Consider the following 72089-nt stretch of genomic DNA (forward strand, 5'->3'; position numbering starts at 1 on the left):
TTTGTCTCTATTTGGAACAAGCTGCAATGAGATCATAAGAACAGAAATAGTAGCAGGAGGAGGCCATTTGGCCCCTCGAGCCTTCTCCGCCATTCAATAGGATCATGGCTGATCTGATCATGGCATCAACCCCACTTTCTTGCCTGCCCCCCATAACCCTTGACTTCCTTGTAGATAAAAATCCAAAGATGAACGACTGTCTGAGAGAAGAAATTCCACCTCATTTCCTTCTTAAATGGAAAATCCCTAATTCTGAAACTGTGTCCCCAAGTTCTAGATTCCACCACGAGGGGAAACATCCTCTCAGCATCTACCCTGTCAAGACCCTTCAGAATCTTATATGTCTCAATACGATCACCTCTCATGTTTCTAAACTCCAATCAGTATAGGTCCAACCTGCTCAATCCTCCTCACAAGACCACCCCTTCATCACAGGAATAAATCCAGTGAACCTTCTCTGAACTTTTTTTTTTATTTCCAACATCTACTTTATTCGTTAAAAAAACTATAAAAAGATACATTACAAAACAGTTCAAAAACAGCACCAAGTCAACAATACAAAGATTGCAAAGGAGATCAGTTTCCTTCAGTACAGGAATGAATTGCCTCACAACCCTTCCATTTCATTTTACCTGCCATGTACTTTTTGCAGCAAACAAATATTTTCTGGAATAAAAACAAGAAATACTGGAACCACTCAGCAGGTCTGGCAGCATCTGTGGAAAGAGAAGCAGAGTTAACGTTTCGGGTCACTGACCCTTCTTCGGAACTGACAAATATTAAAAATGTCACAGGTTATAAGCAAGTGAGGTGGGGGTGGGGCAAGAGATTACAAAGGAGAAGGTGCAGGTTGGACAAGGCCACATAGCTGACCAAAAGGTCAGCAATATAAAAGGTTGTAAAAAATGTAAAAAAGCAAAAAAGAAGAAAAAAGAAAAAACAACTAAAAATGAAAGTAAAATGGGGGGCTGTCATGCTCTGAAATTATTGGACTCAATGTTCAGTCCGGCAGGCTGCAGTGTGCCTAATCGATAGATGAGATGCTGTTCCTCGAGCTTGTGTTGATGTTCACTGGAACACTGCAGCAATCCCAGGACAGAGATGTGAGCATGAGAGCAGGGGGGAGTGTTGAAATGGCAAGAAACCGGAAGCTCAGGGTCCTGCTTGCGGACCGAGTGGAGGTGTTCCGCAAAACGGTCACCCAGTCTGCGCTTGGTCTCCCCAATATAGAGGAGACCACATTGTGAGCAGCGAATACAGTATACTACATCGAAAGAAGTACAAGTAAATCGCTGCTTCACCTGAAAGGAGTATTTGGGGCCTGGGATAGTGAGGAGAGAGGAGGTAAATGGGCAGGTATTACACCTCCTGCGATTGCAGGGGAAGGTGCCATGGGATGGGGACGAGGTGGTGGGGGTAATGGAGGAGTGGACCAGGTTGTCGCGGAGGGAACGATCCCTTCGGAATGCTGACAGGGGAAGGGAGGGGAAGATGCGTTTGGTAGTGGCATCACGCTGGAGGTGGCAAAAATGGCAGAGGATGATCCTTTGGATATGGAGGCTGATGGGGTGGAAAGTGAGGACAAGGGGAACCCTGTCACGGTTCTGGGAGGGAGGGGAAGGGTTGAGGGCAGAAGTACGGGAAATGGGCCGGACACGGTTGAGGGCCCTGTCAACAACAGTGGGGGGGATTCCTCGGTTGAGGAAAAAGGAGGTCATACCAGAAGCACCGTCATGGAAGGTAGCATCATCAGAGCAGATGCTTCGAAGACGGAGAAACCTGGAGAATGGAATGGAGTCCTTACAGGAGGTAGGGTGTGAAGAAGTGTAGTCGAGGTAGCTGTGGAAGTCGGTGGGCTTATAATGGATATTGGGAGACAACCTATCCCCAGAGATGGAGACAGAGAAGTCGAGGAAGGGAAGGGAAGTGTCAGAGATGGACCACGTATGGGTGAGAGAAGGGTGGAAATTGGAAGCAAAGTTGATAAAGTTTTCCAGTTCGGGGCGGGAGCAGGAAACGGCACCGATACAGTCATCAATGTACCGGAAAAAGAGTTGGGGGAGGGGGCCTGAGTAGGGCTGGAACAAAGAATGCTCGACATATCCCACAAAAAGACAGGCATAACTAGGACCCATGCGTGTACCCATAGCGACACCTTTTACTTGAAGGAAGTGCGTGGAGTTGAAGGAGAAGTTGTTCAATGTGAGAACAAGTTCAGCCAGGTGGAGGAGGGTGGTGGTGGATGGGGACTGGTTGGGCCTCTGTTCCAGGAAGAAGCGGAGAGCCCTCAAACCATCCTGGCGGGGGATGGAGGTGCAGCGCGATTGGACGTCCATAGTGAAGAGGAGGCGGTTGGGACCAGGAAACTGGAAATTGTCAAAATGACGTAGGGCGTCAGAAGAGTCACGGATGTAGTTGGGAAGAGACTGGACCAGCGGAGAAAAGATAGAGTCAAGATAGGAAGAAATAAGTTCAGTGGGGCAGGAGCAGGCTGACACAATGGGTCTGCCGGGACGTACCCGTTTGTGGATTGTGGGAAGGAGGTAGAAGCGGGCTGTCCGGGGTTGCGGGACTATGAGGTTGGAAGCTGTAGAGGGAAGCTCTCCAGAGGAGATGAGGTCAGTGACAGTCCTTTGGACGGTGGCTTGATGTTCGGTGATGGGGTCATGGTCCAGAGGGAGGTAGGAAGAAGTGTCTGTGAGTTGGCGCTGAGCCTCTGCAAGGTAGAGGTCGGTACGCCATACAACAACAGCACCACCCTTGTCTGCAGGTTTGATGACCATGTCGGGGTTGGACCTGAGAGAACGGAGTGCCTCAAGATCAGAGGGGGACAGGTTAGAGTGAGTGAGGGGGGCAAAGAAATTGAGATGACAAATGTCTAGCCGACAGTTTTCAATAAAGAGATCAAGAGCGGGTAAGTGGCCAGGGGGAGGGGTCCAAGTAGAGGGAGAATGCTGGAGGTGGGTGAATGGGTCTGCTGGTTGGGAGGAGGACTCCTGGTCAAAGAAGTGAGCCTGGAGGCGGAGAAAATTTTCTAGATACAGCCCGAGGGGATTTCCATGGATCCAGTCCCTCACTTCACCTTGGTGGGGGTACCTTACACAGTGGTCTTCCCCAGTGCACCTTTGCAGCGGCTGCCCCAAGATGTAGTGCGTCCCTCAGCACGTAGTCTTGGACCTTGGAATGTGCCAGTCTGCAACATTAGGTCGTGGACAACTCTTTGCGCTGGAAGACCAGCAAGTTTCGGGCAGACCAAAGGGCGTCTTTCACCGAATTGATAGTCCTTCAGCAGCAGTTGATGTTTATCTCGGTGTGCATCCCTGAGAACAGCCTGTAGAGCACAGACTCCTGTGTTACACAGCTGCTTGGGATGAACCGCGATAAAAACCACTGCATCTTTTTCGACACCTGCTTTGCAAAGACAGACAGGGCAGTCCTCTCTCCTCTGTCTTGTTAGTTTGCTGTTTTGAACCCTTTGCTGAGTCTATTAGGAAGGATGCAAGCATAAAGGGGGGGTTACAATCCGAGGCAGTGGAGTCACTCAGGTTAAAACTTCCCTGTACCTGGATGACGTCGCCGTCTTTTGCTCGGATCTGCTGTCCGTTCGCAGACTGATCAGCATCTGCGACCAGTTCGAACTCGCCTCGGGAGCCAAAGTTAACCACGGCAAGTGCGAGTCCATGTTCTTTGGGAACTGGGCTGACCGATCCTTTGTCCCCTTCACCATCAGGTCAGACTACCTGACGGTGCTGGGGATATGGTTCGGAAGGGCTGGGGCGTGCACCAAAACCTGGAAGTAGCGAGTAGCCAGGATACACCATAAGCTGAGCATGTGGGAGCAGCGATCTCTCTCCATTGTGGGTAAGAACCTGGTGATCAGGTGTGAGGCGCTCACGTTGCTGTACGTGGTGCAGGTCTGGCCCATACGCCACTCCTGCGCTGTGGCGATCACCCGAGCCATTTTCCGCTTCATATGGGGTTCCAAAATGGACCAGGTCTGGAGGGACACAATGTTCAAACCCCTGGATAAGGGCGGGAAAAATGTACCCAACGTCGCCCTCATCCTGATGACTACCTTCGTGTGCAGCTGCATCAAGCTGTGCGCAGATTCCCAGTACACAATCTCCAAGTGTCACTACGTGCTGAGGTTCTATCTGTCCCCAGCGTTGTGAAGGATGGGCCTGGTCACATTGCCGCGGAATGCTCCATCCAGTTGGACCGTGCCGTACCACATATCCTTCGTGGGAAAGTTTCTGTGGAAAAACATCTTTTACCACCAATCCTTTAGGTAGTGGTCTGCACGGAATGTCCTCAAGGCCCTGCAGGAAAAGGAGATGGTGGATCCAGTCGGATGGTTCCCCGAGCAAACTTCCAAAGTCATTTGGCGGAATGCCTCATCACCAGAACTTTCAAACAAGCACCAAGATGAAACTTGGCTGGTGGTGAGAAGAGCCCTCCCCATCAGATCCTTCCTGCACGCCCGAAGTCTCACCCCCTCCGCACAATGCCCTCGAGATGGCTGTGGTGGGGAAGAGACAGTTGCCCACCTCTTTCTCTGAATTGCCTCCAATGCAAGTATATCCCTCCTTAAATAAGGAGACCAAAACTGCACACAGTACTCCAGGTGTGGTTTCACCAACACCCTGTACATTTGTAGCAAGGCTTCTCTCCTTTTATACTCCATTCCCCTTTGTAATAAAGGGTAACATTCCATTTGCCTTCCTAATTATTTGCTCTACCTGCATGCTAACTTTTTGTGATTCATGTACGAAGACACCCAGATCCTTCTATACCGCAGCATTCTGTAGTCTCTCGCAATTTAAATAATATTTAATTTATCTGTTCTTACTACCAAAGTGAATAACCTCACATTTTCCCACATTATACTCCAGCTTCCAAATGTTTGCCTGGATCTGAGAGGCCCTGGCGGAATCTAAACTGAGCATCGATGAGCAGATTATTGCTAAATGCATGGTGATTGATAGCACTGTTGATGACATCTTCCATCACTTTGCTGATGATTGATAGTAGACTGATGGGGCGGTAATTGGTCAGATTGGATTTGTCCTGCTTTTTTTTTATGGACAGGGCACACCTGGGCAATTTTCCACATTGTCGAGTAGCTGTTTGTGTTGTAGCTCAAAAAAAAATTATCTTAACAAATTATTGGCTGTAAGCACGTTTGTCATCGGGTTGAATAATTTCTGTGTGAGGAATGTTCCAGCATCATAAACCAGGGGAACGTGCTGACTGAGCTGTGTCTTCATCTCTTCTGGGCAGTCGGACAGTTCACCCTTCATTCTGCTCTGATTTACTTTCCCAAAGCGGATCTACAGATTCTCACATCTGGAGACTGGGTTTTCTTGTTAGGTCCCTTTTGATTTTTCTTGCTCCTGAATGATAATATATGCCAACCTTGGATCAACCTTGCGTTGTGTCCCAGTCTTGGTTAAGAGCGACACATAACGGCACCAACACTCTGAAACAAACAACACAGTCACACTTTCCTTCAGTGAGATTAATGTTGAGGCGGTTTCCATGTCGAATGCAATTGTGAACAAATTTCTCACAAAGAAATTGTGGGTGATTTGAGTATTTGCACTGAATTTCTGTGCAAGGAGGGACAGTTTCAAACAGCCATTCTGAAATCACTTCCTTCACAAAGACAAAGACTGTGCTGTCTTAACGTGTCACTCAACTTCACAAACAAATTTGAACTCGAAATTCAGGAGAAGACAGAGTGGTGAATGATTGATAGTGTAATCTTTGGATGAGAAAAGATACTTAACATACAAAATCCAACATTTGAGCTGGCGTGTAAGATTGTTCTTTCCATGGAGATGTTCACTGGAACACTGGAACAGGCCCAAGACAGAAATGTTGACATGAGAGCAGGGGGGAGTGTTGAAACAGCAAGGAAACAAAAGCTCGGGGTCATGCTTTCGGACTGAGCAGAGGTGTTCGACATAATCTGCGTTTGGTCTCCCCAATTTGGAGGAGACTGCAATGTGAGCAGCGAATACAGTATAGTAAATTGAAAGAAGTACAAGTAAATCGCTGCTTCACCTGAAAGGAGTGTTTGGGCTTTAAATAATGAGCAGAGAGGAGGGAAAAGGGCAGGTATTATATCTCCTGCGATTGCATGAGAAGGTGCCTTGGGAAGGGGACGAGGTGTCAGGGATAATGGAGGAGTGGACCAAGGTGTCGTGGAGGGAACGATCCCTTCGGAATGCTGACAGGGTAGGGGAAGATGAGGTAGGTGGTGGCATCATGCTGGAGGTGGTGGAAATGGTGGAGGATGATCCTTTGGATGTGGAGGCAGGTGGGGTGGAAAGTGAGGACAAGGGGAACCCTGTCGCAGTTCTGGGAGGGAGGGGAAGGGGGGAAGGCAGAGGTTGAGGGTCCTGTCAACTACACTGGGATGGGGGCAAGGGGGGGGTGTTGAAATCTGGTGATGTTGTTGAATTTAATTTCAAACACTCCTTGAACTCTCTGCCAATGAAGACTGTAAAAGGGAAGAACAACCACACAACAAGGGTCTCAAATCCAAGACCCTGAGATTAAAAGTCTCATGCTCTACCAACTGAGCTAACAAGGCCTGATACAGTACTTCTACTCTGATACAGTAAATCCACTTACAGAAGCCCCAAAGTGTGAGAAATTCCTCTCACTCATCAATAATAAAATGGAAATCTTTTTACCGTCCAAATGCTGCCATCTATTTTGTCAGTATTTATTTCTCTCTCCTTTATATTTAGTTCATGCATTTCTTCAGAATTTTTTTTTCAATTATATCTGAGGGAAGAAATGAACAGATCTGGCAGCTCAAAACTGGGCATCCATGAGGCACTGTGGGTCATCAGCAGCAGCAGAATTGTATTTAAACACAATATGTTACCTCATAGCCTGACATATCCCTCACTCTACCATTACCATCAAGCCAAGGGAGCAATAGTGGTTCAATGAAGTGTGCAGGAGGGCATGTCAGGAGCAGCACCAAGCAGACCTAAAAATGAGGTGTCAACCTGGTGAAGCTACAACACAGGATTACTTGCATGTCATATAGCGGAAGCAGCATGCAACAGACAGAGCTAAGCAATCTCACAATCAACAGATCAGATCAAAGCTCTGCAGTCCTGCCACATCCAGTCCTGAATGGTGGTAGATAATTAAACAATTAACAGGAGTCACAGAGAGTCATAGAATCATGCAGCATAGAACCAGGCCCTTCGGCCCACCGCGTCCATGCCGACTATAATGCCTATCTATACTAATCCGACCTGCCTGCATTAATTCCATATCCCTCCATGCCTTGCTCATTCAAGTACCTGTGCAGATGCCTCTTAAATGTGACTACTGTTCCTGCCTCCACCAGGCAGCTCATTCCAGATACCCACTATTCTTTCTGTGAAAAATTTACCCCTTTGACCCCCTTTAAACCTCCTCCCTCTTAACTTAAATCTATGCCCTCTAGTTTTAGTCACCCCTACCATGGGAAACAGAGTCTGGCTATCTACACTATCTATGCCTCTCATAAAGTGTGACGTAGGAGTGAAGAACGAGTGGCCAAGAGGAGGGAAGTGGCACGGCCTAGAGCTAATGGCTGGAGTGGGGGTTGGGGGGCTGGGAGCGAGTGGCAGGAGAGCTGGGTGACGCGAGCGGGGAACAATCATCCAGGGGAGCAGCGAGGTGGAGAGCGAGCAGTTGAGGAGAAGAAGCGTCAAGGCCGAGGGGGGAGAGCTCCAACCTCAAAGTCTCCCATTCAGCCGTTTCCTTCAGCTGAGTGAGAGGCTGGATACCCGATGACGCTTTAGCGTGAATGTGCGAAGATGGACCATGGGCGGATATGCGATAATGTTGGTGCTGAGCCATGACATCATCCTGTGCATGTGCCACTTAATCCTGGCAAGATGTAGCTGTGCCTATGTGCAGCTTGGCGCTCTCCGATGATGTCAGCGGGCCGCTCCATTGACAGGAATCACATTGTGTCAGCAGTGCCCACATCCCAGGAAAGAATAAAAAAGAGATTTACCACAATGGTAGCAGGGTGAGGGATTTCAGTTATGTGGAGAGATTGGAGAAGCTGGGGTTGTTCTCCTTGCAGCAGAGAAAATTCAGAAAAGATTTGACACATTTGTTCAAAATCATGGAGGTTTTCAATAGTTTAAACAAGGAGAAACTGTTTCCAGTGGTAAAAGGGTCAGTAAGCAGAGGACACAGATATCAGGTGATTGGCAGAAGAACCAGAGGTGACATGAAGAACCATTTTTACACAGTAATGTGTTGTGATAAAGAAAGAAAAGACTTGCATTTATATAGCACCTTTCCTGACCACTGGACATATCAAAGCACTTTGGAGACAATGAAATACTTTTGAAGTGTAATCACTGTTGTAATGTCAGAAATGCAGCAGCTAATACCCACAAACAGCAATGTGATAATGACCAACTGATCTGATTGAGGGGCAAATATTGATCACAACACCGGGGAGAATTGCTCTTCACTTGTTTGAAATTGCAGCATGGGATCTTTTACATTCACCCAAACATGCAGACCAGGTCTTGGTTTAACATCACACCTGAAAGGCAGCACCTTCGACACCCTCAGTGCTGTACTGGAGTGTCAGCTGTGAACTCTGAACCCAGAAGCTTGTGATTTCGAGGTGAGTGTGACCAACTGAGCTACAGCTTTTACCTGAGTCTCAATCCTTCTACCAACAGTTTCTCTCTATCGGGTCTGTCACGACCCCTCATGATTGTGAACACCTCTATCAAATCTCCTCTCTAAGGAGAACAACCCCAGCTTCTCCAATCTATCCACATAACTGAAATCCTAACCACACGTTGCAGAAAGGAATTTTTCCTCATGTTCCTTCTGGTTTTGTGAGTCACTTTAAATCTGTAACATTTGGTTATTGACCTTTCAGCAGTTAGAAACAGTTCCTCAGTATTTACTCTACCTCAAACCTTCAAGGAAGCTCTGCAAAGTAACTGAAAATCAAGTTGTCAGAAGTGGGATTTAAACACATGCCTCCAGTGAAAGCTGCAACCTGAACAGAGAAGCTGAAACCGCTCAGTCACCTCAACTGTTCAGACCTTTTTGACCTCGTCATCACTTCTGTAATTTGAAAGGTTCACTCAGTTCAGGAACTTGTTCAATGTTACTGGAATGCTCAGTGATTGGGATATTAACTCCCCCGGGTTTTCCTGAGCTTGTTCTCGGTGCATGGGGATGTTTGTCCTGGGTCGTGGAATCTTGCATCCCTGTAATGGACATTAACCCACTGATTGAATCTGTATTCACTGCTTTCCGCTGGTGCTGGGTAATTGCAGAGCGTGGGGCTGGAATGTTGCTGCTTGTCCGGGCCTCACTCACTCTGGGAAAGAGTGAATAATTGATGCGTCTGTTTCTGTATCTGAAATGTGACTTCGATCTGCTGTTATTAACCGAGACAGCGCTGCTGAAGGATACGTTAATAATCTCTCACTAATCAACTGCAAACAGTCAGAATGTGTAACTTTGAGCAGCGCTTTCTGCACCGTCAGGGCTGGAAAGTTGAGGGAAGGAGAGACAGTGTCAGTATCTGAGTGTATACAGCACTGTACAGAGAAAGAGCCAATATACCGGGGCTGAGACATCTTTTCACATTTAATCACAATAATATCCACAGTCAGGAGCTGAAAAGGATGAAAAACCGAATAGCAAGAGCAAAATTAAGAAAACTAAGCAATTATAGATTAACTGATAAGCTTTCACTGTGTTACCTGGTAGTCTACTGTTTTATATTCAATGCTCTCTCCACTGTGGCCAGGGAATGATTTCTTCTCAAGGGCTGAATATTAACAAAACTTCTTGGAATTTAAAATCTTTCAAAATTAATTCCATGGAGCTAATGGGGAAAAGTCAAATAACTGCATCAATTATAGGAGAGCTGGTTGGTGATGACGTGGATGTGTCTGCAGTGTGCAGGACCAGACTGTTTCTATAGATTCACAATGAACGTTCCACCCTTTATTTGTAACAGTAAAACTGATAGTGGACAATGGCTATTCTGGTTGCAGCAACCTGAAGATTTAACTCATTAACACCCTGCTTTAGGGTAATCTAGAAAGAACAACACCCAGCTCTGTCAGTTAGTGTGCTTGTTTGTTAACCCACAATTTGTTGGTTCAAGCACTTAAAAGGATGAGGCTTTATTAACTTAAACTCTTCTACATCTGCTATATTACTCTTGCTGTTGATTCTTCAAAGATAAGGTTAATCAAGACTTTCTTTGTGAAATCCATGCTGACTGTGTTTTATTATATTTTCATTTTCATATGTATTTTCTACTTTTGGGGATTACAGGATATTGTCATTTTTTATTGATTTTATTTTAATTTATTGCATTTATTTCCCATCCCTAATTCCCTCGAGAAGGTGGTGGCGAGCTGCCTTCTTGAACCACTGCAGTCGATGTGGTGCTGTTAGGAAGGGAGTTCCAGGATTTTGACCCAGTCACAGTGAAGGAACGGTGATATAGTTCCAATTCCAGGATGGTGTGTGGCTCAGAGGGGAACTTGCAGGTGGTGGTGTTCCCATGACTACACTTGGAAAGTCCTTCATTGGCTGTAAAAGGCTTTACAAAGTCCTGTGGTCGTGAAATGCATGTGTTGCTTTTTCCATTGTTATCAATGTCATTTTGATCAAAAGATAGGTTTCATGAGCACAAAGTTTAAATCAATGTTGATTGAAATAATGTAAAAGCATCTATATTCTTGCACTATACTTAATAATCACCATCTTCCCATCCTTACAGAGTACAATGTTTTTGACCCTGAAATTGATTCCACAATCTCAGTCCCTCAGACAATTTCAGCCCAGTTCTGATGAAAGATCACAGATCTGAAATGTTAACTCTGTTTCTCTCTCCACAGATGCTGTCAGACCTGCTGAGTATTTCCATCATTTTCAAGAGTCTCGATTTAATGAATAGGAAACTTGTTTCAGATCAGATTGGGAGACAGTGTGAAACCACTCCATTGTACTCATGTCTGAGATTCTGAGGACAGTTGGCTGTTAGTGGAAGACATCATTAATTAAATGTACCTAGCAACAGCTCAGACCAATTATTATTTTACAAGGTGGTGTGATGGCCATCCAGGGGTTAAAAGTAGGGATCTTGTAAGGTTTCAGTGTGCAGGAACACTAGAAGATCTCAGGGGTAAAGGCTCAGATCATCGACCAAGTTCTCCACCTGATGAGGGATCTAGGCTGGACAAAGAGGACCGTGACACTCTGAGACCAAGCTCGACCAGTCCACACACCTGCTAGAGCTGTAAAGTTATATTCCCCAAGTTTGTTCAAGATAATTTTACTTCCAATTATTAAGTACTATTTTACTCTCAATAAAAGTTCTGGACTTATTAATCAAGTATCCTGTTGCTTTAATTGGTTGAAGTCATACCCAAAGAGATTGTCCACAATAGACTTTCCAGAACTGAAAGATAAGTCTGCAAGGATTGCTAATTTTACAGCCCTGTTTAAAAAGAGAGATAAACCCAGGAACTACAGACCAGTTAGTATAATGTCAGTGGTGGGGAAACTTTTAGAGACAATTATCCAGGAGAAAATTAACTGGCACTTGGTAGAACATGGGCTAATAAATGACAGCCAGTACAGATTGGTTAACAGAAGATTGTGCAAGAATTAATTAATGAATTAATTTCTTTGATGAAGTTTCACAGAGAGTTGACGAGGGTGGTGAGGTTGATGGTGTGTGTCTGCACTTCAAAATTGTGTTTGAAAAAGTACCATAAAATAGACTTGTGAACAACATTGGAGCAGATGGGATTAAAGAGGCAGTGGCAGCGGGGATACAAAATTGGCTGAGAGACGGAAAGCATAAAGTAGGGTGAATGCTTGTTTTTCAGAATGGAGGGACTAATACAGTAATGCCACTGTTGTTGCAGTGTGTGCAGTGTCTGACCCTGAGCTGTCCTAGGGAGGGGGCTGTTTGTGATGTTCCTGTGGGGTGTATTATCATCAGGGTATCTCTCTGAGCTGTCACAGGGATGGGGCAGTGTGTGATATCCTTGTGCATGTCATGCAGGCCCACTGGCGTGTGGTTCCATCCTGATGCCAAGAAACAGAGCCCCATCTATGGGCAAAAAGTCTCACTTCCCTGTGGGTGTCTTGAGAGAGAAGAAGGCTTAGGGAGTAAACCTGGACAGTAAATCCGGAGTGGAGTCCCGTAGGCGGTTACCTGTTACTTATCAGGTAGTTTTCCAGCAACTCCTACAGCAGAGCTGGTACCAAACAGTACTGTTTTTTTCCTTTCCTTTGGACAATACTAGCAATGCTGAGAGGGGGTCCTGATGCTCAGTGTCTCCATACTATTTGCCCAGGCCTGTGCCCTGGAGAGGACACTCCAGCTTCATGGTTAAACATTAGCAAAACATGGGAAGAAACAGTTACCGATTATAAGCTCTCACTCAATTGGTGTAGAGTATGAGCACCAGGGGTTACTTTTGACAGTGGGAGAGATCATCGCGTCTCAATGGATAACTACCACCTACTCCAAGCTGTGCAGCCCCCAGTCAGTTAGGTGCTGTCCTGCCACGACCTACCTGCTTCAATGGGTGCTTGCACCTTCAAGAGATATCTCTCAACTGGCGGATTGATAATCTATGCACCAGGCAAGACAAACTCAACAAAGAAGCCACCAGTGCTTCGCATCACAAGCTGGAATGTAAGGACCATGTGTCCTGGCCTTACCGACAACCTTCTGCAGCACACACAAGACAGCTGTGATTGACAAGGAACTCACAAGGCTCAATGTGGACATTGCTGTGCTGCAAGAAACTGGACCCATTCAAAGTGGATCCCTCAAAGAGAAACACTACACCTTCTTCTGGCAGGGGAAATCCCAAGAGGCAACTCGTGAGCATGGAGTGGGTTTCACAGTAAAAAACACGCCACGTGCAATGAGTGAACCCTCCACAGTTGGCTCAGAGAGACTTCTTCCCCTTCACTTGTTAACAAGCGCGGGCCCAGTTAATCTCATGTGCATCTATGTCCCGACACTCACCTCCACCCCAGATGTCAAGGATCAATTCTATGAGACACTTGACACTGCCATCAGTAGAATTCCCAGCACTGAGGGACTGTATCTTCTAGGGGATTTCAACGCAAGCTTGGGTACTGACTACAGCTTGGCCAATGAGCATAGGGCACCAGGGGATTAGCAAGATGAACAAAAATGGACAGAGGTTTTGGAGCTATGCTGTCACCATGGACTCTGTGTGACGAACAGCTACTTCCAGGTCAAGCTGTGCCACAAGGTGTCCTGGAGACATCCGAGATCATGCCACTGGCACCAGCTAGACCTTATCATCACCAGACATACCACCCTCAGCAGTGTCCTCATCACACGCAGCTATCACAGCGCTGACTGTGACACTGATCACTCCCTGGTGTGTAACAAGGTCAGGCTTCAGCCAAGGAAGCTTCATCCATCCATGAAGAAAGGTCGTCCTCTGATCAACACTCACCGAACCACTGATCCAGAAAGGACCCAGGAGTTCCTCAACATCCTAGATCAGGCTCTTTCAGAAAACACCCAAGGCCTCAGTGCAGTGTCAAAGTGGAATCATCTGCACGCCACCATCTATAACTCTGCACTCACTGTATGGGAAAAGAGATGGGAGGAATGCTGACTGGTTTGAGGCTTATTGGACTGAAATGGAGTCAGTTACTGCAACTAAGAAGAGAGCCCTCATGAACTACAAACAAGTCCCCAGCAAACAAACTCTAGATGCTCTCAGAGCTGCCAGAAACAAGTCTCTGCAGACTGCTCGGCACTGCACCAATCAATACTGGTTAAAACTCTGCAACAGCATACAATCTGCCACTGAATCTGGGGGATGCTAGAGGGACATATGAAGGAATTCAACACACCAAGGTTCCTTAGACAGCACCTTCCATACCCGCAACCTCTATCAACTAGAAGGACAAGGCAGCAAATTCATGGGAACACCACCACCTGCAAGTTCCCCTCCAAGCCACACACTATCGTGACTTGGAACTATATCGCCTTTCCTTCACTGTTGCTGGGTCAAAATCCTGGAACTCCCTTCCTAACAGCACTGTGGGTGTACCTACCTCACACAGACTGCAGCGGTTCAAGAAGGCAGCTCACCACCACCTTCTCATGGGAAACGAGGGATGGGCAATAAATGCTGGCTTAGCCAGTGATGACCACATCACATGAATGAATAAAAAAAAATTATGAAAGCAACCGGCCCAGCAGTAACTAAATCAGCACCTTTGAAGACAAAGACAGGGGCAATCATCACTGAACCTAACAAGCAGATGGAAAGGTGAGTGGAGCATTACCTTGAACTCTACATAACGGAGAACATTGTCATTGAAGTAGCTCTCAGTGCCATTCCAGACTTCCCTGTCATGGAGGGGTTGGACAGTGAGTCCACTATAATAGAGCTCAACAAGGCCATTGACCGTCTTGCCAGTGGTAAAGCCCCGGGAAATGATGGTATTCCACCTGGAATCATCAAAAGTGGAAAAGCAGCTCTGCTGCAGCATCTCCATGAACTTCTGTGTCTCTGTTGGAAGGGGAGATCTGCGTCTCTAAACATGCGTGATGCAAACATTGTCACCTTGTGCAGCAATAAAGGTGATCGCAGTGACTGCAGAAATTAGCGAGGCATCTCCTTGCTAAGTATTGTGGGGAAGGTCTTTGCTCACATTGCTCTGACCAGATTGCAGACCCTGACATCACACATCTATCCTGAGTCTCAGCGCAGCTTCAGAGCTGGTAGATCGACAGTCGACATGATTTTCTCACTTCGGCAGTTACAGGAGAAGTACTGTGAACAGTACAGACCACTCTACATTGTCTTTATAGACATCACCAAGGCCTTCGATCTTGTTAGCAGAGACAGACTCTTCAAACTGCTGTGGAAACTAGGCTGCCCTCCTGAACTCTTGGGCGTCATCTCTTCTTTCCACGAGAACATGCACAGTTCCGTCAGTTACAATGGAGCAACATCAGACACTTTCACGATCAGCAGTGGGGTAAAACAGGGCTGTGTCCTGGTGCAAACTCTCTTCGGAACGTAGGAGGAGGCAGTTTAACCTGTCGAGCCTGCTCTGTCATTCAATTACATCCTTGCTGATCATCTACCTCAACACCACTTTCCCGCGCTCTCCCCATATCCCTTGAAGTCATGAGTATCAAGATTTCTATCAATTTCTGTCCTGAGCATGCTCAATGATTGAACTTTCACAAACCCCTGAGGTAGAGAATTCCAAAGATTCACCACCCTCTGAGTGAAGAAATTCCACCCTATCTCAGTTTTAAATGGCCTTTTAAATGAAACTTTAAGGAATACAATCCCAGTTTCCTCATAAGACAATCCCACCATCCCAGGGATTAGTCTGGTGACCCTCTGTTGCACTCCCTCTGTGGCAAGTATATCCTTCCTTCGATAAGGAAATCAAAACTGTACACAATACTCCAGCACAATCTCACCAAGGCTGTATACGATTGCAGCAAGACATCTTTACTCCTGTACTCATGACCCCTTGTGTTAAGGCCAACATACCATTTGCCTTCCTAATTGATTGCTGCACCTGCATGCGAGCTTTTAGTGTCTCATGAACAAGGACACCCAGGTCCCTTTGGACATCAACACTTCCCAACCTCTCACCATTTAAGAAATACTCTGTCTTTCTGTTTATTCTACCAAAGTGGATAACTTCACACTTATTCACATTATATTCCATCTGTCATTTCATTCACTTATCCTGTCCAAGTCCCCTGGAAACCTCCTTGTAACCTCCTCACAGCTCACATCCTTTACAATTGGCATATTCTTCTCCATGCTGCTATTTTAAACTTTCAGTGACTCAGATGGGGGTGTCCACCTGCATCCCAGAGCTGATGACAAGCTGTTCATCTTGGCAAGACTGTGCACCAAGACCAAAATGAGTCAGTTCTTGGTCTGTGAGTTGCTGTTTGCTGATGACGCTGTGCTGACATCCCATAATGAAGTTCAGTCACAGCAGCTTGTATATCGGTTCTCCCTGGCCTGCAACGAGTTTGGACTGACGATCAGCATCAGGAAGATCAAAGTTATGGGCCAGGCCGTAGAGACTCCACTTTCCATCAACATCGACAACCTCACTTTGGAGGTTGTCAACAGCTTCACATACCTTGGATCAACAATCACCAGCAATCTGTCCCTTGATACTGAAATCAGCACCAGGATTGTCAATGCTGCAGCTGTCATGTCAAAGTTGAGAAGACGAGTGTGAACCGACAGCAAACTGATCGAAAATACAAAGCTCCGCGTGTAACAGGCTTGTGTTCTCAGCACCCTCCTTTATAGTAGAGAAGCATCAACAACTTATACAAGCCAAGAAAAGCAGCTGAACAGCTTCCACCTCCGCTGTCTCAGATGGATATTGGGCATCTCCTGGCAGGACAGAGTGCCGAATGCGGAAGTACACCAGCGTGCAGGGATCTGCAGCATGTTTGCCCTCTTGAGTCAGCAGTGACTCTGTTGACTGAGTCATGTGTGCTGATTGGATGACGGTCGCTTTGCCAAAGACACGCTCTTTGGTGAGCTTGCTATCAGCACGAGACCAACAGGTCACCTACGTCTGTGATACAAGGACATCTGCAAAGCGAGATCTCAAGCTGACTGGGATTGGAGTCGATGCATGGGACGTCCTTCCTGCTGACTGGAATTCCTGGAGAAAGGCATTCAGGAAGACCATGGGAAAAGCAGAGGACAAAAGAAATGACCAGATGGTGGGAAAGAGAGCTCAGAGGAAGGAAAAATTATCAGTCGACCTCGGGCCAATGATATTCATCTGTACCAGCTGCGGAAGGGATTGTCACTCACGAGTCATCCTCTACAGCCACAACAAACGATGTTTCATACAGAAGTGACGTACACCCCGGGTGTAGCCCATCGTCTTCCAAGACGGACGGTTGCCTATTACAATTACAACGACAGCTACAACTACAAGAGCGAGTCAGAGGCTGGGAACTCTGCCGTGACGAACTCAACTCTTGACTCGCCAAAGCCTGCCCACTATCTACAAGGCCTTCCTCTGATTTCAATTGTACACACATTTGTGATCTGGCTCTGTAGCTTAGTTGGTTAAAGCACCTATCCAGTAAATAGAAAATCTTGGGTTCAACTCCCAGCAGAGCCTTGTTTCACAGTAACAACATGCTTGAAAAGTTTCATTTTCAACTTTGACATTTGTGAACTTTAATTCAAAATACATGATGAATTTCAATCACATAAAAAAACAGCCTTTGTGAAGGAAATGATTTTGGAATGGCTGTTCCTCCTTGTACAGAATTTCAGTGCTGATACATCAAAGGTAACTTCTTTGACATAAATTTGTTCACAGTTCCATTCAACCTGGAAAACAGCTTGATATTAATCTCACTGAAGGAGAGTGTTTGTGTCATTATGTGTTGCTTTTAACCGAGACTGGGACATGACGCAAGTGGGAGGGTTTCTCTGAGGTTTGGAATATTTGTCAGTCAGGAACAAGAAAAATCAAAGGAACCAAATAAGAAAACCTATGTCTCATGTGGTTACCGAGAAACGGTGAGAAGATATTAAACTTTGTTGTATTTAATACAACTGTGTGAACTTTGATCTTTGCGGCCTTTTATAAACAGTATTTGAAGGGTCTCAGTAAAAATGTTCAGTGTTGATGAGAGTGGGGTCTGGCTGAGCAGCTGCTTAATGTGACAGGGTCAGGACTGGATGCAGGAAGTTCTCTGACAGTCTCTCTCTGATGGGTTGAGTTGATTTTCAACTGGCAACTGTTGCTGTTTTGATAATTCAAGTTCCCTCCACCAATTTTTTTGGACAGACAGTGCAGTATGAGGATGTAAAGGGTTAATGCTGAAGACAGTGGGATCAACCCCTCCCACAATCAGAGTGATGATGTAACAGTCACATGAGATGAGGTTTGGGAGGAGAGAGAGCAGCACCAAGGATGCAAGTTTAGGAGGCTTGATGAGTGTGTATATAGTATTGTGTAAATTAGAAAAGAGTTCTTAGTTCTTTCAGCAGGAAATGTGTCCAGAAAATATCGCGAAACTCACAATTTTATTATTCAGGAGTTGGAACACAGGGATATTAACTCCAAGTGACAGTAGTGGTTTCATTTAACAAAAGAAAAGTAGAGAATAATATTGCTCATTGATTGAAATCCCCCAGTGAGGAGACAGTTAAACAGGTGATATGTTGGGGCATCCTTCCATCCAAGGTTTCGGCAGCATTTAATCTCCCTTTTTGGTGAAATTCTCTGTTTTTTGCATCTTTTTTTAATCCAGCTTTGATGGACCAGTGAAAAAACTGAAAAAAGTGAACAGATCCATCCTTTCATTTCCTTCTTCCCATCAGTTTCTCTTTTCTGTCCCAATTTAATCTGCTGTTTTATCCATTCCAATCATAATTCAACATTCCAATCAAATCTATTTGTTATTCCACAGTGTCTCTCCATGTGTTTTATTCTGTTGTATTCTCTCACAGTCTGTTTGATGATCAATGTTACATCTCACTCTCTGTTCTGGTGAAGATCAGAAGCAGTGTTATCTGTTTGCAACACCCGACAAGTCGGCCTGAGGCTGTGTCTCATCGATAATGTGGAGTTAGGAACATAGGAACATAGGAGCAGGAGTCGGCCATTCAGCCCATCGAGCCTACCCCACCATTCAATATGATCATGGCTGATCATCCACTTCAATGCCCTTTTCCCCACACTTTCCTCATATTCCCTTATGTCATTTGTATTTAGAAATCTATCAATCTCTGCTTTAAACATACTCAATGACTGAGCTTCCACAGCCCTCTGGGTTACAGAATTCCAAAGATTCACAACCCTCTGAGTAACAACATTTCTCCTCATCTCTGTCCTAAGTGGCTTGCCCCTTATTTTGAAATTGCGTCCACTGGTTCTCGACTCCCCAACCAGGGGAAACATGTTAGCTGCATCTACCCTGACTGTCCTTTAAATATTTTGTAGGTTTCAATGAGATCACCTCTCATTCTTCAAAACTCTAGAGAATACAGCCCCAGTTTCCCCAATCTCTCTTCATAGGACAGTCCCACCATCCCAGGAACAAGTCTGATGAACCTTCTTTGCACTCCATCTATGGCAATAATATCCTTCCTGAGGTAAGGGGACCAAAGCTGCACACAGTACTCCAAGTGCAGTCTAACCAAGGTTCTATACAATTGAAGCAAGAATTCACTACCCCTGTACTCAAATCCTCTTGCAATAAAGGCTAACATACTATTCGCCTTCCTAATTGCTTGCTGCACCTGCATGTTAGCTGTCAGTGACTTATTGACATGGATACCAGGTCACCCTTATATTCTATACCTGAGTTATTGACCTGTACTGCTACTTCAGGGATCTGTGGACATTCACTCCAACGTCCCTCACTTCCTCTACACCGTTCAGTGTTCTCCCATTAATTGTGTATTCCTTTGCCTTTTTTGACGCCTTCTCTCGCTGTTCCCTGCTCTCCGAGTGAACTCTTGCTCCCTCTCTCTCCTGGGCTCTTTATGCTCCACTCTGCTCTCACTGTTTCCTGCTCTCTTAATGTATCAATATTTGTTTGCCTTGTGTTTAATTTAAAATATGGATTAACTGTATTTTACAGTTGTAGGTTTTATTTGGTAGTCCTGTGCAAGTTGTGGATTGGTATTTAATATTTAGCTCTGTGAAAACGATTGTGAATGAAAATATAACTTTCAATCTTATACATGGGCTGGTCTGCAAGCTCCAAGTCCTTCATTTTGTAGTAATGGAATTGATACTGTATCTTTCAGTCTTAATCTCTGTGGGATTTTTGAACTGGTATGTAATGCATAACTTGGTCTAACGTCTGATGTACATTATTGGGATTCATAGGATCATAGGAAATAGGGGCATTAGGTCATTGAGCCCATCAAGCCTGCTCCAACATTCAAACAGATCGTGACTGATCATCTACCTCTACGCCATTTTTCCCTGCTATCACCATATCCCTTGATCTTGTTAGTATTTAGAAATCTATCGATTTATGTCTTGAATATGTTCAATGATTGATCTTCCACAGCCCACTGGGATAAAGAATTCCACAGATTTCTCACACTCTGAGTGAAGAAATTCCTGCTCATCTCAGTCTCAAATGGCCTGCCCTTATTTTGAGACTGTGTCCCCTTGTTCTACACTCACTAGACAGAGGAAACATCCTATCCATATCTACCCTGTGACACCCTGTAAGAACTTTGTCTGTTTCAATGAGATCACCTCTCATTCTTCAAAACTCCAGAGAATTTCGGCCCAGTTTCTGCAGTCTCTCATCATCAGACAATCCCACCATCCAAGGGGATGAGACCGGTGAATCTCTGTTGCACTCCTTCTGTGACAAGTCTATCCTTCCTTAGATAAGGAAACCAAAATTGTACAGAATACTCCAGGTGCGGTCTCATCCAGACTTCATACATCTTTACTCATGTACTCAAATACGCTTTCAATGAAGCCAACATACCATTTGCCTTCCTGATTGCTTGCTGCACCTGCATACTAGCTTTTAGTCTCATGAACAAGGACACCCAGGTGCCTTTGGACATCGACACTTCCCAGCCTCTCACCATTTAAGAAATACTCTTTCTGTTCATTCTATCAAAGTGGAGAACTTCACACTTATTTACATTATATTCCATCTGCCATGTTCTTGCCCATTCATTTAACCTGTCCAAATCCCCTTGAAGCCTCCTTGCATTCATTCTGTACCTTTCAACCAGGTAAATTTTGTCTGTTCTATTTCAGATTTTATATTTAAAATGTAACCATGGTGACAGAGTTTATTTAGATCTGATAGTGAGTTTGTTTTTAGACTGTGATTGATGTATCAACCTGTCAGCTGTATTGAATTGGAGTGAAATGGAAACAACTTCTGTCTCTCCTGCTGTTGTTTGACTGTTGGATTGAAAATGTGTCTCTTGACTTTGGGATCAGTGTCTGACTACTTATTTTGTTTGCTCCAGTGGAACTGATGAGCTGGCAGTATCTCTGTGCTTTGGGAGTGATCCTGTGCCGACTGTGTGTTGGAACGAGATCACTTTCCTTGTGTCCAAGAATCACCACATCCATTCAGGTTCCTTCGTGTATTTTCCTGCAGGAATGAAAGAACTGGTGAGGTAGAAGATACAAAAGCGATCAATGTAATCATCCCAATAATAATCATTATGAACAATCACAAAATGAAAACCAGGAACACAAACAGTGTCAGTGTCTGACTCCACTGCAGTACTGCAGCATTCAGCTTCTGTTTACCAGGTGTTTGCAGTGGTTTTACAAACACTCCCCGACTCCCCCTCAACTTCCCGCCACTCAATGCTAATCTCTGAGCACATCTGCGGACACGCTCCCAAAGCAGTGGCTGCTGGAAGCAGATGCTGTTTGTTCCCTTCCCCCGGGCCCGGGAAGTCTCCATTAGCAGCTGATTTAAAGCATCTTCCCCTGATTGAGTGAATGGCCTCACAGACTGGGTTGGGAAAGACTGCGCATGTGCTCCACTCCTCATTGTGACGTCCCACTGGGGTGGGGCTGCATCGCGCGTGCGCAGATCTTTGCAGCAATTCAGCATTCAAACATCATTGGGAACTTTCCCCATTTCACCCTCATCAAAGTCCCAAAGAAAGTGAAAAGGGGCTTCGACTGGAGGGAGGGAGGGGCGGGGTAGGGGGAACCTAGAACCCAGAAAGCTGCCCACTTGCCCCATTTAGATGCTCAATTTGCGGTCATTCCCTGCAGGGGGTTTGTTATTATTGAGCCCCTCCTGGTAAAACAATCCGATAGAAAGAGGGGAGAAAGGAGGGAGCCGGTGTGTTTGCTGGGACCTTGCAGAATTCATTTCAGCAGCAAAAGTCCCGGGTTATATTAACCCGAGTGAAACACGCTCTCAGTGAGAGGGAAACCGAACGGCCCTTTTCATCTTTTCATTGGAAACAAAGTAGAGCCGGAAGTGCGGCGAGCAGAGCAGACACACAAGCTCAATGACAGGAGAGCTCGGCCGTCCCTGAGTTTCAGCTCCCGGCTCTTACATTTCTTCATCCACACTGTCTTTACTGTGGATGTTCAGGGGTTCCTTGTCGGATCTGAGGACTGTATCCATTAAACATTCTGAGTCAGGAGATCCACACACTCTCTGTTATCAAGATTTATGGGCAGGAATGTTTCAAAACTTTGTCTATTAAATCATTGTATTATTCACAGAACTAATGAGGCAATCGGTTCATTATTCAGGTCTTAAACTTGGTTTGGGAAGACCGAAAACTGAGAGGTTCAGCACCTTTCCACTTCTTCACTAACATAACTGATTTTTTTGATGAAGTAACAGAAAAGGTTGATGAAGGGAAAGCAATGGATGTTGTCTATATGGATTTTAAGAAAGCGTTTGACAAACTACCACATAAAAGGCTGGGTAACAAAACTGAGGCTCCTGGAATAGGAGGGTCAGTATCTGCTTCGATTAAAAAATGGATGAAATATCAAGAAAAGCGAGTTGTGATATTTGGTTGTTTTTCAGAATGGAAGATGGTGAACAGTGATGTCCACAAGGGTCAGTGTCAGGACCACTATATATAGAAATGACTTGAATATTGGAATCACAGAATCACAGAATTGTTCCTGCCCAGAAGGAGGCCATTTGGCCCATCGTGTCTGCACTGACTCTCCAAATGAGCAATTCACCTCATGTCACTTCCCCGTCTTCTCCCCATAATCCTGCACATTCTTCCTTTTCAGATAACAGTCTAATTCCCCGTTGAATTCTTCAATTGAACCTGCCTCCATCACATTTTCAGGCAGTTCATACTTTAACCACTCGCTGTGTGAAAAAGTTTTTCCTCATGTCGCTTTTGCTTCTTTTACCAATTACTTTAAATCTGTGCCCTCTCATTCTCGATCCTTTCACAAGTGGAAACAGTTTCTCCCTATCCACTCTGTCCACACCCCTCATCATTTTGCACACCACTATGAAATCTCCTCTTAGCCTTCTTTTCTCCAAGGAAAACAGTCCTAACTTCTCCAATCTATCTTCATAACTGAAGTCCCTCATCCCTGGAACCATTCCCGTGAATCTTTTCCATAATCTCTCCAATGCCTTCACATCTTTCCTGAAGTGTGGCACCCAGAACTGGATGCAGTACTTCAGCTGAGGCTAGTGTCTTATACAAGTTCAACATGACCTCCTTGTTCTTGTACTCTATGCCTCTATCACTAAAGCCGAGGATACTGTATGCTTTATTAACCACTCTCTCAACCAATGACATATAACCCCAGGTCCCACTGCTCCTGCACCCCCTTTAGAATTGTACCCTTTATTCTATATTGTCACTCCATGTTCTTCCTACCGAAATGAATCAATTCACATTTCTCAGCATTGAACTTCACCTGTCATCTGTCCTCCCATTCCGCCAACTTGTCTATGTCCTTTTGAAGTTCTACACTATCATCCTTACAGTTCACAATGCTTCCAATTTTCGTATCATCCATAAACTTTGAAATTCTGCCCTGTACACCAAGGTCTAGGTCATTAATATATATCAGGAAAGGCAAGGGTCCCAACACTGACTCCTGGGGAACTCCACTACAAACCTTCCTCTAGCCCGAAGAACATCCATTGATCACTACTCTTTGTTTCCTGTCACTCAGCCAATTCCATATCCTTGTTACTACTGTCCGTTTTATTCCATGAGTTATAACTTTGCTCACAAGTCTGTTGTGTTGCACTGTATCAAACTCCTTTTGAAAGTCAATAAAAGCAAAATACTGCAGATGCTAGAAATCTGAAATATAAACAAAAAGTGCTGGAAATACTCAGCAGGTCTGGCAGCATCTGTAGAGAGAGAAACAGAGTTAATGTTTCAGGTCAGTGACCATTCAGATGCTGCCAGACCTTTTGAAAGTCCATGTACACCACATCAACAGCATTGCCCTCATCATCTCTCTCTGTTACCTCATCAAAAAACTCCAGCAGGACAGTTAAACATGACTTTCCCTTAAGAAATCCATGCTGTCTTCCCTGAATTAACCCACGTTTGTCCATGGGACTATTAATTTTGTCCCGAATTATTCTTTCGAGAAGTTTTCCCACCACCGAAATTGAACTGACTGGGGAGTGAGACGAGGTGAGTTGCTTTAGCAGAGAGCCAGCATGGGTTCGTCAGGCCGAATGGCCTCCTTCTGTGCTTTAGCCATTCTATGATTGTATGATTCGAGCAACAACTGTTGGTGGAGAGGCAGTGATGCAGGAATGGGTTGACAGAAAGGGAAAAGTCTGGGCTGGTGTGTGTTTGCAGCATTTGCAGTTTGTGTTCGGGTTTGTGAATCAAGGTGATTTGGAAGCTGTGTTCCAAATTGAAGTGTTTATTGGAAGCAAGAAGTTGATGTAAATAAAGAGTAAAACGTGTTAAGATGAAGCGTGGTGTGATTGTGGATAGCAGTAAATATAGTGCTGGTGAATTATTTGTGTTAATAAACTTCCACTGCGCCCTCTGCTGCAGGCTGCTGTTTATATCCAGCTGTGTATTAGTGCTGTGTGTTAACTAGATAAATGTTTGTTTCAACGCTGTTTATAAAGCAATAGCATTGCACTCAAACAGTCCCAGACATAGCAACACACGTACAAAAGCAAAATACTGCGGATGCTGGAAATCTGAAATATAAACAGAAAATCCTTGAAATGCTCAGCAGGTTTGGCAGCATCTGTGGAGAAAGAAACAAAGTTAATGTGAGCTAAGGAAACAGATCTGAACTGTTAACTGTTTCTCTCTGCACAGATGCTGCCAGACCTGCTGAGCATTTCCAGCATTTTCTGTCTTTATTACAGCAACGCAGGTGTTGGGAGGCTCAGCCTGGCTGCACAATGTTACAAGGACGCTGAGTAACACCATTGACAACGGGACAGAGAGAAAAACACACAGAAAACCAAGAATAGACTGTGAGGAAGCTAAAGTGAGGGACAGAGAGAGAGACAACGAGACTGAGATGGAGACACAAGGCATTTGTATGATTGTATTCTCCCTGTTATCTAAAGGTATTTCCTGTTGTGTAAATATGTTTTCTGGTGTGTAAAGATGTACCCTGTTGTTGTGTAAAGGTTTTCCCTGTTGTTGTTTTATTTTCTGTCACTGACCGTCTCCTCACTGTGACCATTTGTCCTGGTTTTATTGTGGCCAACATCACCATCTGGTGGTGGAGAGGAGGCTCTGCAGGAAGGGGTTGACAAAGTGGGAGAGACTCGGCTGGTCCGTGTTTGCAGCTTGTGTTCGTGTGAGCAAAAGCAATTGTTGATGATTGATGTGTTCACTCGAAGGAAGAAGCTGAATGCAACAGAGTGCCTTTGGAAGCATCTTGTTATTATGGGGTAATACCTGATGTTTTGAAAGTGAACTGTTTGTGTTATTACCAAACATAAATAGCAGAGAATGGTTTCGATCCATCGACCTCTGGGTTATGGGCCCAGCACGCTTCCGCTGCGCCACTCTGCTAACTGCTATTTTGGATTTCAGCTGCCTGTTAGTTAAATATGTTCATTTCCCCAATGTTTTTATCAAAATAGGATTGTAGTCGGATTTCTCAAGAATCCCGGACTCAGCAACACACGTGCTGACGGAATCACCCTCACTGCACAATGACACAAGGACACTGAGTAACAGCACCGACAATGAGGCAGACAGAGAAAGACACACAGAAAACCAGGAAGAGATTATCAGGACCCAGAAATGAACAGACAAAGTCACTGAGCAAACCAGCAAGAGACAGCGAGAGACTGATGAACACCACTTGGAGGGAGCACTGAGGGTGGCAACGGCACAGAATGTAGTCTGGCTGAGGGATTTCAATGTCCATCACCATGAGTGGCTCGGTAGCACCACGACTGACCATGCTGGCCGAGTCCTAACGGAGATAGCTGCTCGATTGGGTCTGCAGTATGTGGTGAGGGAACTAACAAGAGGGAAAAACATACTTGACCTCATCCTCACCAATCTGCCTGCCGCAGATGCATCAGTCCATGACAGTATTGGTAGGAGTGACCACTGCACAGTCCTTGTGGAGATGAAGTCCTGTCTTCACATTGAGGATACCCTCTATCATGTTGTGTGCCACTACCACTGTGCTAAATGGGATAGATTTTGAACAGATCTAGCAATGTATAACTGGGCATCCATGAGGTGCTGTGGACCATTACCAGCAGCAGAATTGTAGTCAACCACATTCTGTAAACTCATGGCCCGGCATATTCCCCCACTCTAACATTACCAACAAGCTGGGGATCAACCCTAATTCAATGAAGAGTGCAGGAGGGCATGCCAGGAGCAGCACCAGGCATACCTTGAAATGAGGCGTCAGCCTGATGAAGCTACAGCCCAGGACTACTTTCATGCCAAACAGCAGAAGCAGCATGTAATAGACAGGGCTAAGTGATCCCACAACTAACGGATCAGATCTACACCCTGACACATCCAATGATGAATGGTGGTGGACAATTAAACAACCAACAGGAGGAGGTGGCTCCACAAATATCCCCAACCTCAATGATGGGGGAGCCCAGCACATCAGAGCAAAAGACAAGGATGAAGAATTTGAAACAATCTGCAGCCAGAAGTGCCGGGTTGATGATCCATCTCGGCCTCCTTCTGAAGTCCCCAGCATCACAGATGCCAGTCTTCAGCCAATTCGATTCACTCAACGTGATATCAAGAAACGACCGAAGGCTCTGGATACAGCAAAGGCTACAGGCCCTGACAATATTCCGGCAATAGTACTGAAGACCTGTGCTCCAGAACTTGGCGCGCCCCGAGCCAAGCTGTTCCAGTACAGCTACAACACTGGCATCTACCCGGCAATGTGGAAAATTGCCCAGGTATGTCCTGTACACAAATAGCGGGACAAATCCAACCCAGCCAATTGCTGCCTCATCAGTCTACTCTCAATCATCAGTATAGCGATGGAAGATGTCATCGACGGGGCACTTGCTTTGCAATAACCTGTTCAGTGATGCTCAGTTGGGTTCCGCCAGGGCCATTCAGCTCCTGACCTCATTACAGCCTTGGTTCAAACAAGGGCAAAAGAGCTGAACTCAAGAGGTGAGGTGAGAGTGTCTGCCCTTGACATCAAGGTAGCATTTGATTGAGTATGGCATCAAGGAGCCAGAGTAAAACTGGAGTCAATGGGAATCAAGAGGAAAACTCTCCACTGGTTGGAATTGCACCTAGCACAAAAGAAAATGGTTGTGATTGTTGGAGGTCAATCATCTCAGCTCCAGGACATTACTGCTGGAGTTCCTCAGGGTAGTATCCTCGGCCCAACCTTCTTCACTACTTCATCAGTGACCTTCCTTCAATCATAAGGTCAGAAATGGGGATGTTCACTGATGATTGCAAAATTTAGCACCATTCGCGACTCCTCAGATACTGAAGCAGTCCATGTAGAAATGCAGCAAGACCTGGACAATATCCAGGCTTGGGCTGATAAGTGGCAAGTAACATTCGCGCCACACAAGTGCCAGGCAATGACCATCTCGAACAAGAGAGAATCTAACGATCTCCCATTGACATTCAACGGCATTACGATCCCTGAATCCCCCACTATCAACTTCCTGGGGGGTTCCCATTGACCAGAAACTGAACTGGAGTAGCCTTATAAATAGTGTGACGACATGAGCTGGTCAGAGGATAGGAAGCATGCGGTGAGTAACTCACCTCCTGACTCCCCAAGCCTGTCCACCATTTACAAGGCACAAGTCTGGAGTGTGATGGAATACTATCCACTTGCCCGGATGGGTGCAGCTCCAACAACATTCAAAAAGCTCGACACCATCCAGGACAAAGCAACACGCTTGATTGGCACCCCGTCCACAACATTCACTCCCTTCACCACTGACGTACAGTGGCAGCAGTGTGTACCATCGACAAGATGCACTGCAACAATGCACCAAGGCTACTCAGGCAGCACCTTCCAAACCTGCATCCTCTATTGCCTAGAAGGACAAGGGCAGCAGATGCATGGGAACACCACCACCTGAAAGTTCTCCTCCAAGCTACACATCATCCTGACTTGGAACTATATCGCCATTCCTTCACTGTCGCTGGGTCAAAATCCTGGAACTCCCTTCCTAATAGCACTGTGGGTGTACCTACCCCACATGGACTGCAGTGGTTCAAGAAGGAAGCTCACCACCACCTTCTCATGGGCAATTAGGGATGGACAATAAATGCTGGCCTGGCTGGCGACGTCCACATCCCATGAAATAAATAATTAAATACAATAACAGCTCATCTCAATTCCTAGTATTTCTAAATCCCACCAGTCCAACAGAAGCTGAACAATTATTGCATGTTGTGATTGACGGTCTGGTCTGTAAACTGCACTGTATCACAGATTGCTGACATTTGCTAGCTGGAAGTGAGAACTGCAAAATCGGGACAGTAGTTCACATAGTCTGTCAGTGTGAAAGAATCAGGCAATTTGAGGTAATAGAATTTGTCTGTAAATGTTACACTCATATTGCTTTATATTTTTATATTGAAAATAAAAGTAATCATTTCGAGAAAATAGTGACATGTTGTCCAGACTTTGGTAGCCAGTTGTTTTCGTCTTGCACTCAGCAGGGCAATCCACAAGAATACCAATTTAAAGGAAAACAACAACTTTCTTCTGTATGAGAAGAGAGTGCTGATTGGTTGGCAAGTGAGCTCAGATTGGTCGAGGCATTGCCATTCAGAATGCACCAGTTTATGGTAACTGACAGATAACTGCCCAGCTTTGTTTGAAATTTAAACCAGGCAGCTTGACTCTGATTGGTCCAGGCATTGCCCTGTGGAATGAGCCAGTGAATGGCTGTCACTTATTTTGTTTAGCTGAAACTGGCACAACATGTGTGCATGTTCTTTCTGTCTGCAAAGAACAGGGCCCTGTGTATTAATATATGTAGCTTACAGTACACACCAGTGCACCACACTGCGAGCCCTACTGACAGTCTTAAATCGGTTGTCAGTGTAATTCTTAGCACACTGAGAATTATTTAGCAAATGTTGTCCTATTGTGGAATCACATCTCATGTTGGATACTGTGTTTTGAGTTTTGCAAGCACGGGTTGGTTGGGTTGGGCCCATTGCGAACAGCGGAAGGGACATGTTATTTGATACAATCCGCCAGTTTTGGGATGTACGGTCTAGAAACCGAGCATCACACTGGTATTGAAATTCATATATCACGTTACTTATTTGTGTGAAAGGCAGGACGTCTCTTTTGTTTGACAGCAGCATCCTGTTAGTGGCGAACACCACACTTGTTGCTCCTGCATAGTAACAGCAGGAAACAGCTCGCTTCACCTGTTACTCAAATACTGGGGATATATTACCCTTCCAGGGTAATTTGAGGAGACTGGGCACTTTTTAGGGCTCAAAATGACGTCCTTCAGCCCGTTTATAAGTTTGTGCGATATACAGATAGAAATGATCTGATCAGTGTAGCCATTGTAATGCAGGATGTCTTTGATTCGCCCTATTTCAGCATCAAGCTTGCATGGTGAGCAAATGGCTCAGCCCTATTTATGAGGTTGTCGATAAGACCAATCTTATAGCGCGTGGAACTGTAAGAATCCCAACGCGTGTATTGACCAGTGAAGGTATGTTTGCGGTAGAACGTGGTAGAAAACCCCTTAGCAGATTTCTCAACTAGTACATCAAGGAAAGGGAACTCATTTGACAGCTCCATTCCAAAGGTGAATTTGAGTGTAGGATGGAGCCCATGAAGACGTGCAAGGAAATTATTTCATGCAGCTGCGGATTCAAATTTAGCAAACGTATCATCTACATATTGGAAATATGCAAGAGGTCGGAGGTTAGGTGTCATTCCCTTAAAAACAGGCTTGTCATGGAATCCAACAAAGGTGTTTGTGAGAGCTGGGCCGAGAGGGGATCCCATGGCAACACCAGCGATACATGGTGTCAATAAAACTGAACTCGACTGTGCAAGTTGCCGAGTTCATAAGTTCAATGAATACGGATTCACACAATGGTGACGGGTCTAGATCACCATGATATAGCACTGCAGTGCAAATATCTATGGCTTCCTGAAGTGGTACATTGGTGAATAGGCTAGCAATGTCAAATGAACACATGGACACGGCATTGCTATCGATATGCAAGTCCTGTATGGTCTTCACAAATGTGAAGGAATCCTTCACTGTGCATGTGGAGAACTTGCTCAAAAACTGGTTGTAACAATTTGCCCAACCATTTGGCAAATTCATTTCAGGATACTATTTACATTACTTCAAATAAAGAAAACACAACGACACAAAGAATTGAGCACAACGCTGAAAGTTTCACAGCAAATAGTCAAATGGGAAAAGGATGAAATACAGAAAGAAAAAGCCTAAAATACTGAAAACACTCAGCCAGTCCGGAAACAACTGTGGAGAAGAGAAGCTTGGGTTAGTGGTCCAGTTCTGTGACCCTTCTATAGACCTGAAACATTGCTCCTACCTTCCTCTCTCCACAGATACTGCTGGAACTGCTGAGTGTTTCCAGAATCTTCTGTTATTATTTAGATTTCCAGTGTGTGCAGTATTTCTCTTTTTGAAAATAAAATATTCCCTGAGAGGAATGGAACTTTACATAAAAAATAGGAGTGGGCCATTCGGCCCATCGAAATAGCTCTGCCATTCAATAAGATCACAGCTGATCTCCTACATCAACTCCATCTTACCACACTAGCACAGATCCCTTGATTCCCTTAGTATCCAAAAACCTATCGATCTCTCTCTTGGATATACCCAATGATTGAGCATCCACAGCTCTACAGTCACAGAGAGATACAGCACTGAAACAGGCCCTTCGGCCCACCGAGTCTGTGCCGACCAACAACCACCCATTTATACTAATCCTACATTCATCCCATATTCCCTACCACATTCCCACCATTCTCCTACCACCTATCTACACTGGGGGCAATTTACAATGGTCAATTTACCTATCAGCCTGCAAGTCTTTGGCTGTGGGAGGAAACTGGAGAACTGGAGCACCCGGCGGAAACCCACGCGGTCACAGAGAGAACTTGCAAACTCCGCACAGGCAATACCCAGAACGGAACCGAGGTCACAGGAGCTGTGAGGCTGCGGTGCTAACCACTGTGTGTAGAGAATTCCAAAGATTCACAATGCTTTGAGTGAAAAAAAATTCTCCTCTTCTCAGTCCTAAATGATTGAGCCATTTATACTGAGACTGTGATCCCTAGTTCTAGATCCCCAGCCAGAAGAAACATCCTCCCAGCATTTACCCTGTTAAATCCCTTAAGATTTTTAGGTGCCAGTCAGATTACCTCTCACTCTTCTAAATTCTGAGGAATATTTTTTTTTTCCAAAATATACTTTATTCATAAAAATCTGCAAAAATTACATTGCCAAACAGTTTCAAACAGCACCAAAAAATACAAACATTGCAAGGGAGATCAGTTTCCTTCAATACTGTCATGAGTTTTTTCACAACCCTTCCGTTTCACAATTGTCATGCCAATCAGTTTTACATTTACAGCAATTGAGAATATTAACGATACAGTTCAAGGGGTTTCCCATGGATCCAGCCCATCAGTCCAGCTTGGTGGGGGGACCTTACACTGTGGTCTTTCCCCATTGAGCCTTTGCTGCGGCTGCCCCAAGCTTTAGTGCGTCCCTCAGCACGTAGTCCTGGACCTTGGAATGTGCCAGTCCGCAACATTCGGTGGTGGACAACTCTTTGCGCTGGAAGACCAGCAAGTTTCGGGCAGACCAAAGGGCGTCTTTCACCGCATTGATAGTCCTCCAGCAGCAGTTGATGTTTGTCTCAGTGTGCGTCCCTGGGAACAGCCTGTAGAGCACAGACTCCTGTGTTACAGAGCTGCTTGGGATGAACCTTGACAAAAACCACTGCATCTCTTTCCACACCTGCTTTGCAAAGGCACATTCCAGGAGGAGGTGGGCGACCGTCTCTTCCCCACCACAGCCAACGCGGGGGCACTGTGCGGAGGGGGCGAGACTTCGGGTGTGCATGAAGGATCCGACGGGGAGGGCCCTTCTCACCACCAGCCAAGCTACGTCTTGGTGCTTGTTTGAAAGTTCTGGTGATGAGGCATTCGCCAAATGACTTTGACGGTCTGCTCGGGGACCCATCCAACAGGATCCACCGTCTCCTTTTCCCGTAGGGCCTTGAGGACATTCCGTGCAGACCACTGCCTGATGGACCGGTGGTCAAATGTGTTTTCCCGCAGAAACTGCTCCACGAAGGATAGGTGGTACGGCACGGCCCAACTGCATGGAGTGTTCCGCGGCAATGTGACCAGGCCCATTCTTCGCAACACCGGGGACAGATAGAACCTCAGCACGTAGTGACACTTGGAGTTTGTGTACTGGAGGTCTACACACAGCTTGATGCAGCCGCACACGAAGGTGGTCATCAGGATGAGGGCCACGTTGGGTACATTTTTCCTGCCCTTGTCCAGAGATTTGAACATCGTGTCCCTCCGGACCCGGTCCATTTTAGGTTCCCAGATGAAGCAGAAAATGGCTCAGGTGACTGCCACAGCGCAGGAGTGGGGTATGGGCCAGACCTGCGCCACGTAGAGCAACAACGTGAGCGCCTCGCACCTGATGACCAGGTTCTTACCCACAATGGAGAGAGATCGCTGCCCCCACATGCCCAACTTTTGTCGTACCTTGGCTACTCGCTCCTCCCAGGTTTTGGTGCACGCCCCGGCCCTTCCGAACCATATCCCCAGCACCTTCAGGTAATCTGATCTCACGGTGAAGGGGACAAAGGATCGGTCAGCCCAGTTCCCAAAGAACATGGCCTCGCTCTTGCCGTGGTTAACTTTGGCTCCCGAGGCCAGTTCGAACTGGTCGCAGACGCTCATCAGTCTGCGCACGGACAGCGGATCCGAACAGAAGACGGCGACGTCATCCATGTACAGGGAGGTTTTAACCTGAGTGCCTCTGCTGCCTGGGATTGTTACCCCTCTTATGCTCGCATCCATCCTAATAGACTCAGCAAAGGGTTCAATACAGCAAACAAACAAGACAGGGGAGAGAGGGCAGCCCTGTCTGACTCCAGATTGGATCGGCAAACTTTCCGATTCCCACCCGTTGATTCTGAGGAATATCGGCCTCGTCGACTCAATCTCTTCTCATAGGACAATACCCTCATCCCAGGAAGCATTCAAGTGACACTTTGATACACTTCCTTTAAGGCAAGTATATCCTTCCTTAGGTAAGGGGAACCAAAACTGTACACAGGTGTGATCTCACCAAGGCTCTGTCTAATTGCAGTCAAACTTCTTTATTCTTATAAAAACTCTTCACAATGTTGAACACAACTATTAACTGCCCCATTAACATCTCTGCTCTAAGAACAAGGACCCCAGCTTCACACACCCCAGACCCCTATTCTTTCCACATTAGCTGAATTCCTGCATCTCTGATACATTCTAGTAAATCTCCTCTGCACCCTCTCTAAGGCCTTGCCATTCCTGCTAAAGTGTGAAACATGGAATTAGAAACAATGCTCTAGCTGAGGCCTATAACCAGTGAGATTTATAAAGGTTCAGCCTCAATTCCTTGTCTGTGTCCCGTACTCCCATTTCTGGTTTCTGACTCAATGTCGGCTCTGAGCTGTTGAAACTGCCTGAATAAATATTTCCACCCAATAAAGCGCTCGGAATGTGAGAAGGGACAAAGTGAGTGACCAAGTACATCAACTCCAAGTAAAACTCCACCATGTAGTGAAAACACTCAAAACACAACGGCTCTTTTAAGAGCCACCCACAATCTCTCTGAAAAAGCTGCACCAACATCTCTCTAGAATTGGTTTATTTCATTGGTTTTAATGCTCAGTAACTCTCTGGAACTTTCTCACTGTCTTTGTGTTTTCTGTTTCAATCTGGTATGGAGATTCTGGGAAGATGAGTTTCACTGCCTGGGAGGATCTTTGTGGTTTTCCTGCAGAAACACAAAACAAAGTCTCTTTTCAGAGTCACCCACCGCCTTATAGGGACAGCAGTGACATGGGAATGGGAGCTGGGGTGTGTTTTATGCCGGAAATATCAGTTAATGATTTATGTTGTGCTCTCGTTATATTCCAATCTCTGAATTGAGCCTTTCCACCGCACCAGGGTTATGGGGAGAGTTTTCATCGTTTCTTTTCCAAACGTACAGACGATGTTACAAAGTTGCTGATTTACCCAGATGGCGGATTCTCCCCTCACAGTGAAAAGTAACATCACACCTTTACATCTGCCCATTGTTTTATAATTGAATAATTAGTCAAATGGAATTATTTGTGATGTTATTTCCCCCGAGACGGTGTTTCCTGCAGTGAAACTGATCAGTTTCAGCTCAGTCATTCAGGGACCTGGAATTCCTGCAGTTTGAACCCGCTGTAACCCCAGCCCACTTCTGATTGGTCACCCTCTTCTCAGAAAGTCAGTGACAGCACATGAGGAGGCCATTCGCCCCATTAAGTCTATGTCGGGCTTCCAATCTGTTCAGTCCCCGACTCGATCCCCAAAGCCCTGCATTGACCTTTGGGTCAAAATGACCGTGGCAGGACTCGAACCTGCAATCTTCTGATAACATCATGGAATATACCGAAGTCAGACACCTTATCCATTAGGCCACACGGCCATTAACTCACATGAATGATTCAATCAGAGAACCTCGAAGCACAAAATACAAAAAATCATTGGTTGAACCTGTCAACCTGGCACAATATTTGAATTTGTGAAAGCCGCCAATTTCACTTTGGAAAAGAAGTGATCGACTGGAAAAGTACATAAAAATCTATTTTCCCGTAGCGGTTTAAATAAACTTTTGAAACACAATTTTGCTTTTACCGACTCAAATTGCTGGTGCTATTTTATGAACAGCTTTATTTTGCCAATTTTTGTCAACTTCTCATCCGTAACTGACAGTAAAAGACTCCGTTCAGCAATCTTTCACACGACAAATAACTCAAACTCGGTGTGGAAGTAATAAATTACAGACTATTGGTAATTCCCCTTCACACAGGCTTCAGGGGGACAGTGAGAAGCCACTGAAATAGTTGCTTCATCCTTTTAAAAGGTTCCCATTCTGTCCTGTTACTGACATGTTGGAATCAGATTTGTATTTAACAAGTTATTTCTGTGAAAACAAAATCCTCAACGGACCAGCTGGGAATCTGGGAATCACTGTAGTAAAATAAAAGGCTTTTGATTGAGAAGACGGGACCGTCTCACCAGCAGCCGGGTTACATTCCCCTCACATCCTTATTCAGTGAGCAGCTCTTTCCCTCGAGAAATAGACAGCAGCAGTTGGAAGTTCAGTAAAAGGATCGGTTCATTGAGACAAGTTTCTGACTGACAGGTGGTGCTGAATATTAATACAAGAAGGTCCTGGAATGGGAAACAAGTGTCCAGAGTGGGGTCTGAAATCAGGACAGGGAAATGGCCAGCACTGACACAGATCATTTCATTATTACATTGATATCTGACTGTCTATAAGGAGAAGCGAGTTAAACACATGATGGTGAAAGGAATGGAAGATGACGCTGGTTGTTCTAGATGAAGAGGGATAGACAGAGGTGTGGGTACAGCAGACTTCAGACAGTAATCAGCCCTTTCAGATACTGTGGGTGGATCTGAAAAGAGCCTTTGGGTATTTGATAAAATCCTGGCAGATTGACTTGGTTTTGGTGCCCGGAGCGCTGGTTTTCTTGGGCAGCAACACGGCCTGGATATTCGGCAGCACCCCGCCCTCAGTGTCCTGGAATCAAAAGCAAGTGACCAGAGTGGGACCTGAAATCAGGATAGGGAAAAAAGCTCTTTGTTTAAAAACCCTCAAATAGCTACCTTGTCAGGTTACTAATGTTTTAGTTCGTGTAATTTATGAATAATTACTAATTAGAAAGTGCTGTTTGGACAGAGTGTAAAGCTGTGAGTTGATGTGTGAGGGACTTCACTGACTAGGGGAAGGAGGTGCTCTTTGGTCTCTCTTTTCTTTTCTGCCTTTTCAGCCTCCATGGTACAGGGGAAGAAGCTGATCGGTGAGTAACTGGTAAATTATTCTACTTATTACACTTATTACACGAGCAATAATGAGTTTGTAAAGCTAAGTAATGGCAGGGCAGCTCGAAAAGTAAAAGTTCGAAATTGGGGGAAGGCAAATTTTACAAAACTGAGAGGTGATTTGGTGGATGTGGACTGGATACAACTACTTGAAGGAAACCACAAAGATGTTTTATCAGTCCATTAAGAGCAAGAGGATAACTAAGGAAAGGGTATGGCCTATCAGAGATGTACAAGGGAACTTCTGTGTGGATCCAGAAGATGTGGGTGGGGTTCTTAATGAGTTTTTTGTCTCTGCCTTCACAAAGGAGAGGGATGATGCAGACATTGTAGGAAAAGAAGAGGAGTGTGAAATATTAGATACGATAAGCATAATGAGAGTGGAAGTACTGGAGAGTCTGACATCCTTCAAAATGAATAAATCACCAGGGCCAGATGGTTTGCATCTGAGGTTGTTAAAGGAAGCCAGGGAGGAAATAGTGGATGCGCTGAGGATCATCTTCAAATCCTCACTGAATATGGGGGAGGTGCCGGAGGATTGGAGGTCTGCGAACGTTGTTTTCTTGGGCAGCAGCATGGCCTAGATATTAGGCAGCACACAGCCCTGAGTGATGGTCACCCCTCCCAGCAGCTTGGTGAGCTCCTCATCATTCTGGACAGCCAGCTGTAGGTGTCTGAGGATGTTGCGGGTCTTCCTGTTGTCCTGGGCCGCGTTACTGGCCAACTCGAGGATTTCAGCGGTCAGATAACCGAGCACAGCAGCCAGATAGACCGGGGCTCCGGCACCCACACGCTCAGCATAGTTGCCCTTTCTCAGGAGCCTGTGAACACGGCCCACCAGGAACTGCAGTCCAGCCCGGGAGGAGCGAGATTTGGCCTTGGACCGAGCTTTCCCGCCGGTCTTTCCTCTTCCAGACTTTTCCAAAAATATACTTGAGGACATTCCGTGCTGACCACTGCCTGATGGATTGGTGGTCAAAGGTGTTTTTCCACACAAACATTTCCGCGAAGGCACGGTCCAACTGGATGGAGCGTTCCGTGGCAATGTGACCAGATCCATCCTTCGCAACACCGGGGTCAGATGGAACCTCAGCACGTAGTGACACTTGGTGTTTGCATACTGGGGCTCTACGCACAGCTTGATGCAGCCACATACGAAGGTGGCCATCAGGTTGAGGGCGACGTTGAGTACATTTTTTCGCCTTTATCCAGAGGTTTGAACATCGTGTCCCTCCGGACCCTGTCCATTTTGCGTCTTCAGATAAAGCGGGAAATGGCTCGGGTGACCGCCAGAGCGCAGGAGTGGGGTATGGGCCAGACCTGCGTCACATACAGCAACAACGTGAGCACCTTGCACCTGATGACCAGGTTCTTACCCATAATAGAGAGTGATCGCTGCTCCCACATGCTCAGTTTATGTTGTACCCTGGCTACTCGCTCCTCCCAGGTTTTGGTGCACGTCCCGGCCCTTACAAACCATATCCCCAGCACCTTCAGGTAGTCTGACCTGACAGTGAAGGGGACAAAGGATCGGTCAGCCCAGTTCCCAAGGAACATGGCCTCGCTCTTGCCATGGTTAACATTGGCTCCCGAATCTAGTTCGAACTGGTCGCAGATGCTCATCAGTCTGCGAATGGACAGCGGATCCGATCAGAATACAGCAACATCATCTATGTACAGGGAGGCTTTGACCTGAGTGACTCCACTGCCTGGGATTGTCACCCCTCTTATGCTCGCATCCTTCCTAATAGACTCAGCAAAGAGTTCGATACAGCAAACACACAAGGGAGGGGAAAGAGGACAGCCCTGTCTGACTCCAGATTTGATTGGAAACTTTCTGATTACCACCCAATTTTTTGGACTGTGCTACTGATGTTTGTGGAGAGCAGTTTGATCCAATTGCAGATTCCCTCCCCAAACCCCATTTTGGAAAGAACGTCCATCATGTGTGTGTGCGATATCCTGTCAAAAGCCTTCTCCTGGTCCAGGCTGATGAGGCAGGTGTCCACCCTCCTGTCCCGTACGTAGGCGATCGTATCCCTGAGTAGCACGACACTATCAGAGATCTTCCTGCTGGGTACAGTACAGGTCTGGTCAGGGTGAATCACCAACTGCAGAGCAGACTTGACTTGACTGGCGATGACTTTGGACAGAATCTTGTAGTCTACATTAAGCAGTGAGATGGGCCGCCAATTTCTGATTTCTGCCCTCTCCCCCTTCTGCTTGTAGATGAGGGTGATGATGCCTTTCCTCATGGATTCTGACATGCTGACGGCCAGGAGCGTACTCTCGTACACTTCCAGCAGGTCTGGGCTGACCCAGTACCACAGGGCCGAATACAACTCAACTGGTAAGCCGTCACTTCCGGGAGTTTTCTTCGTCTCAAAAGACTTGATGGCCTTTGTCAGCTTGTCCAGAGTTAGCGGTTTGTCCAGATTCTCCTGCATGCTGTCATCTCAGACCTCTGTGATCGATGACAGGAAGGACTGGGAGGACGTGCTGTCCATAGACTTCACGTCTTACAGCCCAGCATTCAAGGATTTGCTAATCCTTAGTATGTCGGACTGCGAAGTTGTGACCGAGCCATCCTCTTCCTTCAGGCTGCTGATCACAGAGCTCTCTCTGTGTACCTTTTGGAAGAAGAAACGCGAGCACTTCTCATCCTGCTCAATGGAGCGGACTCTGGACCGGAAGATGATCTTGGAGGCCTCCGTGGCAAAGAGCGAGGCCTGCTGGCTCTTCACCTCTTGGAGATCCTCCTTGACCTCGACCCCCATCGACTGCAGCCAGAGCAGATTTTGCATTCTTTTCTGGAGTTGGGACATTTCCCTTTGTCTCTCTCACACCCTCTGAACACCTTTGGAGATAAAGAACGTCTTGATATTCACCTTGATCACTTCCCACCAGTTCACCGGATACTCAAAGAGGGTCTCACTGTTCTCCAACTTTTTCAATCTCTTTTGAGTTCCTCAATGTTCTCTGGGTTAGCAGTGTAGCATTCAGCTTCCATGTCTCCCTGCCAACCCGCTGGTCATCCTGTAAGTGACAGTCAGCCAGTAAGAGGCAGTGGTCGGAGAAGAACACCGGCTTGACGTCGGTGGATCTGACCGTGAAAGCAGGGGACACATACAGGAAGTCAATCCTGGAACGGGCAGACCCGTCCGACCTTGACCAGGTGTATCTACGCTGCTCTCTGTCTGCAGGTTTGCTGAAGACATTGTGCAGTTTGGCATTTTTTAAGAATCTGTGCGGAGCGTCCAGTTTTCTGTCGTTACTGCCAGATTGTCCAGCTGCATCAATGATGCAGTTGAAGTCACCTCCAAGAATGACCGGCCTGGATGTCACCAGCAGCAGTGTGAGTTGCTGGAGGATGGTCAGCCGCTCACTGTATTGGACCGGGGCATATACGTTGCTTAACTGGAGCGGAGCATTGTTGTACATTACATCTGCTACGAGAAGGCGACCGCCCACCAGCATCTTAACTTCAGAGATGGTTAAATTGCCTTCCCGCAGCAGAATACCCAGGCCGGAGGAACAGGAATCATTTCCCCTGGACCAGATCGATGTCCCATGGGTCCTAGTTATGCCTGTCTTTTTGTGGGATATGTCGAGCATTCTTTGTTCCAGCCCTACTCAGGCCCCCTCCCCCAACTCTTTTTCCGGTACATTGATGACTGTATCGGTGCCGTTTCCTGCTCCCGCCCCGAACCAGAAAACTTTATCAACTTTGCTTCCAATTTCCACCCTTCTCTCACCTTCACATGGTCCATCTCTGACACTTCCCTTCCCTTCCTCGACTTCACTGTCTCCATCTCTGGGAATAGGTTGTCTACCAATATCCATTATAAGCCCACCGACTCCCACAGCTACCTCGACTACACTTCTTCACACCCTACCTCCTGTAAGGACTCCATTCCATTCTCCCAGATTCTCCGTCTCCGACGCATCTGCTCTGATGATGCTACCTTCCATGACGGTGCTTCTGATATGACTTTTTTCCTCAACCGAGGATTTCCCCCCACTGTTGTTGACAGGGCCCTCAACCGTGTCCGACCCATTCCCCGCACCTCTACCCTCACCCCTTCCCCTCCCTCCCAGAACCGTGACAGGGTTCCCCTTGTCCTCACTTTTCATCCCACCAGCCTCCATATCCAAAGGATCATCCTCCGCCATTTTCGCCACCTCCAGCGTGATGCCACTACCAGTCGCATCTTCCCCTCCCTTCCCCTGTCAGCATTCCGAAGGGATCGTTCCCTCCGCGACACCCTGGTCCACTCCTCCATTACCCCCACCACCTCGTCCCCGTCTCAGGGCACCTTCCCCTGCAATCGCAGGAGGTGTAATACCTGCCCATTTACCTCCTCTCTCCTCACTATCCCAGGCCCAAAACACTCCTTTCAGGTGAAGCAGCGATTTACTTGTACTTCTTTCAATGTAGTATACTGTATTCGCTGCTCACAGTGTGGTCTCCTCTACATTGGGGAGACCAAGCGCAGACTGGGTGACCGCTTTGCGGAACATCTCCGCTCAGTCCGCAAGCAGGACCCTGAGCTTCCGGTTGCTTGCCATTTCAACACTCCCCCCTGCTCTCATGCTCACATCTCTGTCCTGGGATTGCTGCAGTGTTCCAGTGAACATCAACGCAAGCTCGAGGAACAGCATCTCATCTACCGATTAGGCACACTACAGCCTGCCGGACTGAACATTGAGTTCAATAATTTCAGAGCATGACAGCCCCCCATTTTACTTTCATTTTTAGTTATTTTTTCTTCCTTTTTTTTTACATTCTTTTTTACATTTTTTACAATCTTTTTTTGCATTTATTTCATTTCATCTTAGTTTGTTCAGTTTGCTTACCCACTGTTTTTTTTCAGGTTTTTTTTCAGGTTTGCACTTGCTGCTGTTCAACATTCAGTGTATTCACACCTAATCTGTACTAATGCTTTGTCTTTCAACACACCATCAACATATTGTTTGCCTTTGCTCCATGACCTTTTGGTCAGCAATGTGGCCTGGTCCAATCTGCACCTTCTCCTTTGTTATCTCTTGCCCCACCCCCACCTCACTTGCTTATAATCTGTGACTTTTCTAATATTTGTCAGTTCCGAAGAAGGGTCACTGACCCGAAACGTTAACTCTGCTTCTCTTTCCACAGATGCTGCCAGACCTGCTGAGTGGTTGCAGTATTTCTTGTTTTTGTTTCAGATTTCCAGCATCCGCAGTATTTTGCTATTATTTTTGTGAGTTTGAGTGCCATTTTGTTTTTCCCTTTTTTAAGGCTTCATGAGCAGAGAGTACAGGGAGTGTTTGAAATGAGCAAGTCTCGCGTTGATTCAGGACTCTTACCTCTCCGCAGCATCTCTCTATGAAAGATTGAATTTGATCTCATTTCATTCTCAGCTCGGGGTCTGTGCGGCTCAGTGGCACTTCTGGCTGTCTCCCGCTTCACAATCCATCAGTACTGAGAAAGCAATGGGGAATATTACTCACATGTTGTGTTCTTTAATTTTTTGGAAAACTTGAATGTATGTATTTTCTTCCAAAACACGGACACCAAAACACTGTTAACGTAGAGCTGAAATAGCTCAGTTGGGAGAGCATTAGACTGAAGATCTAAATGTCCCTGGTTCAATCCTGGGTTTCAGCAATTTCGCTTCCTTATGCGTCCCTTGCCTTGGTTCTGATTTTCCAGTTGCACAATTTCCTTTGAAATTATTTACCAAGCACCAGTGGATTGAATTTGAGAAACAACACAGAGTCATTTACAGCATAGAAGGTGGTCGTTTGGCCTATCACGTCCATGCTGGCTCTCCCCGGAGCAATCTAGTCAGTTCCACTCACCAGCTCGATCCCTTTCCTCCTGCAAGTTTCTTTCCTTCAAGTATCCATCCAATTTCCTTTTCAAATCATTGATTGTCTCTGCTTCCACCACACTCGTGGGCCAAGACATTACCACCCACAACATAAAAAATTCCACCTCATCAAGGATGGGAAATACTTATATCTTCTATATTTGCTTATTCTCTATTTCTATGAGAATAGACTGGCAGTCAACATGAAAGGAAACCCAAAAATCTTCGAGCAGCATGTAAATGATAAGTGGGTAGTAAGAGGTTGAGTCGGGCCTATTAGGGACAAAAAGGATAATATAAGCTTAGAGGTGCAGGGCAATGTTAATCTACTTAATGAGTACTTTGTATCAGTGATCACTAAGGAAGTGGAATTTGACAAAATATCAGTCGAAGTGAAGAGAGTAGAGGCAATGGAGAGAGTACAAATTAGGAGAGGGAGGTACAAAAAGGCTGGCTGTGCTTAGGGAAGATAAATCACCTGGTCCGGATGGCTCACATCCCAGGTTGCGAAAGGAAATGCGGATGCAGATAACGGAAGGGCTTGCTATTATCTTCCAATCTTCCCTGGATACGGGGGAGGTGCCAGAGGATTAAACAGTGGCAAATGCGACACCCTTATTCCAGAAACGGTGTAAGGACAGTCCGGGTAACTACAGGCTCGTTAGATTAACAGCAGCGGTGGGTAAGGTTTTAGAAAGAATAATCAGGGTAAAAAATCAACAGTCACTTGGAGAGGTTCGAGTTAATTAAGGAGAGTGAGCATGGATTTATAAATGGGAGTTCATGCTTGACTAATCTAACTGCATTTTTTGATGAACTAACAGAGCAGGTTGATGAAGGGAATGCAGTGGATGTTGTTTATATGGATTTTAAGGAAGTGTTTGACAAGGTACCACATAAAAGGGCGGTTAACAAAATTGAGGTTCGTGGTATAGGAGGGTCAGTGTCCAATTGGATAGAAAATTGGTTTAAGGACAGAAAACAGCGAGTCTTATTAAATGGTTCTTTGTCAGACTGGAGGATAGTCGACAGTGGTGTTCCCCAAGGGTCAGTGCTAGAACCACTGCTTTTTTTGCTCAAGGTAAGTGACTTGGATCTTGGAATACAGAGTAGAATCTCAAAATATGCCGATGACACCAAACTTGGAGGAGTGGCAAACAGTGAGGATGATATGAACTGCCTGCAACAGGACAGTGATAGGCTAGCAGAATGGGCAGACAGGTGGCAGATGGAATTTAATAGTGACAAGTATGAGGTGATGTATTTTGGCATAAGGAATAGGGAGAGGCAATATATACTTAATGGCACAGTTCTAAAGAGTGTGCTGGAATAGAGGGACTTGGGGTTCATGTGCATCAATCTTTGAAGGTGGCAAGTCATATTGCGAGAGTGGTTCGCAAAGCATATGGGATCTTGGGCTTTATAAATAGAGGCATTGAGTACAAAAGCAGGGAAGTTATGCTGAACCATTATAAAACTCTGGTTAGGCCCCAATTGGAGTGTTGCTTCCAGTTCTGCTCAGCAGACTTTAGAAAGAATTTGAGGGTCCTTGAGAGGACGCAGAGGTGATTTACCAGAATGGATCCAGGGATGGGGGATTTTAGTTACAAGGTTAGGTTGGAAAAGCGAGGATTATTCTGCCTATATCAAAGGAGATTGAGTGGAGAATTGATAGAGGTGTAAAACACCTCTAGAGAACAGGCCATCCTGGACTGGGTATTGTGTAATGAGAAAGGATTAGTTAACAATCTTGTTGTGTGGGGTCCCTTGGGGAAGTGCGCCCATAATATGATAAAATTCTTCATTAAGATGGAGAGTGAGAGAGTTGATTCCGAGACTCGGGTCTTGAATCTAAACAAAGGAAACTATGAAGGTATGAGGCGGGAGTTGGCTATGATAGATTGGGGAATGTTACTTAAAGGGTTGACAGTGGATAGGCAATGGCTAGAATTTAAAGAGCGCATGGATGAATTACAACAATTGTTCATTCCTGTCTGTGCAAATGTAAAACAGGAAGGGTGGCTCAACTGTGGCTTACAAAAGAAATTAAGGGAAGTATTAGATCCAAGGAGGAGAAATATAAAATGGCCAGAACAAGCAGCAAACCTGAAGATTGTGAGCAGTTTGGAATTTAGCAGAGGAGGACAAAGGGATTGATTAACAAGTGGAAATAAGCTTGCAGAGAACATCAAAATTGACTGTGAAAGCTTCTATAGATATGTGAAGAGAAAAAGAGTAGTGAAGACAAATGTGGGTCCCTTCCAGTCAGAAACGGGGGAATTTATAATGGGGAACCAAGAAATGACAGACCAATTAAATACATACTTTGGATCTGTCTTCACAAAGGAGGATACAAATTATCTCCCAGAAATGTTGGGGAACATAGGGTCTAGTGAGAAGGAGGAACTGTATGAAATCAGTATGAGTTGGGAATGTTTGGGAAATTGATGGGATTGAAGGCCGATAAATCCCCAGGGCCTGATAATCTACATCCCAGAGTACTTAAGGAAGTGGCCCTTGAAATAGCAGATGCATTTCTGGTCTTTTTTCAAAATTCTATAGACTCTGGAACAGTTCCAATGGATTGGATGGTAGTTAATGTAACTCCACTATTTAAAAAAAGAGGCAGAAAGAAAACAGCGAATTATATACCGGTTAGCCTGACATCAGTCGTGGGGAAAATGCTGGAGTCCATTATAAAAGATGTAATAGCAGAGTGCAATAATAACTCGTCTCCACTCCTAGTATTTCTAAATCCCACACATTCACTATAATGTGAACAATTATTTCCTGTTGTGTCTCTCTCAGATTTGTAAACTTCACTGTATTGGAGTGAGGTGACATCTACTGGCGGGAAGCAAGAACTGCAATTAAGCAGCAGAAACTCCACAGTCTGTCAGGGTTAAAGAAACATTGCAATGTGAGGATGCAGCGAAGTGGTTTGATTGGGTAGATGGAGACATGATTCCACTTGTGGTGGTGTCTGAAGCAAAGGCCAGAAATACAAAATTGTCATTAATAAAAGAAATGAGGAATTCATGAAAAATGTAGTAACGTAGTGAATGGTTAGAATGTGGATAGAATAGAAAGTGAGATTGGATGGACAGAAGCAGTCTGAAAGGATGGCTGAAACAAAAGGTGAGTGCCCAGAAACGTTAACTGTGTTTCTCACAGCACAGATGCTGCCAGAGCTGCTGAACATTTCCAGCACTTTCTGTTTTTATTTCAGCATTTGCAGGATGTTGCTTTGATCTGAAAAAAAATGGATGATTGGCTGGGGGGTTCCAGTGAAATTCCACAGCAGCTAATAAAGCCTGACCTGTCAGTGGCTCGTTGGTCTAGGGGTATGATTCTCGCTTAGGCAGTATGGTTAATTAACGTACGAGATATCCTGGGTTCAAGTCCCGGACGAGCCCTGGTCTGCTGGCATTTTTAGATTAAGGTTATCTATTGGTTTCAGGCTTGCAGAAGGTGGAATTGACTTCCATACGGAGCTGGCTTGAGGACCAGACAACTGGATTCAAAGAGCTTGTCGACAAAATTGTAATTTACTAAATGTACAGATAGCCAAGTGGGAATATAAAGTTGTTGCTGTAATTGTGACCTGACTCCAAAAACAACAGGACTGGGTTCTGGACTGGAATTCTTCAGTGTTTCTGTTGTTTGGCTTGCATTGACTCATCGATTTTCTTGTTTTTCACTTTGTCGATGCCTTTGAATAATTGTGGATCCTTCTTCAGGGTGTCTTCTTTCACCAGGTAGTTCTGACCTCTGATGATGTTGATTGTAATCAGCTTCAATTCGCTGATAGTTTTGGAAATGAGCAGATTTCCTTTGCTTGAGTCTAGAACATGGAACTCAGTCTGACATGTGGACCCATGGGAGGATTTGAATGCCACCCCTGCGTTGGAGTTGCATCCATCCAATAAGAGACCGAGTAGAAGTGACAGTTCTGTCAGTCGAATATGAGACTTTTAATGACAGGGTTATGAGTTTGAGTGCCATTCTGTTTTTCCCTTTTTTAAGGCTTCATGAGCAGAGAGTACAGGGAGTGTTTGAAATGAGCAAGTCTCGCTTTGATTCAGGACTCTTACCTCTCAGCAGCATCTCACTATGAAAGATTGAATTTGATCTCATTTCATTCTCACCTCGGGGTCTGTGCGGCTCAATGGCACTTCTGGCTGTCTCCCGCTTCACAATCCATCAGTACTGAGAAAGCAATGGGGAATATTACTCACATGTTGTGTTCTTTAATTTTTTGGAAAGCTTGAATGTATGTATTTTCTTCCAAAACAAGGACACCAAGCCACTGTTAATGTAGGGCTGAAAAACTCAGTTGGGAGAGCGTTAGACTGAAGATCTAAAGGTCCCTGATTCAATCCCGGGTTTCAGCAATTTTGCTTCCTTATGCGTCCCTTGCCTTGGTTCTGATTTTCTGGTTGCACAATTTACTTTGAGATTATTTCCCAAGCACCAGTGGATTGAATTTGAGAAACAACACAGAGTCATTTACAACATAGAAGGTGGTCGTTTGGCCTATCACGTCCATGCTGGCTCTCCCCGGAGCAATCTAGTCAGTTCTACTCACCAGCTCGATCCCTTTCCTCCTGCAAGTTTCTTTCCTTCAAGTATCCATCCAATTTCCTTTTCAAATCATTGATTGTCTCTGCTTCCACCACACTCGTGGGCCAAGTCATTACTAACCACAGCATAAAAAATTCCACCTCATCAAGGATGGGAAATACTTACATCTTCTATATTTACTTATTCTCTATTTCTATGAGAATAGACTGGCAGTCAACATGAAAGGAAACCCAAAAATCTTCGAGCAGCATGTAAATGATAAGAGGGTAGTAAGAGGTTGAGTCGGGCCTATTAGGGACAAAAAGGATAATATAAGCTTAGAGGTGCAGGGCAATGTTAATCTACTGAATGAGTACTTTGCATCAGTGATCACTAAGGAAGTGGAATTTGACAAAATATCAGTCGAAGTGAAGAGAGTAGAGACAATGGAGAGAGTACAAATTAGGAGAGGGAGGTACTAAAAAGGCTGGCTGTGCTCAGGGAAGATAAATCACCTGGTCCGGATGGCTCACATCCCAGGTTGCGAAAGGAAATGCGGATGCAGATAACGGAAGGGCTTGCTATAATCTTCCAATCTTCCCTGGATACGGGGGAGGTGCCAGAGGATTAAACAGTGGCAAATGCGACACCCTTATTCAAGAAAGGGTGTAAGGACAGTCCGGGTAACTACAGGCTAGTTAGATTAACAGCAGCGGTGGGTAAGGTTTTAGAAAGAATAATCAGGGTAAAAAATCAACAGTCACTTGGAGAGGTTCGAGTTAATTAAGGAGAGTGAGCATGGATTTATAAATGGGAGTTCATGCTTGACTAATCTAACTGCATTTTCTGATGAACTAACAGAGCAGGTTGATGAAGGGAATGCAGTGGATGTTGTGTATATGGATTTTAAGGAAGCGTTTGACAAGGTACCACATAAAAGGGCGGTTAACAAAATTGAGGTTCGTGGTATAGGAGGGTCAGTGTCCAATTGGATAGAAAATTGGTTTAAGGACAGAAAACAGCGAGTCTTATTAAATGGTTCTTTGTCAGACTGGAGGATAGTCGACAGTGGTGTTCCCCAAGGGTCAGTGCTAGAACCACTGCTTTTTTTGCTAAAGGTAAGTGACTTGGATCTTGGAATACAGAGTAGAATCTCAAAATATGCCGATGACACCAAACTTGGAGGAGTGGCAAACAGTGAGGATGATATGAACTGCCTGCAACAGGACAGTGATAGGCTAGCAGAATGGGCAGACAGGTGGCAGATGGAATTTAATAGTGACAAGTGTGAGGTGATGTATTTTGGCATAAGGAATAGGGAGAGGCAATATATACTTAATGGCACAGTTCTAAAGAGTGTACTGGAATAGAGGGACTTGGGGTTCATGTGCATCAATCTTTGAAGGTGGGAAGACATATTGCGAGAGTGGTTTGCAAAGCATATGGGATCTTGGGCTTTATAAATAGAGGCATTGAGTACAAAAGCAGGGAAGTTATGCTGAACCATTATAAAACTCTGGTTAGGCCCCAATTGGCGTGTTGCTTTCAGTTCTGCTCAGCAGACTTTAGAAAGAATGTGAGGGTCCTTGAGAGGACGCAGAGGCGATTTACCAGAATGGATCCAGGGATGGGGGATTTTAGTTACAAGGTTAGGTTGGAAAAGCTAGGATTATTCTGCCTATATCAAAGGAGATTGAGTGGAGAATTGATAGAGGTGTATAACACCTCTAGAGAACAGGCCATCCTGGACTGGGTATTGTGTAATGAGAAAGGATTAGTTAACAATCTTGTTGTGTGGGGTCCCTTGGGGAAGTGCGCCCATAATATGATAAACTTCTTCATTAAGATGGAGAGTGAGAGAGTTGATTCCGAGACTCGGGTCTTGAATCTAAACAAAGGAAACTATGAAGGTATGAGGCGGGAGTTGGCTATGTTAGATTGGGGAACGTTACTTAAAGGGTTGACAGTGGATAGGCAATGGCTAGAATTTAAAGAGCGCATGGATGAATTACAACAATTGTTCATTCCTGTCTGTGCAAAAGTAAAACAGGAATAGTGGCTCAACTGTGGCTTACAAAAGAAATTAAGGGAAGTATTAGATCCAAGGAGGAGAAATATAAAATGGCCAGAACAAGCAGCAAACCTGAAGATTGTGAGCAGTTTGGAATTTAGCAGAGGAGGACAAAGGGATTGATTAACAAGTGGAAATAAGCTTGCAGAGAACATCAAAATTGACTGTCAAAGCTTCTATAGATATGTGAAGAGAAAAAGAGTAGTGAAGACAAATGTGGGTCCCTTCCAGTCAGAAACGGGGGAATTTATAATGGGGAACCAAGAAATGACAGACCAATTAAATACATACTTTGGATCTGTCTTCACAAAGGAGGATACAAATTATCTCCCAGAAATGTTGGGGAACATAGGGTCTAGTGAGAAGGAGGAACTGTATGAAATCAGTATTAGTTGGGAATGTTTGGGAAATTGATGGGATTGAAGGCCGATAAATCCCCAGGGCCTGATAATCTACATCCCAGAGTACTTAAGGAAGTGGCCCTTGAAATAGCAGATGCATTTCTGGTCTTTTTTCAAAATTCTATAGACTCTGGAACAGTTCCAATGGATTGGATGGTAGTTAATGTAACTCCACTATTTAAAAAAAGAGGCAGAAAGAAAACAGCGAATTATATACCGGTTAGCCTGACATCAGTCGTGGGGAAAATGCTGGAGTCCATTATAAAAGATGTAATAGCAGAGTGCAATAATAACTCGTCTCCACTCCTAGTATTTCTAAATCCCACACATTCACTATAATGTGAACAATTATTTCCTGTTGTGTCTCTCTCAGATTTGTAAACTTCACTGTATTGGAGTGAGGTGACATCTACTGGCGGGAAGCAAGAACTGCAATTAAGCAGCAGAAACTCCACAGTCTGTCAGGGTTAAAGAAACATTGCAATGTGAGGATGCAGCGAAGTGGTTTGATTGGGTAGATGGAGACATGATTCCACTTGTGGTGGTGTCTGAAGCAAAGGCCAGAAATACAAAATTGTCATTAATAAAAGAAATGAGGAATTCATGAAAAATGTAGTAACGTAGTGAATGGTTAGAATGTGGATAGAATAGAAAGTGAGATTGGATGGACAGAAGCAGTCTGAAAGGATGGCTGAAACAAAAGGTGAGTGCCCAGAAACGTTAACTGTGTTTCTCACAGCACAGATGCTGCCAGAGCTGCTGAACATTTCCAGCACTTTCTGTTTTTATTTCAGCATTTGCAGGATGTTGCTTTGATCTGAAAAAAAATGGATGATTGGCTGGGGGGTTCCAGTGAAATTCCACAGCAGCTAATAAAGCCTGACCTGTCAGTGGCTCATTGGTCTAGGGGTATGATTCTCGCTTAGCGAGTATGGTTAATTAACATGCGAGAAATCCTGGGTTCAAGTCCTGGACGAGCCCTGGTCTGCTGGCATTTTTAGATTAAGGTTATCTATTGGTTTCAGGCTTGCAGAAGGTGGAATTGACTTCCATACGGAGCTGGCTTGAGGACCAGACAACTGGATTCAAAGAGCTTGTCGACAAAATTGTAATTAACTAAATGTACAGATAGCCAAGTGGGAATATAAAGTTGTTGCTGTAATTGTGACCTGACTCCAAAAACAACAGGACTGGGTTCTGGACTGGAATTCTTCAGTGTTTCTGTTGTTTGGCTTGCATTGACTCATCGATTTTCTTGTTTTTCACTTTGTCGATGCCTTTGAATAATTGTGGATCCTTCTTCAGGGTGTCTTCTTTCACCAGGTAGTTCTGACCTCTGATGATGTTGATTGTAATCAGCTTCAATTCGCTGATAGTTTTGGAAATGAGCAGATTTCCTTTGCTTGAGTCTAGAACATGGAACTCAGTCTGACATGTGGACCCATGGGAGGATTTGAATGCCACCCCTGCGTTGGAGTTGCATCCATCCAATAAGAGACCGAGTAGAAGTGACAGTTCTGTCAGTCGAACATGAGACTTTTAATGACAGGGTTATGAGTTTGAGTGCCATTCTGTTTTTCCCTTTTTTAAGGCTTCATGAGCAGAGAGTACAGGGAGTGTTTGAAATGAGCAAGTCTCGCTTTGATTCAGGACTCTTACCTCTCAGCAGCATCTCACTATGAAAGATTGAATTTGATCTCATTTCATTCTCAGCTCGGGGTCTGTGCGGCTCAGTGGCACTTCTGGCTGTCTCCCGCTTCACAATCCATCAGTACTGAGAAAGCAATGGGGAATATTACTCACATGTTGTGTTCTTTAATTTTTTGGAAAACTTGAATGTATGTATTTTCTTCCAAAACAAGGACACCAAGCCACTGTTAATGTAGGGCTGAAAAACTCAGTTGGGAGAGCGTTAGACTGAAGATCTAAAGGTCCCTGATTCAATCCCGGGTTTCAGCAATTTTGCTTCCTTATGCGTCCCTTGCCTTGGTTCTGATTTTCTGGTTGCACAATTTACTTTGAGATTATTTCCCAAGCACCAGTGGATTGAATTTGAGAAACAACACAGAGTCATTTACAACATAGAAGGTGGTCGTTTGGCCTATCACGTCCATGCTGGCTCTCCCCGGAGCAATCTAGTCAGTTCTACTCACCAGCTCGATCCCTTTCCTCCTGCAAGTTTCTTTCCTTCAAGTATCCATCCAATTTCCTTTTCAAATCATTGATTGTCTCTGCTTCCACCACACTCGTGGGCCAAGTCATTACTAACCACAGCATAAAAAATTCCACCTCATCAAGGATGGGAAATACTTACATCTTCAATATTTGCTTATTCTCTATTTCTATGAGAATAGACTGGCAGTCAACATGAAAGGAAACCCAAAAATCTTCGAGCAGCATGTAAATGATAAGTGGGTAGTAAGAGGTTGAGTCGGGCCTATTAGGGACAAAAAGGATAATATAAGCTTAGAGGTGCAGGGCAATGTTAATCTACTTAATGAGTACTTTGCATCAGTGATCACTAAGGAAGTGGAATTTGACAAAATATCAGTCGAAGTGAAGAGAGTAGAGTCAATGGAGAGAGTACAAATTAGGAGAGGGAGGTACTAAAAAGGCTGGCTGTGCTCAGGGAAGATAAATCACCTGGTCCGGATGGCTCACATCCCAGGTTGCGAAAGGAAATGCGGATGCAGATAACGGAAGGGCTTGCTATAATCTTCCAATCTTCCCTGGATACGGGGGAGGTGCCAGAGGATTAAACAGTGGCAAATGCGACACCCTTATTCAAGAAAGGGTGTAAGGACAGTCCGGGTACCTACAGGCTAGTTAGATTAACAGCAGCGGTGGGTAAGGTTTTAGAAAGAATAATCAGGGTAAAAAATCAACAGTCACTTGGAGAGGTTTGACTTAATTAAGGAGAGTGAGCATGGAATTATAAATGGGAGTTCATGCTTGACTAATCTAACTGAATTTTCTGATGAACTAACAGAGCAGGTTGATGAAGGGAATGCAGTGGATGTTGTTTATATGGATTTTAAGGAAGCGTTTGACAAGGTACCACATAAAAGGGCGGTTAACAAAATTGAGGTTCGTGGTATAGGAGGGTCAGTGTCCAATTGGATAGAAAATTGGTTTAAGGACAGAAAACAGCGAGTCTTATTAAATGGTTCTTTGTCAGACTGGAGGATAGTCGACAGTGGTGTTCCCCAAGGGTCAGTGCTAGAACCACTGCTTTTTTTGCTAAAGGTAAGTGACTTGGATCTTGGAATACAGAATAGAATCTCAAAATATGCCGATGACACCAAACGTGGAGGAGTGGCAAACAGTGAGGATGATATGAACAGCCTGCAACAGGACAGTGATAGGCTAGCAGAATGGGCAGACAGGTGGCAGATGGAATTTAATAGTGACAAGTGTGAGGTGATGTATTTTGGCATAAGGAATAGGGAGAGGCAATATATACTTAATGGCACAGTTCTAAAGAGTGTGCTGGAATAGAGGGACTTGGGGTTCATGTGCATCAATCTTTGAAGGTGGGAAGACATATTGCGAGAGTGGTTTGCAAAGCATATGGGATCTTGGGCTTTATAAATAGAGGCATTGAGTACAAAAGCAGGGAAGTTATGCTGAACCATTATAAAACTCTGGTTAGGCCCCAATTGGAGTGTTGCTTTCAGTTCTGCTCAGCAGACTTGAGAAAGAATGTGAGGGTCCTTGAGAGGACGCAGAGGCGATTTACCAGAATGGATCCAGGGATGGGGGATTTTAGTTACAAGGTTAGGTTGGAAAAGCTAGGATTATTCTGCCTATATCAAAGGAGATTGAGTGGAGAATTGATAGAGGTGTATAACACCTCTAGAGAACAGGCCATCCTGGACTGGGTATTGTGTAATGAGAAAGGATTAGTTAACAATCTTGTTGTGTGGGGTCCCTTGGGGAAGTGCGCCCATAATATGATAAACTTCTTCATTAAGATGGAGAGTGAGAGAGTTGATTCCGAGACTCGGGTCTTGAATCTAAACAAAGGAAACTATGAAGGTATGAGGCGGGAGTTGGCTATGTTAGATTGGGGAACGTTACTTAAAGGGTTGACAGTGGATAGGCAATGGCTAGAATTTAAAGAGCGCATGGATGAATTACAACAATTGTTCATTCCTGTCTGTGCAAAAGTAAAACAGGAATAGTGGCTCAACTGTGGCTTACAAAAGAAATTAAGGGAAGTATTAGATCCAAGGAGGAGAAATATAAAATGGCCAGAACAAGCAGCAAACCTGAAGATTGTGAGCAGTTTGGAATTTAGCAGAGGAGGACAAAGGGATTGATTAACAAGTGGAAATAAGCTTGCAGAGAACATCAAAATTGACTGTAAAAGCTTCTATAGATATGTGAAGAGAAAAAGAGTAGTGAAGACAAATGTGGGTCCCTTCCAGTCAGAAACGGGGGAATTTATAATGGGGAACCAAGAAATGACAGACCAATTAAATACATACTTTGGATCTGTCTTCACAAAGGAGGATACAAATTATCTCCCAGAAATGTTGGGGAACATAGGGTCTAGTGAGAAGGAGGAACTGTATGAAATCAGTATTAGTTGGGAATGTTTGGGAAATTGATGGGATTGAAGGCCGATAAATCCCCAGGGCCTGATAATCTACATCCCAGAGTACTTAAGGAAGTGGCCCTTGAAATAGCAGATGCATTTCTGGTCTTTTGTCAAAATTCTATGGACTCTGGAACAGTTCCAATGGATTGGACGGCAGTTAATGTAACTCCACTATTTAAAAAAAGAGGCAGAAAGAAAACAGCGAATTATATACCGGTTAGCCTGACATCAGTCGTGGGGAAAATGCTGGAGTCCATTATAAAAGATGTAATAGCAGAGTGCAATAATAACTCGTCTCCACTCCTAGTATTTCTAAATCCCACACATTCACTATAATGTGAACAATTATTTCCTGTTGTGTCTCTCTCAGATTTGTAAACTTCACTGTATTGGAGTGAGGTGACATCTACTGGCGGGAAGCAAGAACTGCAATCAAGCAGCAGAAACTCCACAGTCTGTCAGGGTTAAAGAAACATTGCAATGGGAGGATACAGCGAAGTGGTTTGATTGGGTAGATGGAGACATGATTCCACTTGTGGTGGTGTCTGAAGCAAAGGCCAGAAATACAAAATTGTCATTAATAAAAGAAATGAGGAATTCATGAAAAATGTAGTAACGTAGTGAATGGTTAGAATGTGGATAGAATAGAAAGTGAGATTGGATGGACAGAAGCAGTCTGAAAGGATGGCTGAAACAAAAGGTGAGTGCCCAGAAACGTTAACTGTGTTTCTCACAGCACAGATGCTGCCAGAGCTGCTGAACATTTCCAGCACTTTCTGTTTTTATTTCAGCATTTGCAGGATGTTGCTTTGATCTGAAAAAAAATGGATGATTGGCTGGGGGGTTCCAGTGAAATTCCACAGCAGCTAATAAAGCCTGATCTATCAGTGGCTCGTTGGTCTAGGGGTATGATTCTCGCTTAGGGAGTATGGTTAATTAACATGCGAGAGATCCCGGGTTCAAGTCCCGGACGAGCCCTGGTCTGCTGGCATTTTTAGATTAAGGTTATCTATTGGTTTCAGCCTTGCAGAAGGTGGAATTGACTTCCATGCGGAGCTGGCTTGAGGACCAGACAACTGGATTCAAAGAGCTTGTCGACAAAATTGTAATTAACTAAATGTACAGATAGCCAAGTGGGAATATAAAGTTGTTGCTGTAATTGTGACCTGACTCCAAAAACATCTGGACTGAAATGGAATGGAATTCTTCAGTGTTTCTGTTGTTTGGCTTGCATTGACTCATCGATTTTCTTGTTTTTCACTTTGTCGATGCCTTTGAATAATTGTGAATCCTTCTTCAGGGTGTCTTCTTTCACCAGGTAGTTCTGACCTCCGATGATGTTGATTGTAATCAGCTTCAATTCGCTGATAGTTTTGGAAGTGAGCAGATTTCCTTTGCTTGAGTCTACAACATGGAACTCAGTCTGACATGTGGACCCATGGGAGGATTTGAATGCCATCTCTGCGTTGGAGTTGCATCCATCCAATAAGAGACCGAGTAGAAGTGACAGTTCTGTCAGTCGAATATGAGACATTTAATGGCAGGGTTGTGAGTTTGAGTGCCATTCTGTTTTTCCCTTTTTTAAGGCTTCATGAGCAGAGAGTACAGGGAGTGTTTGAAATGAGCAAGTCTCGCTTTGATTCAGGACTCTTACCTCTCAGCAGCATCTCACTATGAAAGATTGAATTTGATCTCATTTCATTCTCAGCTCGGGGTCTGTGCGGCTCAGTGGCACTTCTGGCTGTCTCCCGCTTCACAATCCATCAGTACTGAGAAAGCAATGGGGAATATTACTCACATGTTGTGTTCTTTAATTTTTTGGAAAGCTTGAATGTATGTATTTTCTTCCAAAACAAGGACACCAATCCATTGTTAATGTAGAGCTGAAATAGCTCAGTTGGGAGAGCGTTAGACTGAAGATCTAAAGGTCCCTGGTTCAATCCTGAGTTTCAGCAATTTCGCTTCCTTATGTGTCCCTTGCCTTGGTTCTGATTTTCCAGTTGCACAATTTACTTTGAGATTATTTACCAAGCACCAGTGGATTGAATTTGAGAAACAACACAGAGTCATTTACAACATAGAAGGTGGTCATTTAGCCTATCACGTCCATGCTGGCTCTCCCCGGAGCAATCTAGTCAGTTCCACTCACCAGCTCGATCCCTTTCCTCCTGCAAGTTTCTTTCCTTCAAGTATCCATCCAATTTCCTTTTCAAATCATTGATTGTCTCTGCTTCCACCACACTCGTGGGCCAAGACATTACCACCCACAACATAAAAAATTCCACCTCATCGAGGATGGGAAATATTTACATCTTCTATATTTGCTTATTCTCTATTTCTATGAGAATAGACTGGCAGTCAACATGAAAGGAAACCCAAAAATCTTCGAGCAGCATGTAAATGATAAGTGGGTAGTAAGAGGTTGAGTCGGGCCTATTAGGGACAAAAAGGATAATATAAGCTTAGAGGTGCAGGGCAATGTTAATCTACTTAATGAGTACTTTGCATCAGTGATCACTAAGGAAGTGGAATTTGACAAAATATCAGTTGAAGTGAAGAAAGTAGAGGCAATGGAGAGAGTACAAATTAGGAGAGGGAGGTACTAAAAAGACTGGCTGTGCTTATGGAAGATAAATCACCTGGTCCGGATGGCTCACATCCCAGGTTGCGAAAGGAAATGCGGATGCAGATAACGGAAGGGCTTGCTATAATCTTCCAATCTTCCCTGGATACGGGGGAGGTGCCAGAGGATTAAACAGTGGCAAATGCGACACCCTTATTCAAGAAAGGGTGTAAGGACAGTCCGGGTAACTACAGGCTAGTTAGATTAACAGCAGCGGTGGGTAAGGTTTTAGAAAGAATAATCAGGGTAAAAAATCAACAGTCACTTGGAGAGGTTCGAGTTAATTAAGGAGAGTGAGCATGGATTTATAAATGGGAGTTCATGCTTGACTAATCTAACTGCATTTTTTGATGAACTAACAGAGCAGGTTGATGAAGGGAATGCAGTGGATGTTGTTTATATGGATTTTAAGGAAGCGTTTGACAAGGTACCACATAAAAGGGCGGTTAACAAAATTGAGGTTCGTGGTATAGGAGGGTCAGTGTCCAATTGGATAGAAAATTGGTTCAAGGACAGAAAACAGCGAGTCTTATTAAATGGTTCTTTGTCAGACTGGAGGATAGTCGACAGTGGTGTTCCCCAAGGGTCAGTGCTAGAACCACTGCTTTTTTTGCTCAAGGTAATTGACTTGGATCTTGGAATACAGAGTAGAATCTCAAAATATGCCGATGACACCAAACTTGGAGGAGCGGCAAACAGTGAGGATGATATGAACTGCCTGCAACAGGACAGTGATAGGCTAGCAGAATGGGCAGACAGGTGGCAGATGGAATTTAATAGTGACAAGTGTGAGGTGATGTATTTTGGCATAAGGAATAGGGAGAGGCAATATATACTTAATGGCACAGTTCTAAAGAGTGTGCTGGAATAGAGGGACTTGGGGTTCATGTGCATCAATCTTTGAAGGTGGCAAGTCATATTGCGAGAGTGGTTCGCAAAGCATATGGGATCTTGGGCTTTATAAATAGAGGCATTGAGTACAAAAGCAGGGAAGTTATGCTGAACCATTATAAAACTCTGGTTAGGCCCCAATTGGAGTGTTGCTTCCAGTTCTGCTCAGCAGACTTTAGAAAGAATGTGAGGGTCCTTGAGAGGACGCAGAGGCGATTTACCAGAATGGATCCAGGGATGGGGGATTTTAGTTACAAGGTTAGGTTGGAAAAGCTAGGATTATTCTGCCTATATCAAAGGAGATTAGTGGAGAATTGATAGAGGTGTATAACACCTCTAGAGAACAGGCCATCCTGGACTGGGTATTGTGTAATGAGAAAGGATTAGTTAACAATCTTGTTGTGTGGCGTCCCTTGGGGAAGTGCGCCCATAATATGATAAAATTCTTCATTAAGATGGATTGTGAGAGAGTTGATTCCGAGACTCGGGTCCTGAATCTAAATAAAGGAAACTATGAAGGTATGAGGCGGGAGTTGGCTATGATAGATTGGGGAACGTTACTTAAAGGGTTGACAGTGGATAGGCAATGGCTAGCATTTAAAGAGCGCACGGATGAATTACAACAATTGTTCATTCCTGTCTGTGCAAAAGTAAAACAGGAAGGGTGGCTCAACTGTGGTTTACAAAAGAAATTAAGGAAAGTATTGGATCCAAGGAGGAGAAATATAAAATGGTCAGAACAAGCAGCAAACCTGAAGATTGTGAGCAGTTTGGAATTTAGCAGAGGAGGACAAAAGGATTGATTAAGAAGGGGGAAATAGAGTATGAGAGTAAGCTAGCAAAGAACATAAAAACTGACTGTAAAAGCTTCTATAGATATGTGTAGAGAAAAAGATTAGTGAAGACAAATGTGGGCCCCTTACAGTCAGAAACGGGGGAATTTATAATGGGGAACAAAGAAATGGCAGACCAATTAAATACATACTTTGGATCTGTCTTCACAAAGGAGGATACAAATTATCTCCCAGAAATGTTGGGGAACATAGGGTCTAGTGAGAAGGAGGAACTGTATGAAATCATTATTAGTAGGGAATGTTTGGGAAATTGATGGGATTGAAGGCCGATAAATCCCCAGGGCCTGATAATCTACATCCCAGAGTAATTAAGGAAGTGGCCCTTGAAATAGCAGATGCATTTCTGGTCTTTTTTCAAAATTCTATCGACTCTGGAACAGTTCCAATGGATTGGACGGTAGTTAATGTAACTCCGCTATTTAAAAAAAGAGGCAGAAAGAAAACAGCGAATTATATACCGGTTAGCCTGACATCAGTCGTGGGGAAAATGCTGGAGTCCATTATAAAAGATGTAATAGCAGAGTGCAATAATAACTCGTCTCCACTCCTAGTATTTCTAAATCCCACATATTCACTATAATGTGACGAATTATTTCCTGTTGTGTCTCTCTCAGATTTGTAAACTTCACTGTATTGGAGTGAGGTGACATCTACTGGCGGGAAGCAAGAACTGCAATCAAGCAGCAGAAACTCCACAGTCTGTCAGGGTTAAAGAAACATTGCAATGTGAGGATACAGCGAAGTGGTTTGATTGGGTAGATGGAGACATGATTCCACTTGTGGTGGTGTCTGAAGCAAAGGCTAGAAATACAAAATTGTCATTAATAAAAGAAATGAGGAATTCATGAAAAATGTAGTAACGTAGTGAATGGTTAGAATGTGGATAGAATAGAAAGTGAGATTGGATGGACAGAAGCAGTCTGAAAGGATGGCTGAAACAAAAGGTGAGTGCCCTGAAACATTAACTGTGTTTCTCACAGCACAGATGCTGCCAGAGCTGCTGAACATTTCCAGCACTTTCTGTTTTTATTTCAGCATTTGCAGGATGTTGCTTTGATCTGAAAAAAAATGGATGATTGGCTGGGGGGTTCCAGTGAAATTCCACAGCAGCTAATAAAGCTTGACCTGTCAGTGGCTTGTTGGTCTAGGGGTATGACTCTCGCTTAGGGAGTATGGTTAATTAACATGCGAGAGATCCCGGGTTCAAATCCCGGACGAGCCCTGGTCTGCTGGCATTTTTAGATTAAGGTTATCTATTGGTTTCAGCCTTGCAGAAGGTGGAATTGACTTCCATACGGAGCTGGCTTGAGGACCAGACAACTGGATTCAAAGAGCTTGTCGACAAAATTGCAATTAACTAAATGTACAGATCGCCAAGTGGGAATATAAAGTTGTTGCTGTAATTGTGACCTGACTCCAAAAACAACAGGACTGGGTTCTGGACTGGAATGCAATGGAATTCTTCAGTGTTTCTGTTGTTTGGCTTGCATTGACTCATCGATTTTCTTGTTTTTCACTTTGTCGATGCCTTTGAATAATTGTGGATCCTTCTTCAGGGTGTCTCCTTTCACCAGGTAGTTCTGACCTCTGATGATGTTGATTGTAATCAGCTTCAATTCGCTGATAGTTTTGGAAGTGAGCAGATTTCCTTTGCTTGAGTCTACAACATGGAACTCAGTCTGACATGTGGACCCATGGGAGGATTTGAATGTCATCCCTGCGTTGGAGTTGCATCCATCCAATAAGAGACCGAGTAGAAGTGACAGTTCTGTCAGTCGAATATGAGACTTTTAATGGCAGGGTTGTGAGTTTGAGTGCCATTCTGTTTTTCCCTTTTTTAAGGCTTCATGAGCAGAGAGTACAGGGAGTGTTTGAAATGAGCAAGTCTCGCTTTGATTCAGGACTCTTACCTCTCAGCAGCATCTCACTATGAAAGATTGAATTTGATCTCATTTCATTCTCAGCTCGGGGTCTGTGCGGCTCAGTGGCACTTCTGGCTGTCTCCCGCTTCACAATCCATCAGTACTGAGAAAGCAATGGGGAATATTACTCACATGTTGTGTTCTTTAATTTTTTGGAAAACTTGAATGTATGTATTTTCTTCCAAAACAAGGACACCAATCCATTGTTAATGTAGAGCTGAAATAGCTCAGTTGGGAGAGTGTTAGACTGAAGATCTAAAGGTCCCTGGTTCAATCCCGGGTTTCAGCAATTTTGCTTCCTTATGTGTCCCTTGCCTTGGTTCTGATTTTCCAGTTGCACAATTTACTTTGAGATTATTTACCAAGCACCAGTGGATTGAATTTGAGAAACAACACAGAGTCATTTACAACATAGAAGGTGGTCATTTGGCCTATCACGTCCATGCTGGCTCTCCCCGGAGCAATCTAGTAAGTTCCACTCACCAGCTCGATCCCTTTCCTCCTGCAAGTTTCTTTCCTTCAAGTATCCATCCAATTTCCTTTTCAAATCATTGATTGTCTCTGCTTCCACCACACTCGTGGGCCAAGACATTACCACCCACAACATAAAAAATTCCACCTCATCAAGGATGGGAAATACTTACATCTTCTATATTTGCTTATTCTCTATTTCTATGAGAATAGACTGGCAGTCAACATGAAAGGAAACCCAAAAATCTTCGAGCAGCATGTAAATGATAAGTGGGTAGTAAGAGGTTGAGTCGGGCCTATTAGGGACAAAAAAGATAATATAAGCTTAGAGGTGCAGGGCAATGTTAATCTACTTAATGAGTACTTTGCATCAGTGATCACTAAGGAAGTGGAATTTGACAAAATATCAGTTGAAGTGAAGAAAGTAGAGGCAATGGAGAGAGTACAAATTAGGAGAGGGAGGTACTAAAAAGACTGGCTGTGCTTAGGGAAGATAAATCACCTGGTCCGGATGGCTCACATCCCAGGTTGCGAAAGGAAATGCGGATGCAGATAACGGAAGGGCTTGCTATAATCTTCCAATCTTCCCTGGATACGGGGGAGGTGCCAGAGGATTAAACAGTGGCAAATGCGACACCCTTATTCAAGAAAGGGTGTAAGGACAGTCCGGGTAACTACAGGCTAGTTAGATTAACAGCAGCGGTGGGTAAGGTTTTAGAAAGAATAATCAGGGTAAAAAATCAACAGTCACTTGGAGAGGTTCGAGTTAATTAAGGAGAGTGAGCATGGATTTATAAATGGGAGTTCATGCTTGACTAATCTAACTGCATTTTTTGATGAACTAACAGAGCAGGTTGATGAAGGGAATGCAGTGGATGTTGTTTATATGGATTTTAAGGAAGCGTTTGACAAGGTACCACATAAAAGGGCGGTTAACAAAATTGAGGTTCGTGGTATAGGAGGGTCAGTGTCCAATTGGATAGAAAATTGGTTTAAGGACAGAAAACAGCGAGTCTTATTAAATGGTTCTTTGTCAGACTGGAGGATAGTCGACAGTGGTGTTCCCCAAGGGTCAGTGCTAGAACCACTGCTTTTTTTGCTCAAGGTAATTGACTTGGATCTTGGAATACAGAGTAGAATCTCAAAATATGCCGATGACACCAAACTTGGAGGAGCGGCAAACAGTGAGGATGATATGAACTGCCTGCAACAGGACAGTGATAGGCTAGCAGAATGGGCAGACAGGTGGCAGATGGAATTTAATAGTGACAAGTGTGAGGTGATGTATTTTGGCATAAGGAATAGGGAGAGGCAATATATACTTAATGGCACAGTTCTAAAGAGTGTACTGGAATAGAGGGACTTGGGGTTCATGTGCATCAATCTTTGAAGGTGGCAAGACATATTGCGAGAGTGGTTCGCAAAGCACATGGGATCTTGGGCTTTATAAATAGAGGCATTGAATACAAAAGCAGGGAAGTTATGCTGAACCATTATAAAACTCTGGTTAGGCCCCAATTGGAGTGTTGCTTCCAGTTCTGCTCAGCAGAGTTTAGAAAGAATGTGAGGGTCCTTGAGAGGACGCAGAGGCGATTTACCAGAATGGATCCAGGGATGGGGGATTTTAGTTACAAGGTTAGGTTGGAAAAGCTAGGATTATTCTGCCTTTCTCAAAGGAGTGGAGAATTGATAGAGGTGTATAACACCTCTAGAGAACAGGCCATCCTGGACTGGGTATTGTGTAATGAGAAAGGATTAGTTAACAATCTTGTTGTGTGGGGTCCCTTGGGGAAGTGCGCCCATAATATGATAAAATTCTTCATTAAGATGGAGAGTGAGAGAGTTGATTCCGAGACTCGGGTCCTGAATCTAAACAAAGAAAACTATGAAGGTATGAGGCGGGAGTTGGCTATGATAGATTGGGGAACGTTACTTAAAGGGTTGACAGTGGATAGGCAATGGCTAGCATTTAAAGAGCGCACGGATGAACTACAACAATTGTTCATTCCTGTCTGTGCAAAAGTAAAACAGGAAGGGTGGCTCAACTGTGGCTTACAAAAGAAATTAAGGAAAGTATTAGATCCAAGGAGGAGAAATATAAAATGGTCAGAACAAGCAGCAAACCTGAAGATTGTGAGCAGTTTGGAATTTAGCAGAGGAGGACAAAAGGATTGATTAAGAAGGGGGAAATAGAGTATGAGAGTAAGCTAGCAAAGAACATAAAAACTGACTGTAAAAGCTTCGATAGATATGTGTAGAGAAAAAGATTAGTGAAGACAAATGTGGGCCCCTTACAGTCAGAAACGGGGGAATTTATAATGGGGAACAAAGAAATGGCAGACCAATTAAATACATACTTTGGATCTGTCTTCACAAAGGAGGATACAAATTATCTCCCAGAAATGTTGGGGAACATAGGGTCTAGTGAGAAGGAGGAACTGTATGAAATCAGTATTAGTAGGGAATGTTTGGGAAATTGATGGGATTGAAGGCCGATAAATCCCCAGGGCCTGATAATCTACATCCCAGAGTAATTAAGGAAGTGGCCCTTGAAATAGCAGATGCATTTCTGGTCTTTTTTCAAAATTCTATCGACTCTGGAACAGTTCCAATGGATTGGACGGTAGTTAATGTAACTCCGCTATTTAAAAAAAGAGGCAGAAAGAAAACAGCGAATTATATACCGGTTAGCCTGACATCAGTCGTGGGGAAAATGCTGGAGTCCATTATAAAAGATGTAATAGCAGAGTGCAATAATAACTCGTCTCCACTCCTAGTATTTCTAAATCCCACACATTCACTATAATGTGAACAATTATTTCCTGTTGTGTCTCTCTCAGATTTGTAAACTTCACTGTATTGGAGTGAGGTGACATCTACTGGCGGGAAGCAAGAACTGCAATCAAGCAGCAGAAACTCCACAGTCTGTCAGGGTTAAAGAAACATTGCAATGTGAGGATACAGCGAAGTGGTTTGATTGGGTAGATGGAGACATGATTCCACTTGTGGTGGTGTCTGAAGCAAAGGCTAGAAATACAAAATTGTCATTAATAAAAGAAATGAGGAATTCATGAAAAATGTAGTAACGTAGTGAATGGTTAGAATGTGGATAGAATAGAAAGTGAGATTGGATGGACAGAAGCAGTCTGAAAGGATGGCTGAAACAAAAGGTGAGTGCCCTGAAACATTAACTGTGTTTCTCACAGCACAGATGCTGCCAGAGCTGCTGAACATTTCCAGCACTTTCTGTTTTTATTTCAGCATTTGCAGGATGTTGCTTTGATCTGAAAAAAAATGGATGATTGGCTGGGGGGTTCCAGTGAAATTCCACAGCAGCTAATAAAGCTTGACCTGTCAGTGGCTCGTTGGTCTAGGGGTATGATTCTCGCTTAGGGAGTATGGTTAATTAACATGCGAGAGATCCCGGGTTCAAATCCCGGACGAGCCCTGGTCTGCTGGCATCTTTAGATTAAGGTTATCTATTGGTTTCAGCCTTGCAGAAGGTGGAATTGACTTCCATACGGAGCTGGCTTGAGGACCAGACAACTGGATTCAAAGAGCTTGTTGACAAAATTGCAATTAACTAAATGTACAGATAGCCAAGTGGGAATATAAAGTTGTTGCTGTAATTGTGACCTGACTCCAAAAACAACAGGACTGGGTTCTGGACTGGAATGCAATGGAATTCTTCAGTGTTTCTGTTGTTTGGCTTGCATTGACTCATCGATTTTCTTGTTTTTCACTTTGTCGATGCCTTTGAATAATTGTGGATCCTTCTTCAGGGTGTCTCCTTTCACCAGGTAGTTCTGACCTCCGATGATGTTGATTGTAATCAGCTTCAATTCGCTGATAGTTTTGGAAGTGAGCAGATTTCTTTTGCTTGAGTCTACAACATGGAACTCAGTCTGACATGTGGACCCATGGGAGGATTTGAATGTCATCCCTGCGTTGGAGTTGCATCCATCCAATAAGAGACCGAGTAGAAGTGACAGTTCTGTCAGTCGAATATGAGACTTTTAATGGCAGGGTTGTGAGTTTGAGTGCCATTCTGTTTTTCCCTTTTTTAAGGCTTCATGAGCAGAGAGTACAGGGAGTGTTTGAAATGAGCAAGTCTCGCTTTGATTCAGGACTCTTACCTCTCAGCAGCATCTCACTATGAAAGATTGAATTTGATCTCATTTCATTCTCAGCTCGGGGTCTGTGCGGCTCAGTGGCACTTCTGGCTGTCTCCTGCTTCACAATCCATCAGTACTGAGAAAGCAATGGGGAATATTACTCACATGTTGTGTTCTTTAATATTTTGGAAAACTTGAATGTATGTATTTTCTTCCAAAACAAGGACACCAAGCCACTGTTAATGTCGGGCTGAAATAGCTCAGTTGGGAGAGCGTTAGACTGAAGATCTAAAGGTCCCTGGTTTAATCCCGGGTTTCAGCAATTTCGCTTCCTTATGTGTCCCTTGCCTTGGTTCTGATTTTCCAGTTGCACAATTTACTTTGAGATTATTTACCAAGCACCAGTGGATTGAATTTGAGAAACAACACAGAATCATTTACAACATAGAAGGTGGTCATTTGGCCTATCACGTCCATGCTGGCTCTCCCCGGAGCAATCTAGTCAGTTCCACTCACCAGCTCGATCCCTTTCCTCCTGCAAGTTTCTTTCCTTCAAGTATCCATCCAATTTCCTTTTCAAATCATTGATTGTCTCTGCTTCCACCACACTCGTGGGCCAAGACATTACCACCCACAACATAAAAAATTCCACCTCATCAAGGATGGGAAATACTTACATCTTCTATATTTGCTTATTCTCTATTTCTATGAGAATAGACTGGCTGTCAACATGAAAGGAAACCCAAAAATCTTCGAGCAGCATGTAAATGATAAGTGGGTAGTAAGAGGTTGAGTCGGGCCTATTAGGGACAAAAAGGATAATATAAGCTTAGAGGTGCAGGGCAATGTTAATCTACTTAATGAGTACTTTGCATCAGTGATCACTAAGGAAGTGGAATTTGACAAAATATCAGTCGAAGTGAAGAGAGTAGAGTCAATGGAGAGGGTACAAATTAGGAGAGGGAGGTACTAAAAAGGCTGGCTGTGCTTAGGGAAGATAAATCACCTGGTCCGGATGGCTCACATCCCAGGTTGCGAAAGGAAATGCGGATGCAGATAACGGAAGGGCTTGCAATAATCTTCCAATCTTCCCTGGATACGGGGGAGGTGCCAGAGGATTAAACAGTGGCAAATGCGACACCCTTATTCAAGAAAGGGTGTAAGGACAGTCCGGGTAACTACAGGCTAGTTAGATTAACAGCAGCGGTGGGTAAGGTTTTAGAAAGAATAATCAGGGTAAAAAATCAACAGTCACTTGGAGAGGTTCGAGTTAATTAAGGAGAGTGAGCATGGATTTATAAATGGGAGTTCATGCTTGACTAATCTAACTGCATTTGTTGATGAACTAACAGAGCAGGTTGATGAAGGGAATGCAGTGGATGTTGTTTATATGGATTTTAAGGAAGCGTTTGACAAGGTACCACATAAAAGGGCGGTTAACAAAATTGAGGTTCGTGGTATAGGAGGGTCAGTGTCCAATTGGATAGAAAATTGGTTTAAGGACAGAAAACAGCGAGTCTTATTAAATGGTTCTTTATCAGACTGGAGGATAGTCGACAGTGGTGTTCCCCAAGGGTCAGTGCTAGAACCACTGCTTTTTTTGCTCAAGATAAATGACTTTGATCTTGGAATACAGAGTAGAATCTCAAAATATCCCGATGACAACAAACTTGGAGGAGTGGCAAACAGTGAGGATGATATGAACTGCCTGCAACAGGACAGTGACAGGCTGGCAGAATGGGCAGACAGGTGGCAGATGGAATTTAATAGTGACAAGTGTGAGGTGATGTATTTTGGCATAAGGAATAGGGAGAGGCAATATATACTTAATGGCACAGTTCTAAAGAGTGTACTGGAATAGAGGGACTTGGGGTTCATGTGCATCAATCTTTGAAGGTGGGAAGACATATTGCGAGAGTGGTTTGCAAAGCATATGGGATCTTGGGCTTTATAAATAGAGGCATTGAGTACAAAAGCAGGGAAGTTATGCTGAACCATTATAAAACTCTGGTTAGGCCCCAATTGGAGTGTTGCTTCCAGTTCTGCTCAGCAGACTTTAGAAAGAATGTGAGGGTCCTTGAGAGGACGAAGAGGCGATTTACCAGAATGGATCCAGGGATGGGGGATTTTAGTTACAAGGTTAGGTTGGAAAAGCTAGGATTATTCTGCCTATATCAAATGAGATTGAGTGGAGAATTGATAGAGGTGTATAACACCTCTAGAGAACAGGCCATCCTGGACTGGGTATTGTGTAATGAGAAAGGATTAGTTAACAATCTTGTTGTGTGGGGTCCCTTGGGGAAGTGCGCCCATAATATGATAAACTTCTTCATTAAGATGGAGAGTGAGAGAGTTGATTCCGAGACTCGGGTCTTGAATCTAAACAAAGGAAGCTATGAAGGTATGAGGCGGGAGTTGGCTATGTGAGATTGGGGAACGTTACTTAAAGGGTTGACAGTGGATAGGCAATGGCTAGCATTTAAAGAGCGCATGGATGAATTACAACAATTGTTCATTCCTGTCTGTGCAAAAGTAAAACAGGAATAGTGGCTCAACTGTGGCTTACAAAAGAAATTAAGGGAAGTATTAGATCCAAGGAGGAGAAATATAAAATGGCCAGAACAAGCAGCAAACCTGAAGATTGTGAGCAGTTTGGAATTTAGCAGAGGAGGACAAAGGGATTGATTAACAAGTGGAAATAAGCTTGCAGAGAACATCAAAATTGACTGAAAAAGCTTCTATAGATATGTGAAGAGAAAAAGAGTAGTGAAGACAAATGTGGGTCCCTTCCAGTCAGAAACGGGGGAATTTATAATGGGGAACCAAGAAATGACAGACCAATTAAATACATACTTTGGATCTGTCTTCACAAAGGAGGATACAAATTATCTCCCAGAAATGTTGGGGAACATAGGGTCTAGTGAGAAGGAGGAACTGTATGAAATCAGTATTAGTTGGGAATGTTTGGGAAATTGATGGGATTGAAGGCCGATAAATCCCCAGGGCCTGATAATCTACATCCCAGAGTACTTAAGGAAGTGGCCCTTGAGATAGCAGATGCATTTCTGGTCTTTTTTCAAAATTCTATAGACTCTGGAACAGTTCCAATGGATTGGATGGTAGTTAATGTAACTCCACTATTTAAAAAAAGAGGCAGAAAGAAAACAGCGAATTATATACCGGTTAGCCTGACATCAGTCGTGGGGAAAATGCTGGAGTCCATTATAAAAGATGTAATAGCAGAGTGCAATAATAACTCGTCTCCACTCCTAGTATTTCTAAATCCCACACATTCACTATAATGTGAACAATTATTTCCTGTTGTGTCTCTCTCAGATTTGTAAACTTCACTGTATTGGAGTGAGGTGACATCTACTGGCGGGAAGCAAGAACTACAATTAAGCAGCAGAAACTCCACAGTCTGTCAGGGTTAAAGAAACATTGCAATGTGAGGATACAGCGAAGTGGTTTGATTGGGTAGATGGAGACATGATTCCACTTGTGGTGGTGTCTGAAGCAAAGGCCAGAAATACAAAATTGTCATTAATAAAAGAAATGAGGAATTCATGAAAAATGTAGTAACGTAGTGAATGGTTAGAATGTGGATAGAATAGAAAGTGAGATTGGATGGACAGAAGCAGTCTGAAAGGATGGCTGAAACAAAAGGTGAGTGCCCAGAAACGTTAACTGTGTTTCTCACAGCACAGATGCTGCCAGAGCTGCTGAACATTTCCAGCACTTTCTGTTTTTATTTCAGCATTTGCAGGATGTTACTTTGATCTGAAAAAAAATGGATGATTGGCTGGGGGGTACCAGTGAAATTCCACAGCAGCTAATAAAGCCTGACCTGTCAGTGGCTCATAGGTCTAGGGGTATGATTCTCGCTTAGGGAGTATGGTTAATTAACATGCGAGAAAAATCGGGTTCAAGTCCCGGACGAGCCCTGGTCTGCTGGCATTTTTAGATTAAGGTTATCTATTGGTTTCAGGCTTGCAGAAGGTGGAATTGACTTCCATACGGAGCTGGCTTGAGGACCAGACAACTGGATTCAAAGAGCTTGTCGACAAAATTGTAATTAACTAAATGTACAGATAGCCAAGTGGGAATATAAAGTTGTTGCTGTAATTGTGACCTGACTCCAAAAACAACAGGACTGGGTTCTGGACTGGAATTCTTCAGTGTTTCTGTTGTTTGGCTTGCATTGACTCATCGATTTTCTTGTTTTTCACTTTGTCGATGTCTTTGAATAATTGTGGATCCTTCTTCAGGGTGTCTTCTTTCACCAGGTAGTTCTGACCTCTGATGATGTTGATTGTAATCAGCTTCAATTCGCTGATAGTTTTGGAAATGAGCAGATTTCCTTTGCTTGAGTCTAGAACATGGAACTCAGTCTGACATGTGGACCCATGGGAGGATTTGAATGCCACCCCTGCGTTGGAGTTGCATCCATCCAATAAGAGACCGAGTAGAAGTGACAGTTCTGTCAGTCGAACATGAGACTTTTAATGACAGGGTTATGAGTTTGAGTGCCATTCTGTTTTTCCCTTTTTTAAGGCTTCATGAGCAGAGAGTACAGGGAGTGTTTGAAATGAGCAAGTCTCGCTTTGATTCAGGACTCTTACCTCTCAGCAGCATCTCACTATGAAAGATTGAATTTGATCTCATTTCATTCTCAGCTCGGGGTCTGTGCGGCTCAGTGGCACTTCTGGCTGTCTCCCGCTTCACAATCCATCAGTACTGAGAAAGCAATGGGGAATATTACTCACATGTTGTGTTCTTTAATTTTTTGGAAAACTTGAATGTATGTATTTTCTTCCAAAACAAGGACACCAAGCCACTGTTAATGTAGGGCTGAAAAACTCAGTTGGGAGAGCGTTAGACTGAAGATCTAAAGGTCCCTGATTCAATCCCGGGTTTCAGCAATTTTGCTTCCTTATGCGTCCCTTGCCTTGGTTCTGATTTTCTGGTTGCACAATTTACTTTGAGATTATTTCCCAAGCACCAGTGGATTGAATTTGAGAAACAACACAGAGTCATTTACAACATAGAAGGTGGTCGTTTGGCCTATCACGTCCATGCTGGCTCTCCCCGGAGCAATCTAGTCAGTTCTACTCACCAGCTCGATCCCTTTCCTCCTGCAAGTTTCTTTCCTTCAAGTATCCATCCAATTTCCTTTTCAAATCATTGATTGTCTCTGCTTCCACCACACTCGTGGGCCAAGTCATTACTAACCACAGCATAAAAAATTCCACCTCATCAAGGATGGGAAATACTTACATCTTCAATATTTGCTTATTCTCTATTTCTATGAGAATAGACTGGCAGTCAACATGAAAGGAAACCCAAAAATCTTCGAGCAGCATGTAAATGATAAGTGGGTAGTAAGAGGTTGAGTCGGGCCTATTAGGGACAAAAAGGATAATACAAGCTTAGAGGTGCAGGGCAATGTTAATCTACTTAATGAGTACTTTGTATCAGTGATCACTAAGGAAGTGGAATTTGACAAAATATCAGTCGAAGTGAAGAGAGTAGAGACAATGGAGAGAGTACAAATTAGGAGAGGGAGGTACTAAAAAGGCTGGCTGTGCTCAGGGAAGATAAATCACCTGGTCCGGATGGCTCACATCCCAGGTTGCGAAAGGAAATGCGGATGCAGATAACGGAAGGGCTTGCTATAATCTTCCAATCTTCCCTGGATACGGGGGAGGTGCCAGAGGATTAAACAGTGGCAAATGCGACACCCTTATTCAAGAAAGGGTGTAAGGACAGTCCGGGTAACTACAGGCTAGTTAGATTAACAGCAGCGGTGGGGAAGGTTTTAGAAAGAATAATCAGGGTAAAAAATCAACAGTCACTTGGAGAGGTTCGAGTTAATTAAGGAGAGTGAGCATGGATTTATAAATGGGAGTTCATGCTTGACTAATCTAACTGCATTTTCTGATGAACTAACAGAGCAGGTTGATGAAGGGAATGCAGTGGATGTTGTTTATATGGATTTTAAGGAAGCGTTTGACAAGGTACCACATAAAAGGGCGGTTAACAAAATTGAGGTTCGTGGTATAGGAGGGTCAGTGTCCAATTGGATAGAAAATTGGTTTAAGGACAGAAAACAGCGAGTCTTATTAAATCGTTCTTTGTCAGACTGGAGGATAGTTGACATTGGTGTTCCCCAAGGGTCAGTGCTAGAACCACTGCTTTTTCTGCTCAAGGTAATTGACTTGGATCTTGGAATACAGAGTAGAATCTCAAAATATCCCGATGACACCAAACTTGGAGGAGCGGCAAACAGTGAGGATGATATGAACTGCCTGCAACAGGACAGTGATAGGCTAGCAGAATGGGCAGACAGGTGGCAGATGGAATTTAATAGTGACAAGTGTGAGGTGATGTATTTTGGCATAAGAAATAGGGAGAGGCAATATATACTTAATGGCACAGTTCTAAAGAGTGTACTGGAATAGAGGGACTTGGGGTTCATGTGCATCAATCTTTGAAGGTGGGAAGACATATTGCGAGAGTGGTTTGCAAAGCATATGGGATCTTGGGCTTTATAAATAGAGGCATTGAGTACAAAAGCAGGGAAGTTATGCTGAACCATTATAAAACTCTGGTTAGGCCCCAATTGGAGTGTTGCTTCCAGTTCTGCTCAGCAGACTTTAGAAAGAATGTGAGGGTCCTTGAGAGGACGCAGAGGCGATTTACCAGAATGGATCCAGGGATGGGGGATTTTAGTTACAAGGTTAGGTTGGAAAAGCTAAGATTATTCTGCCTATATCAAAGGAGATTGAGTGGAGAATTGATAGAGGTGTAAAACACCTCTAGAGAACAGGCCATCCTGGACTGGGTATTGTGTAATGAGAAAGGATTAGTTAACAATCTTGTTGTGTAGGGTCCCTTGGGGAAGTGCGCCCATAATATGATAAAATTCTTCATTAAGATGGAGAGTGAGAGAGTTGATTCCGAGACTCGGGTCCTGAATCTAAACAAGAAAACTATGAAGGTATGAGGCGGGAGTTGGCTATGATAGATTGGGGAACGTTACTTAAAGGGTTGACAGTGGATAGGCAATGGTTCGCATTCAAAGAGCGCATGGATGAATTACAACAATTGTTCATTCCTGTCTGTGCAAAAGTAAAACAGGAAGGGTGGCTCAACTGTGGCTTACAAAAGAAATTAAGGAAAGTATTAGATCCAAGGAGGAGAAATATAAAATGGCCAGAACAAGCAGCAAACCTGAAGATTGTGAGCAGTTTGGAATTTAGCAGAGGAGGACAAAAGGATTGATTAAGAAGGGGGAAATCGAGTATGAGAGTAAGCCAGCAAAGAACATAAAAACTGACTGTAAAAGCTTCCATAGATATGTGTAGAGAAAAAGATTAGTGAAGACAAATGTGGGCCCCTTACAGTCAGAAACGGGGGAATTTATAATGGGGAACAAAGAAATGGCAGACCAATTAAATACATACTTTGGATCTGTCTTCACAAAGGAGGATACAAATTATCTCCCAGAAATGTTGGGGAACATAGGGTCTAGTGAGAAGGAGGA

At 44.2% G+C, this 72089-nt stretch overlaps 8 non-coding genes across 8 annotated transcripts; 6 read left to right on the forward strand and 2 right to left on the reverse strand.

Annotated features, from left to right (window-relative positions):
• Positions 1 to 25514: 25514 nt before the first annotated feature.
• Positions 25515 to 25586, reverse strand: trnam-cau (transfer RNA methionine (anticodon CAU)). The gene has a single exon. It is a non-coding gene; the product is annotated as a tRNA-Met (tRNA).
• Positions 25587 to 34667: 9081 nt separating this feature from the next.
• Positions 34668 to 34756, reverse strand: trnar-ucg (transfer RNA arginine (anticodon UCG)). Its single transcript is given in 2 exon segments — positions 34668 to 34703; positions 34720 to 34756. It is a non-coding gene; the product is annotated as a tRNA-Arg (tRNA).
• A 6995-nt stretch (positions 34757 to 41751) lies between these two features.
• Positions 41752 to 41824, forward strand: trnaf-gaa (transfer RNA phenylalanine (anticodon GAA)). Its single transcript has one exon. It is a non-coding gene; the product is annotated as a tRNA-Phe (tRNA).
• Positions 41825 to 54556: 12732 nt separating this feature from the next.
• Positions 54557 to 54645, forward strand: trnap-agg (transfer RNA proline (anticodon AGG)). The gene is given in 2 exon segments: positions 54557 to 54592; positions 54610 to 54645. It is a non-coding gene; the product is annotated as a tRNA-Pro (tRNA).
• A 4523-nt stretch (positions 54646 to 59168) lies between these two features.
• Positions 59169 to 59257, forward strand: trnap-agg (transfer RNA proline (anticodon AGG)). The gene is given in 2 exon segments: positions 59169 to 59204; positions 59222 to 59257. It is a non-coding gene; the product is annotated as a tRNA-Pro (tRNA).
• A 916-nt stretch (positions 59258 to 60173) lies between these two features.
• On the forward strand, positions 60174 to 60246 carry trnaf-gaa (transfer RNA phenylalanine (anticodon GAA)). The gene has a single exon. It is a non-coding gene; the product is annotated as a tRNA-Phe (tRNA).
• A 3541-nt stretch (positions 60247 to 63787) lies between these two features.
• trnap-agg (transfer RNA proline (anticodon AGG)) lies at positions 63788 to 63876 on the forward strand. The gene is given in 2 exon segments: positions 63788 to 63823; positions 63841 to 63876. It is a non-coding gene; the product is annotated as a tRNA-Pro (tRNA).
• A 916-nt stretch (positions 63877 to 64792) lies between these two features.
• Positions 64793 to 64865, forward strand: trnaf-gaa (transfer RNA phenylalanine (anticodon GAA)). The gene has a single exon. It is a non-coding gene; the product is annotated as a tRNA-Phe (tRNA).
• Positions 64866 to 72089: the final 7224 nt, after the last annotated feature.

The sequence above is a fragment of the Heterodontus francisci genome, chromosome 35 (genome assembly GCF_036365525.1).
Source record: "Heterodontus francisci isolate sHetFra1 chromosome 35, sHetFra1.hap1, whole genome shotgun sequence".
NCBI classification, from domain to species: domain Eukaryota; kingdom Metazoa; phylum Chordata; class Chondrichthyes; order Heterodontiformes; family Heterodontidae; genus Heterodontus; species Heterodontus francisci.